Source organism: Hakea prostrata, chromosome 10 (assembly GCF_041222555.1).
Source record: "Hakea prostrata isolate BN-2017 chromosome 10, UWA_Hpros_2, whole genome shotgun sequence".
Lineage (NCBI taxonomy): Eukaryota > Viridiplantae > Streptophyta > Magnoliopsida > Proteales > Proteaceae > Hakea > Hakea prostrata.
The window spans coordinates 44,110,357-44,181,908 of record NC_142609.1 but is presented as its reverse complement, the minus strand read 5'-3'; the positions used below and the strand labels follow the sequence as shown (position 1 = coordinate 44,181,908).

General features: G+C 36.4%; 6 protein-coding genes, 1 long non-coding RNA gene and 2 pseudogenes across 8 annotated transcripts; 6 read left to right on the top strand and 3 right to left on the bottom strand.

The window, feature by feature from the left end:
* Window positions 1-827: 827 nt before the first annotated feature.
* On the bottom strand, window positions 828-6,517 carry LOC149003296 (Signal recognition particle, SRP9/SRP14 subunit). Its single transcript, XM_089138393.1, has 4 exons — window positions 6,346-6,517; window positions 6,182-6,250; window positions 1,253-1,346; window positions 828-1,071 (listed from the first exon to the last, which is right to left on the bottom strand). The coding sequence occupies exons 1-4, from the start codon at window positions 6,415-6,417 to the stop codon at window positions 995-997; spliced, it is 312 nt and encodes a 103-aa protein (XP_088994519.1). The 5' UTR covers window positions 6,418-6,517; the 3' UTR covers window positions 828-994.
* Window positions 6,518-8,982: 2,465 nt separating this feature from the next.
* Window positions 8,983-9,957, top strand: LOC149003295 (major allergen Pru ar 1-like). The gene is made up of 2 exons (XM_089137693.1): window positions 8,983-9,248; window positions 9,341-9,957. Exons 1-2 carry the CDS (start codon window positions 9,068-9,070, stop codon window positions 9,637-9,639), a joined length of 480 nt encoding a protein of 159 aa, XP_088993819.1. The 5' UTR covers window positions 8,983-9,067; the 3' UTR covers window positions 9,640-9,957.
* A 4,255-nt stretch (window positions 9,958-14,212) lies between these two features.
* Window positions 14,213-29,009, top strand: LOC149003294 (ABC transporter C family member 3-like). The gene is given in 16 exon segments (XM_089138819.1): window positions 14,213-16,147; window positions 16,471-16,557; window positions 16,654-17,307; window positions 17,395-17,559; window positions 19,760-19,929; window positions 20,287-20,374; window positions 20,516-20,821; window positions 21,881-21,944; window positions 22,081-22,320; window positions 22,446-22,556; window positions 22,671-22,708; window positions 24,805-25,527; window positions 27,660-27,710; window positions 27,901-28,385; window positions 28,535-28,817; window positions 28,926-29,009. Coding segments are annotated over 16 exon segments (5,484 nt in total).
* Window positions 29,010-30,916: 1,907 nt separating this feature from the next.
* On the bottom strand, window positions 30,917-33,596 carry LOC149003293 (DEAD-box ATP-dependent RNA helicase 53, mitochondrial-like; annotated as a pseudogene). Its single transcript, XR_016170365.1, has 4 exons — window positions 33,139-33,596; window positions 32,740-32,838; window positions 32,380-32,605; window positions 30,917-31,295 (listed from the first exon to the last, which is right to left on the bottom strand). The product of XR_016170365.1 is annotated as a DEAD-box ATP-dependent RNA helicase 53, mitochondrial-like (transcript).
* A 150-nt stretch (window positions 33,597-33,746) lies between these two features.
* On the bottom strand, window positions 33,747-35,871 carry LOC149003292 (uncharacterized). Its single transcript, XR_016170366.1, has 4 exons — window positions 35,742-35,871; window positions 35,566-35,658; window positions 34,807-35,469; window positions 33,747-34,594 (listed from the first exon to the last, which is right to left on the bottom strand). It is a non-coding gene; the product is annotated as an uncharacterized LOC149003292 (long non-coding RNA).
* A 3,265-nt stretch (window positions 35,872-39,136) lies between these two features.
* On the top strand, window positions 39,137-39,475 carry LOC149003291 (polygalacturonase-1 non-catalytic subunit beta-like). Its single transcript, XM_089138817.1, has one exon. The coding sequence runs from the start codon at window positions 39,137-39,139 to the stop codon at window positions 39,473-39,475; it is 339 nt and encodes a 112-aa protein (XP_088994943.1).
* Window positions 39,476-41,360: 1,885 nt separating this feature from the next.
* Window positions 41,361-45,553, top strand: LOC149003290 (putative F-box/LRR-repeat protein At3g42770). Its single transcript, XM_089138497.1, is given in 6 exon segments — window positions 41,361-42,220; window positions 42,781-42,935; window positions 43,053-43,193; window positions 43,196-43,998; window positions 44,085-44,234; window positions 44,344-45,553. Coding segments are annotated over 4 exon segments (1,386 nt in total). The 5' UTR covers window positions 41,361-42,220; window positions 42,781-42,935; window positions 43,053-43,081; the 3' UTR covers window positions 44,665-45,553.
* Window positions 45,554-48,262: 2,709 nt separating this feature from the next.
* On the top strand, window positions 48,263-66,881 carry TPR10 (ankyrin repeat family protein). The gene is made up of 13 exons (XM_089136889.1): window positions 48,263-48,614; window positions 48,765-48,827; window positions 48,913-49,083; window positions 53,964-54,095; window positions 54,592-54,731; window positions 56,669-56,755; window positions 57,705-57,830; window positions 59,671-59,823; window positions 60,870-60,941; window positions 62,082-62,183; window positions 64,381-64,551; window positions 64,631-64,710; window positions 66,067-66,881. The coding sequence occupies exons 1-13, from the start codon at window positions 48,584-48,586 to the stop codon at window positions 66,119-66,121; spliced, it is 1,383 nt and encodes a 460-aa protein (XP_088993015.1). The 5' UTR covers window positions 48,263-48,583; the 3' UTR covers window positions 66,122-66,881.
* Window positions 66,882-68,657: 1,776 nt separating this feature from the next.
* LOC149003288 (PRA1 family protein E pseudogene) lies at window positions 68,658-69,994 on the top strand (annotated as a pseudogene).
* The last annotated feature ends 1,558 nt before the right edge of the window (window positions 69,995-71,552 follow it).

The following is a 71,552-nucleotide window of genomic DNA, read 5'->3' as shown; positions in this document are numbered from 1 at the left end:
CACTTAGGCCTAATTTTGAGAATGGGCAACAGGTGTTATTTAATTTGAAAACAAAGGTATCTTCTAAGATTCAGATCCTTCTAGTCCAAGCCTCTCATCAGTCTTTGTCCGTCAACGGATGACGCGTGGACGAAGAATCACACCTTTTGAAAACAAATTAATTCCGACCTGTCTATTTCTAAATGGACTGATTCCGTTTCAGCCTTTGCATCTAATAGTTGAAATTTTACCCGTCCACCGCATTACCCATCCATCAGTCAAGTGGCAAGGTAAAGGACGAGGATAAACCATGGTGATTTTCCAGATAACTCCACCAGCGATGCAACACTCGTGTTTTGTTTCGCACATATTTTGGTGCCTTTTAGCTCAGATGATTGTCTAGAATCCACCACCTCCCCTGCACAACGAATCAATCAATCCAATGTTGGTTGGAGTTTAGATCACGTCCCCCAAACCACTCTCTAACGCTTTTCTACCACACATTTAACGTAGAACCCACGACTGAGTAGTGATAAAACAATTCAAAGATGGAACCTTTAATGTGTCTCACATAGACCCCCACACAAATATGTGGTAGAGAAGCGTCCCGAGAGCAGAATCTGCTACCTCGACGGGGAGATAATCCGAACTCTGTTGGGGGGATTATTCTGTAATTATTTAAACCCAGAAACCAAGCCCAATTTGCAGCCATTGAACAGCTTCATGAAAAACAGTTAATTTCCTATGGTTTGGAGGACCCTATGGCCAGCTTACAAGGAAGACATCGGGAAGAAACTTTGGCAATTGGTTGGACCCTTCAGCCTTGTATGGGTATCATATATTCAAATTCCAAAGGGAGCTACTGTTAAATGTACAAAAATGTTCAATACAGGTACAAAAAAGAAAATAGTTACTTGAAATCTCAGTTTCATCAAATGGCTCAACAAGATGGGAATTAAAGTCATCTTCTCCAACTCCAAAAATTCCCAAACCTAAGTTCCTCTGTATCCGGCACTTACTGTTTCCTACCCCTCCCTCTCTTGCTAGGCTGCACTTCTGCTTGTTCTTTTCCCGTCACTTCTGTTATATCCGCTGCAGAAAAAGTTCAATTACAGACCAAACTTGGGTCAGAATTTATGAAATCCAATCAATCAATACATAAATATGCATACACAGCTCCCTGACTGCATCATTCTGCAGCTGGGAAAAGAAAAATCTGCGGTTGGTTACTCCTACATTTTCCAATTCACAGGAAACAGAAGAAAAATAATACCATCAGGACCCCGAGCCATCAGGGTAAAGAAAATGTTGTTGAGCTTCTCCATCTTCTTAGCATCCTGTGCTTGATCTGTCTTATACTTGAGGCACTGGAAATGCAGAATTCAGAAAACATGAATAAGACCACTGCAATGCAAAATGAAGCCACTGAGAAAGAGTAACAAAAGATAAGCTTGAAATAATGAAATTCATTCAACAGCAGGATACTTCAACCAAGTATGTGAGCCAGATGAAGTCAACTAAACTATCGAGAATGTCATGAATACTGTCCCAAACAGTTGCAAATGGTATGTCACCTATAATAAGGACCCCTAACAGTCCAGCCTAGTCACTGACAGGCGCAAGATGAAATCAAGATATTGGATATGCCAAAAGTGACCTTGGCTGTGATGAGGAAAGAACCAAGTGCTCAAAATTTAATCAATAAATGAACATATATTCGATTGGAATGGCATCACTTTTACACCCTATGGGTTTTGGTTGACTGGTTTAATGTGCTTTGGTCATAGGTCCTGGTTTAGGATGATGTGCTTTGGTCATAGGTCCCATGCTTGAGTCCTCATGAGTGAAGTGTTACACAGGGCAAGGGAGTAACTGGGATTTTTCCTTGGGACTTGGGCCTGAATAGTAAACCCATGCAGGTCATGGGTTTCCTCGTTAACCTCAAAAGCCCCCACCCGTAGTTCAGATACAGCTCAATTGGGTTACAGTGAGCCCAACATTCTGAAGAAGTCATTGTAATCTCTAGCATGCTTCGAAAATAACAGCATTCACTAAAAAGAGAGAGAGAGAGAGAGAGAGAGAGGGGGAGAGGGGGAAAAAAAACACACAAAGAGAAAACAAAGTTCAAGGAAAAGCTTAATTTTGCACCCCCACAATCCATCTCCTCACAAAGACTAAAAAGGACTCAGAAGATTAAAAGATGAGATTGCATGAAGAGAATGCAGAGCAACTGGGCCAGCCATAATACTGTCAATAATATAAATAATATGATGTTATGGACATGAGATTTCAAAAAATGCACCTTGCAAAAATGGTAGATGTTGACAATTTCAACAGATTGAATGATATTCGTAGTCTGAAATTATAAGTAAATATGGAAATGGGATATTAAGAAAAACAAAAGCAAAGCACTCAATACATGGCAGCTGCCTAGTATGTACAAAATTATCACTAAGATACCAACACCATATTTTGGACCACGAAACCAAAAAAGATTATCCACATCATTCTGTATTTAAAAAGGTAAAAGCAAAAAACTATTGTTCTTTAGTGACAATGGCATAACGGGCATGAAGAACCAGAGTAACATGACTATGCCATTTGCACTCAATATATGGCAGCTGCCTAGTATGAACAAAATTATCACTAAGATACTAACACCATATTTCGGACCATGGAACCAATAAAGATTGTCAACATCATTCTCTACTTCAACAAGGTATAAGCATAAAATCATTGTTCTTTAGTGACAACGGCATAATGGGCATGAAGAACCAGAGTAACATGACTACGCCATTTATCCAAAAACACATGAACATGCGTACTAGTTAGAGACATCATGTGCAGGCACAAATATCAACCGTGAAGATAGATTCAAGGGTCTCAGCTGCTTTGCTCCAAATTCTTGATTTAAACTGAAATAAGAAAGCCTGCTACATTTACCCAACAGACCAAAACAAAGACCACCCATGGATGACAATGTATTAATTGGACCCGATCAAAATAATGAACACTAAATTATATAAGGGCCACAAATGAGACATCATCAAACACAACTCATAACTCCTATGAACTAATAAATACACGGGGTTCTACAGTTGGCTTGTCTATTTTTCAAACGTCGACAGCCTTGCTAGTTGCTACACAAACCATGAACAACCTCAAGTTTCTTGCCTGATTAACAAATGATCAATTCTAGGCTGTGTACTACAGTACTAGACATTACTCCCACACCCTAGAAGCTAATGCCTATGCCTGTATATAGCCTTTCTGAACCGAGGAGAATTTGCAACATGAAGGAATTTTAGCGCCAATCTCAAGGATATAAGATCACAATCAACAACGCTTGAAGGCCATATGCTTACCTACCAATAGTTTTGGGTGATTTCAAAGCAAACAGAAAGGATGATAGAATGCCTTCAGCTTCCATATTACAATGTATTCCAACATCTCAGCAGGTTCATGCCTTCACCATGCAGCATCCACATCTACGTTACCATGAGACCTACCCATCAATAGTAGGGAAAATTACATGGACCTCCCCTGTGTTTCCAAAATATACAGTCAACCCCATGTAAATAACAGGGTTGATGGAAGGGGAAAAAAAAAGCAAATTACTATTTAACCTCCACCTTTTCCATTTTCTTCCTAAAACACCATCTGACCGCCGAAACACAACCCACCTCACTTCCGATTCTTCTTCTGCATACCACCAGCACCAAGGACACAACTTCTCATCACTCCATCTCCTCACAACTGCCACTGTAGCCGCACCATCATTGCTGCCTACTCCACCCGCTGCCCTGCACATTGTGGCTTCATGTCTCAACACCATAGGTTGTCCAAGGAGAGGGGATGCTATAACTGCCACAGGAAAGTGAAAAATCTCCTTGGCCCAGTAAACAAAATCCTATCAAATGTATTCATAACCAAACAGATCTGCAGCTTCTGCTAAAGCACCAGTTGCCAAAAGAGCTTCAGGAAACAGAGCAGATAGGTACAATTCAATCTTCTTGTGGTGTTGTACTTCCTGGTCTGTATGTAGAATTCACCCTCAAGAACACTGGTCTCAATTTGCAGAGCAGATGCAACGGAAACAGAAGGAGGGCCCCTGATCTATCAATAGAGGGAGCAAAAAACGGGCTTTGCTCCCCTTTACAATATGAAGAAAGAAATAAGGGACTTGACGGAGAAAAAAGAAGAAAATGAGAGAATAGTTAAAGTCTGGGATAAAGCCACACTCTCCAAGAAACCCAGTGCATTTGTGGTCAGACGTCAGAATTAATTGTTTCAATAAATTTCTGAATGTTTAGTTTCCTCTTCAAAAGAGTCCCAGTTGGGAGAATGTAACAGATTCAAAAACTCAAATGGGATTTTGGCAAAACCCTTCACCTTTTCAAACATTTCTCCTCAAAAGCCTCAAAACATCGGAACCCTTTCTCTGTCTCTTGCCTCATCATCTCATGCGGCCTACCACTGCCAGCCAACATTTCTGCATCCAATAGACCGGACTCAGTTCTACCCCTCTCAGGAACCATGCATTCGCTGAAGCCCATATATCCAATCCCATTGTAACTGCCTATCATTACTCATGTCTAGTCCTACAAAGACTCTTTTGCCAAAACTAATGTTCTTCCTGAGCATTTTGAGCCCTAACCTTGCTAAATTTCTCTCTGACAAACCAGGGTTTTGTTGACTAGCTAAGGAAACAAAATCATCCCTACTTTGTTCACAAGTTTGGCAGGGACTTTGGAGAATTTTATCAATCAAAAGCATCATTCTCATGACTCATCTCATCCTCTGTGATTCACAGAAGGTGGCTTATTTACTCATAATCTAGAGAGAAAATGGAGTGCCGGAGCCCAATATTGTGTTTTTATTAATTTACTCTCCCAGTATGATGACACCTGAAAATGATTGGTCCAAACAGCTGGATGAGGAGATTAAGGAAAAGGGTTTCAACCTTTTAAAACATATGATTATGCATGCTCTATGGGTGTTTACATAAATGAAACAATTGGCATCGAAGCTAGAATTGAAGGCTTATCAAAAGTGGGGTTTCCCTGACAATGAGATTTCCATGGCATTTTCAAGTTACCTTATTTTATGACTGTTGAGAGTTGCACTCGAAATGGAAGGATTGGAAGCTGGTTGTGTTGCAAGAAGACAATGAAGAAGGAGGTCAAAGTAAAGCCCTAATTTTTGCCCCCATTTTGTTCCACGGTATGGGCAGCTTGGTAAGTTTACATCATAGTAAGGGTAATGGCTGTTCAAAATTTTAAAAAGACACCACACCAGCAACTAACGAGATGCCTTAACAGAGTGAAATGGTGTGGTCTCTTACAAAGTCTAACTTTTCAGTGAGGTCCACATGCCTTTTCTTCATGGAGAAGGAAGTGTATTTAGGCCAATTAAGGGAAGGTCTGCACAATTTACTCTTATTAACAACGCTGTATATGGCCATCCAGTTTACAACCAATGCCTGTAGGCTATTCAAAGATCAATGGAACCAGAAGGCGCAGTGTAACCCCCCTCCAAAACCCAAAAAAAGAGTTTTCTCAGTCCAACACCATAACATAGGAAAACTTTCATTTATCCATATAATTGAGGGTACCTATCACAAAACAATGGAACCAGAAGCTGCATGTCAAAAAAACTTGCTCAGTCCAAAACCATAACACAAGAGCAGTCCCAATTTTCCCTTGGTATACAACACCACTGAGGTGCATGCATCAAGACCTAGTTCTCTAGTTCCATGGACTGTCATATTCATAATAATGCAACAAATAGATATCTACGGTACAAATCTGAAAGCAATGCACAGAATTCCAAATCCAAAGTGTCGAACTAACTAAATGCAAATAAAAGGACGAACAAACATATCTATGAAAGCATTACGATATTCATAACCACTAGGTAGCAGAAGGGAAAATTCATTACGTTAAGACCAACCAATTTATTTATTCATCACAAAATGACCAACCATTGTCCGTGGAAAAATGGGAAACCCATAAGTCTTCCGCAGCTATTACACCTTTTACTTATTTCCATCAATTAAATGAATATATGTTCCTTAAAATTAGCCCATTCTGTATTGTTACTAGTTCAAGAAAAGCCCTTTCCGTACCAATTACACAGAAAAATTCCGTGATGCAATCGATAAAGGAGAATAAATAAAACTAAATAAAGGAGCAAGTGATACCTCACGATTATCAGTAACCTTGAGAACTAACTTCCCATCGCAATGCCTATACTTCATCACATACCTTGACTGTTTAAGATATTCAATGGAAATAGCATAAAAAACAGATTCAAACAATGGGTGAAGAGGGAAACAGAAATAGAAGCAAGGGCAGAAGAACATACAGATTCAGGATCCGCACGAAATAACTGTATAGATCTCTCGGCGAATTCATCCCAAGAACTGATGTACACCATTTGATCAAAAAGACAAATTGGTAAACAAAAGAAAATAGATGATTTCTTCGATGATACCGTGAAGGAAAATGATCTTCGTTTTCTCTCGCTGTTGCTTCCGATCAACAGATGGAAGGTAAAATACGAGAAGGTTTCATCGGTAGGGTTGGGCTAAGTGGATGTGGCCCAGCCAAAATTGACCCATTCGCTGGGCCCATGGGCCCCGATTTGTGACTGGTTCGATGTAACTAAAAACTTGACCCAACTTTGAACTTCGTTTATTCATCAGAGCCCAAGCCCACGACCAAGTTCAGTTTTTGTAAGAATATCTGGCCCATATGGGCTTCTAAACCTAATGCTAGCAAACCGGTTCGAATTTTAACCAAGAAAATCGATGGACCGGAATCCAGAGCATTTTCAAGCTTCATCAAATCGATAGTTGAATATAATTTACCCAAAAAATGATAATTAAAGATATTTTTCATTTACAATCTTATGTGGACAATTGCAAATTTATGCATATGTTATATTTATTTTCGAGATTTTTACGTGTGGATCCCCTTAGTGGACCATAAGTTAATGTTAGGTCCCTTGTACAATATATCACGTGTAAGTCCCAACCAAACTAACACTGTTAGCCACGATTAACTAGTGTATTCAAATTAAAATAATACAAAAAGCCATAAGCATTAATATTATAGTTGATGGATTGAAAAATAAATAGTGTTTTTTCTTATAAATTTATATTCTTAAAGTTTCTTTGTTGATAATTTTAAGGGAGAAGTATGGCACTATAAGGAGGAGCAACCCATTAAACAGTTCAGTGACTGACTCTCTACTCTGTAAAGCAATAACAAAAGAAGTTGTAACCATCAAGAAACATTGTGAAGCGATAGTTGGGAATGGTAAGTCTATTATTTTATGTAGGGACAATTGGATAGAAACTAATCCTACTTTTGTAGTATATGGATATGAAACCTATTCCAGTTGATTGGTTAGAAGATAACATACAGTCCTATGTGCAAACCAGTGAGAGGCTGTGGAATGACAAAATTTATTAATTTTCTGTTTGATAATATCTGTCAACAGATTAAAGCCCCCTTCAGAAGATAATGGTAGTGACAAATTCATATGGAAGCATTTTCCATATGGGCTATTTACAATTCGCATAGCTTATGAAATTATTTCAAATGAACTAATAATGTTGGCTCTTATTCATACACAACAGCTTTCTGGGACATACTTTGGAAACTAAAACTACCGAGTATATTGTGCTCCTTTTTTTGGCTTGCAAGCAAAAATCACCTCTTAAATAATACTCGCAAAATATATTTGAAACTCCAGGATGAAGATGGATGCAATTTTTGTAATGTTGGGGTGGAGGACAATATACATGTATTCCGAGATTATAATTTTTCTACGGGTGTATGGAATTAACTAGTCCACCTGACTCGTTGAAATTCACTTTATACTTGTGATCGAACCTCTTGGGATGAACTTAACATTTATGGAGAAACTTTAAATGGTATTCAAGCTGGTCAAAGAAATTCATTTGTGTGATTTATTTTCTGTGGAACTGGAAGAATAAAGGTGTGCATGATATCGATTATGTTCGACATGGAAATGAGAAGTTAATAACTGAAGATTACTTTATCATAGCAAATGAAGCATGAGAATCCTGCAATGCAAAAATACAGAAACCACCAATTATTACAAAGAAGTGTAATTAGTCTAAACCACTAAAAAGTTTGTTTAAATGCAATATTGATGCCTCCATTATCAAACAATGTCAAATTGCTCAAATGGGAGGAGTAATTAGAGACCAGAGTGAGCTTTTCGAGGCAGATTCACAAAAAAATTGCGATGTAATGAAATTCTAGAAGCTGAACTTTTGGCTTTGAAATCTAGACTCAAAGTAAGCAAACACACCCTAAATCGATTAAGAATGAATAAGAATGGATTAATTCCTCTAATCATGCAACCCATTGGTGAAGTTTTCTCGATCCCATTGAATTTTTGTGCTGGGCTTCTAGAGAGGAGAGACTTCTGATTTCCACATTCAATGACACGTCATCATTTCAAATAAGACATGATGTCGATAAGAACAAAGTTATTTTATTCTCCTACTAAGACATCAAGGAAGCCATGGAAATTCCAAGCTTATCTTCATGGCATGTCTGTTCATTTAATTTTTCATTATTTTTTAAGGTATTAGACTTAGTCAATTTTAGGGTATTCCAAACGTATCTTATGCATTGTCTTCAATTAATGTTCCAGGTTTAGAGGTGGAAATGTGTCTATAATTTGCAGGTCGACATCTACTCTCAGTTTTAGAAAGAGAATATATGAATAGATTATGCTTAGAATAGTGTGAAAATGACAAAATGAGGTGTTTCCTTGGCATAGCTTCAATTATACAGTCAATTTTTCCCAAAAAAATAATAATTTATTCAGTCAAATTCAAACTTTGTGTTCTATACTTCTCTTATTTTATGTGTCAACAGGTTATTTTCTATCCTCCAAGGCTGGTAGTTGAGAGAAGTTCCCTGAACCTGATTCTATAAATACCAATGAAATCTCATTCAGTTTTCATCATCAGACATCACTCTCACAAACACCAATCTTCTTCTTCTACAATCCTTTGAGGTTCTATATCATATTCTTGATCAAAATGGGAGTCACCACTGTCAACAACGAGTTCAATTGCCCAATCCCACCTGCAAGGATTTTCAAGGCTGCAATTGTTGATGCACACAATTTACTTCCCAAAGTCCTTCCTGACAAGATTAAAAGCATTGAAATTCAAGGAGATGGTAGTGCTGGTTCTGTCAAACAGATCAACTTCGCTGATGGTTTGTTCTAATTTTTCTTACTTCATCTTTATTCATTCTATATTGAATCAATTGCACTGGTAATTAAGTAGCAAATTTTCTTCCTTGTGCAGATGGTCCTTTTCCCTTCATTAAACATCGGATTGAAGAAGTCGATGAACAGAACTTCAAGTGCAAGTTTACATTGATTGAAGGAGCTGTCATTGGAGAAAAGATTGAAAAAGTTGTTGATACAGTTCAATTCTTGCCCTCTGCAGATGGGGGATCCATTATCAAGACTTCTTCTGAGTTTTACACCATTGGTGACTTCACAATGGGTGAAGAAGAAATCGAGATGGGGAAGGAAATGGCCACTGGGACATTCAAGTTGATAGTAGAGTATCTCTGCAACAACCCAAATGCTTATGTTTAAGAACCCCTTTTAGTTTGGTGGAAAGTAATGTTTGAAGGTCATCTTTTGTGTGGGTTGCTATTTCTAATGTGGAACTAGGAGTTGTAGGACGACTGGTGTTAAAGAATAATGCTTGTGCTGTAATAAAGGAGCATTTTGTTTGTAGGAACTGTAATGTGAAATTTTCATATCTCTTTTGGTAGAAGGTTTGGCCAAAGCTTCACTTTGTTTACACTATCTGAAATCTATTAATGTCACCTTGAAATAAATCAACTTATTAGTCAGACTCCCCAACTACTATATATACAAGTTACCTTGTTTGAAAGGCAAAATTGTTCTTCTCATTTGAAGCTTTAAGTGTTTCAAAGCTAAAGTCAAGGTGCTAATCATCAGAGAAGGCCTTAATTGTCAAGATCATTTATGTGTTTTTGTTTCCCAACAAATAAGTCCATCTTACAAAAGTCGCTTTTAAGATTGCTTTTCTTGCTTTTTAATTAAAAAAAAAAACCCTTTAGGGTCTGTTTGGTTACATGAGTTTGGAGATTTCAAATGTCTAGAGATTTCAAATCTATGGAGTCATAATTTATAAAATTAAATGTTTGGTTGTGGAATGAAATATGTAGATTCATCCTAAAAAACTATTTGATCGACGTGATTTTTGTGAATGTGCAAATGTATAGTTTTTTTGAAATCTTTGGATTTCACCCCTTACCCATAAATCTACAAATTCACGTTTTTAGTGTAAAAAAGTGAATCTCTAGATTTCATGAATCTATAGATTTTTACTACCAAACAGGTATAATTCTCAGATTCATGTAACCAAATAGGCCCTTAACAAACATTACATTAAGCTCACATATTTTTGTGGTTCCACACATACTAAAAAAAATTGGTAAACAGTTAATAATGATATATTTTTCCTTGGCAAAATATAGGCAAATTAAAGTTTAAAAAAAAAATGCATGATTTCAACCATGGAACGAAGTTTCAGAAATTTAAACTGGCGAAATTTCAACCATGGAACGGATTTTTTTTTAATGAAAATCACCAATAACAACTTTGCTTTCTATATAATTTTCGCTTTTGTTGTAGGATGCTCAATTGTTTTTTCTTGTTATTTTTCTTATACACCATAAACTATTAGTTCAAACCGTTAGTTAGCCCGAATCCAAATTGCACCAAACTGAAACTGTCGCAAAAAATGTTACAGTTTAACCGAGTAGGAGATTCCGCGACGGTTCACCATAAACCGTCGCTAAATAATACGTTCCAATTCCATTCCGTAACTTGAAGATAAGAAATTCCCCGACGACGCTTTCCATAAAACCTAAATCCGCGCCCAAATTTTGGGATCTCCCGCTTTTATTTTCCAAGCGGTGCTCTCTCTCGCTCTCTCTCTCTTAAAGGTATCCACAGACTTATCTCCTTGGGGTTCTGATCCACTGCATGATTTATTGATTTATATTGTAATAGTTTATCGCAATAACAACTATCCAAGGTTAAAAATGGACCAGATATAGGCTGATTGTTGCTATACCCATATTTGGTTTGTGTAGCTATTACCTGTAATAACCTTATGGATATGAATAGGCATGTCCGAATTCAAAACGTTTACAGATATCTAGTTGTTGTTTTCTATCTTTAGCGATTGTTCCCTGGGTTTCAGGTGTCACTAGTACTTGAAAAAGTTTTGCATCAGGAGTTTGGCTTGTGAGGATGGTCAGAAATCCCTTCTCTAATACAAACTACTAACATCACTCTTGATGCCAGCTCTAGACTCAATCAGCTGATCTTCCTTCATTGAGGTATTTTGTAATCTTTAATTCATGCTTTCCATTTTATGTTATATGTTGAATCATCATTTTCTAACATAGTTTCTGGTTTCGGGGCTGAGACGTTCAAAGTTCAGTCTCATCCTTTGGGGAATTTTGAGCAGTGAAAAATCTACTGAAGCACATTGATGGATGTAATCAGTGCTTATTTGATTCATTGTAATGTGGATATCATGGTTCATTGCTATTGATATTCATTGAAGGAAAAAAAAAGAAAAAGCAGAAAAGAAAGGATGAGAGGAATATAGAGTGCTAAAAAGAATCAAAGAAAAGAGAGGGTTTTGGAGAAGTTCCCAATCATTTCTTAAAATCTGAACCAACCCATCAACTATTTTCTTCTTATCCTATAGGAATTTTGAACACTTCAACATATGGATATGGATTTGCCTTGATGCATATTAACACATGTAGTGGTCATGATTCTATATGAAATCATCTGATTTTTCCTTGTGTGTTGGATTGAGGAAACAAAGTTCCGACCAAGTGAATGGGAAACCTTGGGAAATTGGAAATATCCTTGTTTTTTTCTTTTTTCTCTATCTTTACATGAAATTTGACCACTTTTGGCCCCCTCCAAAAAATTAAAGATAAAAAACATTGTTGTATTTTGCTAAGATAAAATCAATGGGTAAATATGTCATTCAATAATTAATATCAATGAGAGTTGTCCTTCAATCCTATAAACTTAAGGACATGAAAAGGTTAAATTTCTAATTAAAAACATAACTCAAAGAATCGATCCAGGAAGTACAACTTCGTGCCAAGAGTATATCCATCTCCTAGTTTCATATTCTATTTATCCTCTCTCCAACCAATGGATTTCCCTTCATTTTATTCCATTTGGTTGTCTTTCTTTCCTCACACGTCTCAACAGAAAATAATTGAAGGAAGTTGATAGGGAACTTTGGAGGTATTTGTCATATAGAAACATCTCCAAAGATATTCGGAAAGCTACAAAACTTTCTCAAAAGTCTTATGTTTCCATAAATTTCCCTGTCTCTCACACTTTCACGAATTTTCTATTCAATTTACCTAATTTTCTGATGTAGCCCTCTACATTTGGGAAATTATAATAATATATTCGTCTAGATGGTTTGAGCTAGGTTTCAACAAGTCGATAGGTTCCCACGTTGGCCCACATTCAACTCGTTCGGCCCCCTCCATGTTCAGATCCTGGTCCGCCCCTAGCTTGTAGTGGTCATGACTCTAAAATGGGAAATCATCTGGAATTTTTCCTTGTGGATTTTGTTCTATGGTAAACATCATTGAAATAAAGGCAGTGGATGCTGTGTATTTGAAAGAACCAAGAGGTTGTAGCCATAGTTTTCTAATCCTGATTGTGAACCATTTTCATGTGAAGCTCCCATGTCTACTTGTGTTCATTGTGAACTACTGAACTGGGAATCTAAAGCTGGGAACCCTTTGGTGGCTAGTATTCTTCCAGTTCTAAATTTTAATACTAAGCTACTTCCAAGTAAACATTATTTTATTTGCTACTCAATAAGAAAACAATCTAAACAGCAAGTAATCCAACAAAAATACAAACTTGAGAAATTATACTTTACGTGGTTTAAATAAAATTCAAATTTAGTTTAAATTAGATAATTTTTGGATTACTTAAATGCCATATGGCACAATCTTATGAGGGAATTATAGGGAATTGTAAGGAAAAGGAATTACTGAGGATGTGAATCCAGCCAAGAGTAGTTGCTTTCCTATTTATCAGGAGGTGGTGGCGTGGTGCAAAAATAATAAATAAATGTTAAAGATTTACAGATCCATCAATTTTGCATGGTCTCGTGTATGGTTGAGAAGAGATATGGATTGATCAGTTCGTCGGATAAGGGGATCCATCAGTATTCTATATAAAAAGATGTTAGATGGTTTTGAAGCCACTTACACGCCCAATTCCTCCATAACTAAAAAAATTCTTTACAACCTATGCTCCCTAGGGAAACATTCTGGGTTCATCGAGAAGTTGATAATTTGAAGCTTCTTTAGCTTCTTCGTAAGGTGCACTTCTCTCTTCGTCTCTCTTTTGGGTTCATGGAAAATTTTTGGTGCACTTCTCTTGCTTGTCATGTATTTTGAAATATATTTGGTTCTATATGTTCACTAACAGGTTCAAGAACATTTGGTCCAACTCTATATGGAATGCATGGATTGAGAATGATTGATACTTTGGTGCTGGAGTTAATTTCCACAATATCTTCGCTCGTTTGGGTCTGAATCTATTCAAAATGTGGCAAAGTTGATAAGATTTGCACTAGATTTAGACGACATCACAGACAAAGAAAAGAAAATCTGTGAACATGAATGTTCTTGAACAAGAAAAGAATGAAATGAATATTTGGATATTCTTTTCGCATTCTTCTACAACCATATTTTTACACGAGTTTTCTGCTTTTTCACACCTAATTTTGTTACCAACTTTAGCTATTTACTGGGTTTGCAAAAGAATATCAAAGTGCAGACTTGAAAATACAAGACCAACGTTGAAGAATGTCTACTTTTCACATTATTTATCAACCCTTATCTCCTGCATTGGTCTATCTTTCTGTGATCTTGTCCTCTGCGTGTTAAACTATCTCTTCGATTATAGACATGATATCTCTAATTTAAAGCCTGCTATTCAGTTGGATTTTGCATGCAAAACACTCCTTTGGTTTGAGATCTCTGCTTACTTGTATATCCATTTTTCTCATTCAAGTGACCGCAAGTTTCCCATTCTACTAAGGATTTGGTGGCCCTTTTACTTCCTAATGTCTTGTTCTTATCTTGTTATACATCTCTGCTTTTATTGGAAACATTCGTCCTTACCATTCCTGCTTTGGGTCTCTGATGCTGTATCCATTACTGGTGGTTTCATCTCTTGTTACACTGGATTAATTGGCATGAGGCGTGAAGGTGAAAATTCCCAACTTCTGGAGGCTCTTGTGAAAACTAGTTCCAGTGAAAAAAATATTGATGATGGACAAGAAATGAGTTCCAATGGAGAGAAAGTCACAGATTATGGAAATGCTAATCTTCTTAGTATTTTTACTTTCTCTTGGATTGGCCCTTTGCTTGCGGTTGGAAATAGAAAAACACTAGACCTTCAAGATGTTCCGCAGCTTTCCAGTTGTGATAGTGCCAACGTAATCTTTGCTCATTTTATGAATAACCTTGAAAATGATGGTAAGAGCAGTGGTAAGATTGGTGGAGTAAGCTCACTCAAGCTGGGAAAGGCATTAATTCGCTCAATGTGGAAAGAAATAGTATGGACAGCTATATTTACCATTTTAAATGCATTAGCTTCTAATGTGGGACCATACTTTATTGATGCCTTCATTGGATATCTCAATAGCCCTCACCAACTGAAACACAAAGGCTATGTGCTAGTTATTATTTTCTTTCTTTCGAAGCTCGTAAGTTGCCTCTCGGATAGGCACTTGTCTTTTTTATCACGGAAGATGGCAATTAGGGTTCGTGTTTCCTTGTTTGCATTAATATATAAAAAGGGTCTTACGCTTTCAAGCCAATCAAAGCAAGACCATACTAGTGGAGAAAACGTTAATTTACTGACAGTTGATGTTGAGAGAACTGGCCTTTTTAGTTGGTACCTACATGATTTTTGGAGGTTGCCTCTTCAAGTTATTCTATCATTATTAATCTTGCACAAAAGCCTTGGGGTTGCTTCGTTTGTAGCTTTGGTTACTACAATAATGTTGATGTTATTAAATGTTCCATTAGGAAAGCTACAGGAAAGATTTCAAGGAGAATTGATGAATTCAAAGGATCTAAGAATGAAAGTGACGTCTGAGGCTTTAAGGAATATGAGAATTCTGAAACTCTTGGGCTGGGAGATGAAGTTTTTGGACAGGATAATTGAGCTTAGGAACTTTGAAACAAAATGGTTAAAGAAGTTACTCTATACGTCGGTTATGACTAACTTGGTCTACATGTCAGCTCCTATGTTTGTTTCCATGGTTACTTTTGGGTTTTGTATCATTGTGGGAATTCCGCTGGACTCCGGAAAAATTCTATCAGCACTTGCAACATTTGAGATACTACAAGGACCCATTTATATTCTTCCAACCTCAATTTCTATGGCTGTTCAAACTAAAGTTTCCCTCAGTAGGATAACTTCATTCCTTTCTCTTGATGATCTCCATCAGAATACAATACATAAGCTTCCAAGAAGTAGCGATGAGGTTGCAATTGAGATAGTAAATGGAAATTTTTCTTGGGATCTTTATTCATCTAATATTACATTGAAAGATATTAATTTCAAAGTATGCCACGGTATGAAAGTGGCTATTTGTGGTTCAGTTGGGTCAGGTAAATCAAGCCTACTTTCGTGCTTATTAGGAGATGTACTTAAGGTCTCTGGAACCATTAAATTGAATGGAACAAAGGCATATGTGCCACAATCTCCTTGGATACAAAGTGGCAAAATAGTGGACAATATATTATTTGGTAAGGAGATGGACGATGAGAAATACAAGATGATCATTGAAGCATGTTCATTGAAAAAGGACTTAGAATTATGGCATTTTGGAGACCAAACTATCGTTGGGGAGAGAGGAATCAACTTGAGTGGTGGGCAGAAACAAAGAATCCAGATCGCACGTGCTTTATACAATGATGCTGATATATATCTCCTTGATGATCCTTTTAGTGCTGTGGATGCTCAGACAGGAACTCATCTTTTTAAGGTAACTACTCTTTGTCATCTACTTCTACAATTTTTTTTTGGAAAATATTACTAAAGCTCTCCATATCATAGTTTACATCACCATTTTGTTCGTTAGAAACTATTTTTTACCTAAACAATAAAAATGAAACCAATGTCACTATATAAACAAGACATATAGATATGTGATAGTTGAGAATGCATAATCTTCATGAAGCCTAAGGATTGATATTATTTATTAATGGAAAAATAAATTACATTGATGTACTTATTATTTTTATTTTCTAAGTAACCTTAAATTCTATTTGAGTTTCTAAGGGTGAACACTGGCATTTTTTGCGACAGGAGTGTTTATTAGGACTACTGGCTTCAAAAGTAGTAATATATGTTACCCACCAAACAGAATTTTTACCTTCAGCTGATCTTATCTTGGTGAGTAAATATTATCTTCTTCTTTTTTAAAAAAATTTCAGTCAAAAGTTCATAACCTAGCATGAGAATGACTATTTACCTTCTCTTGTTTGATAGGTTATGAAAGATGGAAGGATTACTCAAGCAGGAAAGTATAAAGAAATTCTTAGTTCAGGAACTAAGTTTATGGATTTAGTAGGTGCACATACGAAGGCTTTAGCAGATCTTAACTATGTTGAACATGATCAAGCTACTTTGGATAAATTAAATAATAACAATGAAGATGGTAATATGCTATGTCCTGAGAAGTTTATTCAAAACAATGAGGAAAATAAATCCAAAAATAATGCAAAAGAAAAACCAATAGGGCCAGAAGGACAACTTGTTCAAGAAGAAAAAAGAGAAAATGGTAGAGTTAGTTTTTCAGTTTATTGGAAGTACCTTACAATTGCGTGCAACGGGGTTTTCATGCCATTGATATTGTTGGTGCAAATTCTTGTTCAACTCCTAAGAGTTATCAGCAGTTATTGGATGGTGTTGGCTGCTCCTGTTACAAACGATACGGAACCTCTTGTTAAAGGATCCATTCTTATTTTTGTTTATACTGGATTGACTCTTGGAAGCTCTCTTTGTATATTTATAAGGTCCATACTCATTGTACTAACTGGATACAAAGCAGCCACTCTACTCTTCAACAAAATGCATTTAAGTTGTTTCCGTGCACCCCAATCATTTTTTGATTCTACTCCGAGTGGTAGAATTCTAAATCGGGTTAGTACATATGCTTATAAACTCTTTGATATAAAATTTTTATTCAATTACTATAAAATCAATGTAATTTAATTTTTAAACATATAGGCATCCATAGATCAAAGTGCAGTTGATACAAGTGTCCCACATCAAATTGAGGAACTTCTTATTTCAATTATAGGACTCATGGGAACTATTGCAGTAATGTCACAAGTTGCATGGAAAATACTAATGGTTTTCATTCCAATGACTGTGACATGCATTTGGTACCAGGTAATTTTTTTCTCTTATTTACGTCTTTTCATCAATACTTCAAATGAAGCTCTATCATATATCTCCATGGTTAGTAGCTAATAATCATAATTGTGTATGTTTTGTCTAATTAGAAAATTTTTAATTTTCCTGTCACAATAAAATTTATTTAGTAATAGAGGTATATTAGTTCGTTTGGAAAGTGGCGATTCAAAACACAATATATTGCTTGAATTTATCATATTATGTATGAGAAAGACAATTACTTTTTTAGTCACATGATTCATATAAAATTATGCAAATTTTAGCATTTTTCTTGAATTGTTAGAGAACTAATAATTCATATGATGATCATTTATGACGTTGCATTTCTGGAGTTTAGGAAACGCGTTTATAGTGTTCTAACTTGTCAGCGTTTATACAAAATGTAGCCATATAACATACTTGTGGTGTTTATCAAATGCCCTAGTTGGGAAGCAAAGTGCCATTATATTGTCGACATTTTTTGGAAACATTGTTAATAGTATTTCTTTACGGCATTTTGGAAACACCGCCATACACATAAAAGTTCATTTATTTGTCAGTGTTATTTATAAAACGTATGCTAGCATTTATAAAACGTCGGGATAAGTTCTTTTAATAAAAATAAATTTGGTTACTAGAATACCATATTAATTCTAATGCTGCACCAAGAACCATACATACTTCAACTGGATTATCTGATAAAAGAAACCTCATTATAATCAGTCCCTTCCCTCCATCCAATCAAAGAATACAAGTGATAGTTATAGGACTTAACGAAATGTGGGGATAGGGCCAAAGAAAAAAAGTATCAAATAGAAACCCAAGAAACTCATGATATACAGCCATGGAGTTTAGTATCTCAGCATCAATGGATTCATCTCCCTAGTCAATAACACCCATGTTTTCTCTGATACATTGTAGGGCAACTTCAGTACATAAAGCAGCAAGGTCAGCACCAACATACCCATGAGTGTCCTTTCCTGCATAAATGGACTAGGATTTGTTAGATTGACTAACTCAAAACAGAAACAGGTGGAGATGATTACAAGACATAAACATTAAGAAACTGAACCCTATTTTATCTTCTACTTCTAGAAAAGATCATACATCCAAAGGCCACAAAAATCAAGTTATTCAATAAGAAAAGTAATATAAGAATAGGGTTTGGAGCCAGTTAAATCACCAATTAAATTTCAGTCTGTGAATCCAAATCCATAACAATGACAAGCAGAATTTGTCTTCGATCAAAACCAAAAGCATAATTTCTCCCTGCCTTCAAGGTTTCTCAGCCATGCCACAATCTTTTTTACTTTGTTTGGCAAATATTACATTGTTGAGAGCCAAAAAAAATCACAATTATTTAGGTCATGCATTACAGATCAAATGCATTGGGATTTTTTCCTTTTTATTCTATGTTACTTTAATGTAACCAGAACCTTGATAGAACCCTTTCATTCACCAGTAGATGACATGCTTTGATCTGCACTTTACTTGTTTGAAAGTTTGCAATAATTCTCTCTTATTTTGAGTCTTTTGGCTAACTTAATTTTTCCCTTCAATCATATATTTTGAATTTTGTATAAATTAATAGCTTGTGCATTGACTTTCACTTCCTCCTGTTAATTTTTATTTAAATTTATTTCACCTAGTTGAGATAAGATTTGCTCATATCCTATAATAATGGGGACTTGTTTCTAAATCATATCTGAATAAGGATTCTTGGTTTGCAGTACAACTAAGCTTATGGTCTGCCAGACTAACACTATACATTGCACCATACTTTGAAGTTTTATCCAAGTCAAAGCAAAAACTGCTAATTGGTTAGGCATCTAGCACAGAGCCCCTTCTCAAATATTGAAGTGTTCATGAGTAAGATATCTTCTGAAGGGGACAACTTGTTGATAAGAAGTGTGAAACCATTCCAAACTCAAACCATCATTATTATATAGGACTTGCTAGCATTTTCTTAGACAGATTGCAAAAATTCTTACAATGTGAAAATAATGAAAATATATTTCATTTAAAATTAATAGCAAACTTTTTGTCCAATTTCATGTAATATGACAATAACCTACAAGAAATCAATTTATAAAAAAAAAGATCCTACAGTCCTTACTACATTTAAGTTCATTATATTTTATTTTCTTACAAAATATCTGATCTATATTTTTCCTGCTTAATAAACATCAATCTATAGCAATATTATACATCTACATCACGAGATCTTTCACGGCTGGGAAGGGTGTGTCAGGGTCCAATTATACAACATTTTACAGAATCTTGCTCAGGTTCGACTACTATAAGGTGTTTTGAACAAGAAGAGAAATTCATAGAAACAAACTTCAAGTTGGTAGATGGATACTCTCGGGCAAAACTTCATCTCTCCGGTGCAATGGAGTGGCTATTTTTTCGCATGGATATGTTGACATCTATTTCATATGCAATTTCTTTGGTGTTCTGGATCTCAATGCCAAAAGAAGTACTCAATCCTGGTAAATGATAGATTTCAAATCAAATACATTCATCTCTAAGCATTATTATGATTGATGGATAGCACGAAACCATAATTTTGGATTAATTATATTTTTCCTTCTCTCTTAAAGGTGTTGTAGGTTTAGCAATCACATATGGGCTTCATTTTAATATGCACGCGGTTGTTTGGGATCTTACCATACTTGAAAATAAAATCATATCCGTTGAGAGGATATTACAATACACTTGCATCCCTAGCGAATATCCCCTGTCGATAGAAGAAGATAAGCCAAGTTGTGAATGGCCATCACAAGGAAAAGTTGATATTGTAGATCTACAGGTATTATGCCTTTAGAAATCCTCTAATATATTATTTTTATTTTTATTTTTTATGAATCAACCCTCTAAAGCCTAATATTGATTATAAGTCTTTTGCTCAATGGGCTCTTATAAAATTGTGATTTGATCAATCAATATATAGGTCCGATATGCCCCACATCTACCTCTTGTATTGCGAGGCATCACATGTACTTTTCTTGGAGGAATGAAGATTGGAATCGTCGGGCGTACAGGAAGTGGTAAATCAACTCTTATACAAGCACTTTTTCGTATGCTTGAGCCTACATCTGGTCAAATACAGATAGATGGTATCAATATCTCCACGATTGGTCTTCATGACCTGCGATCACAATTGAGCATCATCCCACAAGATCCAGTAATGTTCGAGGGGACTCTAAGAAGCAATCTGGATCCTCTCGTAGAATATACTGACGAACAGCTTTGGGAGGTGAGTTATATTATTTTCTTTGATGAATAATTTTTAATTAGTGACAAACATGGACATTTAGAACAACATTTTGTTTTTGTAAAAAATTTAGAAGTAACATATTTATAAAATCAATAGTGAATTGTTTGCTTTGATGAGCCTTTTTTCCTTGAAATCTCTGGATTCATGAATCTGAGAATTATACCCGTTTGGTTGTAAAAATCTCTAGATTCATGAAATCTAGAGATTCACATTTTTACATTAAAAGCGTGAATTTGTAGATTTATGGGTAATAGGTGAAATCCAGAGATTTCAAAAAAGCTATACATTTGCACATTCACAAAAATCACGTCAATCAAATAGTTCTTTAGGATGAATCCACAGATTTCATTCCACAACCAAACATATAATTTTATAAATTATAACTCTGTAGATTTGAAATTTATAGATTTGAAATCTGTAGATATTTGAAATCTCCAGACTCATGTAACCAAACAGGCCCTTAAGTTCTTTTGATATATTGAAATCATTTCATAAAATGCATTATTGGAATAAATACACAAATCACTTCAAATTCAAGAAGTAGAGTAGTCAAAGTAGTTTGGAGTTATGTAATAAAAATTTCATTTTTTCACTTTACAGTGACATCTCATAAAAGTCATTCAGTTATGAAATACTTATTTAGATGAAATTTAGAAACTTTAAAGTAGCATTTTATATTCTATCAACAACATCCGCCCCCCTTCTAGGTTCCATATCTCAAAATGTTCCAAATGTTCTAAAAATTCTTGTTGCAAAGAATGAAGCACTAAATCTGTATTACTTTTGAGACAACTTTGGTCTTGAAACATTCTTTTATTTGGGGACTTTAGTAGTCCTATATATATATATATATATATATATATATATATATATATATATATATTTTCCTTCTTTCTTCTTTTGACCCTTATTCTCATTTCACCTGACATGCAGTTATCTGTTTATTTTATCTGTTACATAACTCAAAATTATTTTGTCATTTTCTGTAAAATAAATTAAAGCTAGATGTAATTTTGTCATGGGTTTTGTTTGTCTTAGGCTTTAAACAAATGCCATCTTGGCGATGAAATCAGAAAACATGAAAAGAAGCTTGATCTTGCAGGTTAGTTTTGTGTCTCATTCATTCCATAAATAGTTTGTCAATATTTGATATATCCGTGCATTACACAATTCTTCCAAAATAAATCCTTAGTGTATCATATAAATCTAATATTTTTTATGCACAATGGTTTCTGCAGTGGCCGAGAATGGTGAGAATTGGAGCATGGGTCAAAGACAACTACTTTGTTTAGGACGAGTATTACTCAAAAAGAGCAAAATATTAGTACTTGATGAAGCTACAGCATCAGTGGACACTGCAACTGACAACCTAATTCAGGAAACACTTAGGCAACATTTTTCAAGATCTACTATCATCACAATTGCACATAGAATAACATCAATTGTTGATATTAAGATGGTCCTCCTTCTCGATAATGGTTAGTAAAAAGTAATTAGTACACCACACTCAAGTTGATTCAATTGAGTTTGACAAATTCATGCATTCTTATCATTTTATGAGGCTTTTACAATGAAGATGATAAAACTTTCTTCTTTTATGTAGGTTGTATATTGGAATATGATTCTCCAGCTAAATTACTAGAGAACAAGTCCTCATCATTTGCAAAGCTTGTTAGAGAATATACTCAAAGATGTAGCTCTTAATTTGATAAATGTATTTCATATGTTCAAATATAAGCAGTGTATTGTACTAAGACTTGTGAGTGTAATAAAATTTTGTGGAAAGAACCAGTTAATCTTAATTTACTCATTTGAGTTGGATTAGCAGTATTCAAGGGAGGTACATTTATTGGTAGAACAATAGAGGTACTAGGGTACAAAAGAGAATGAGATAAAGAGATAAAGAGATAATATTATTTTTCTTGATGCAAGTTCATGAGGTTTGGGAGAAGTTTTAATAATCCAATTATATATGAGCTAATACAAATGTCTACCACACAGCATATTAGATGGAAGTCATTCATGGACCCCAATGTATCTTTTTTTTTTTTTTTTTGTTACAAAACGGGGTCAAAAGACCCAAAAAAGAAAAACAAATCAAACTAGAGCACAACTCTTGAGACAATCCTCTCTAAGGATGTCTGTCATTTCCTACGGGAGATCATTGAAAAAGACCAGATCATCTCTTCCAATTAGTCGCCTCTTAGACAACCAATCAGCAGCCTTGTTATTTTGACGCCTCACATGACTAAATCTAACATGGCCTCGAGAAGCATATAGGCTTCGAATTTCAGCAACTAATCTTCCCATCAATCCTTGCTCATTAACTTTTGGGTCCAGTAACCTTATGGCCTTCAGCGAGTCTGATTCTATTGGAGTGGCCATGCTCCCATATCCAACGCTATCTTCTACATCGAGTTATCACCTTCTCTCGGCCTCAAAATACAAATAGCTTTTAATATTAGACGGAAAAAAAATTTATAACTTATAACATAAGTTCATTAATCACACACGCACAAAAACACTTATAGCATAACTTCTGTAGTGCGAACATCTTCACATGACTAGTTCATATGGTCAAAATCTCCAAATTCTAGATCTTCTCTGGTGACATTTAATCATTTAAGGTCAATGCCTTACCATCTATGATGTGTTTGAGGGAGCACTTTACTCAAAATTTTGAATTTATACATACAAAATCATTCGACCTCTTCTACTTCTATCGTGAGTGCACCACATCAACACGAATGCCAATCTAATGCATTCTAGCAAACTTTTTTAGCTGCAAAATCTGAACTTTAAAATTCTCAAGGGGTTGGCTCAGTTGGCAAAGATTGATGCCTCATAATATGATGTTAAGAGTTTGAATCTTCTTGAGGCCAAAGGTTAAGCCCCAAATATATGAAATAGTTAACCCCCCTTGGCTCAAAAAAAATCTTAATTTTAAAATGGAGTCAATACTAACCATTGTATCAACATTGTGTGATGCACTAGATCTACATGAGCATATGATGGACATATGCTTATACTTGAGGAATTCATTAACGGAAAAAATAAACAATAAGAATTATCTTTTTATGATGCACAAAAAGATAAATTAGTGAAGAAGGAAGATAAAGATAAAGATGAGACTTAAAATGTACAATCTTTGAAAAAATATATATTAAAAAAAGTTTGGATGTGGATATCTTTCTTTTCATGAAGAACAATTACTAAGTTCTTTTTTATAGCTAAACTCTGCCTATTTTCTACCAATTCTTCAATGATTAAGTTTTTTTAAGTCTCTTTTGTGTCTATTTGTAAACCTCAAGAGTTATTCCTAAAATTTGGCAATTTGAATTATGCCAAGAGAACCATGTGGGAGGTTTTTCTAACCTTAAAAACATATGGCTTAGATTCTTCCACCCTGAAAAAACCTTTCCTAACAAAATTAAATTTTCTTTAATTTTTCCATTGATTGTGTTGTTTTAACAAACTTCTATCCCAATATCTATCTGGTAAGTTAGGAATGCAATAGAAAGTAAGAGACCTATAATCTTTATAAGGAGAAGATTTTGTCTCATTTACTAAACACAATTTTTTCTTGGTCACATTTTCTTTTTCTTTTTTTTTCCTTTTGATACTACTTTTTGGGTGGAATCATAGAGGAAGAAGGGCTTCCTTCTATTTGACTACATCCCATTGATATCTGTTAGTAAAACTGGAAACTTTCTCTATATAAATTTAAACACCCTCTCTCATTCAACAAACTCATTCTCCATGAAACCATAAACACTACTTATTCAGTTCTTTTTTTCGATTTTGACATGACACATTTTCTTTTGTTTATGGGAGTTCTCATAGTAGCAAATTTCACTGTAAGAAAAGCAGTCTTCACCATTATTCATTCATTTGAACTTGCTTGCTTTTGTTTTTTTCTTTCTTATCTATACTCTTAGTTTCTTTTATCAATCAAATTTCAGGGTTCTCAAGCAAAAAATGCCTTCACACAATATTGGGATGAGCATATTGGTGTTTCACATCCTCCTCATTGGTTATCTGCAAAAGCTTCTCCATTAAGCCTTCGTCAAGTGGTAGTGTTTATGAAAATTATAGAGGAAAACAAATTGACTACCCACTTGCATTCATTTTGTAGGCAAGCTAATGTTGTTTGTTCTGAAAATGCACTGGTGAGAAAACTAGACGACATAAGCTTGCCACCAATAGCCCATTGGATTGCTGACAAAGTTAGATATGATGACCTCCCAAATAGAACACCCCCATTACGTAGCAATCAAAGAGGTTTGCCGTTTTTCCAAGAATCGATGATAAAAGCTGGTGGTTCCATGTCTACTCTTGATCTAAGAGACCCACTATCATATAAATCATTCTTGCCACGACCTCTAGCATCAAAAATCCCATTTTCAATTGCCAAGATTGACAAGTTGAAGAAGCTTTTTGATGTTATAGATGAATCAAGCATGGATGAGTATATTCAACAAACCATCAAGATATGTGATGAGAGTCTTATTCAAGGTAAGGAGAGCACTTGTGTGACTTCTGCTGAGGATCTCATTGATTTTGTTGTCGAGAAATTACAGCACCATGTACAATTATGGAGTACAGAAGACGTCCAAGGATCATATGAGAATGTTACAATTGGAGATGTGAAACTCATCTATGGAAATCTCTCCATGCCACCAGTCGTATGTCATACTCTTCCGTTCCTATTTCAAGTCTACTATTGTCATGTTTTAAAGAAAATAAAAATATTTGCAGTGGATATACATGCTCAAAAGAAAGTAAATCATGTCATCATGGTCTGTCATTATGATACATCAACTTGGAATCCAAACCATGTTGCTTTTAAGCTGTTAGGTTTTGGCCCAGGAGAAACTGAAGTTTGTCATTGGATAAATGAGAATGGAATGGTGTGGACAAAGTCTGAAAGTTGAGTTGCATTTGAAGATTTGATCACCTAATGCTTATCTTATTTGTGTTATATGTTACTACTTGGGTTATTTGAAGGATAATCATGAGCTATTTTGGCTTGCTTATGATGTTTTCAAGTTTTCTTTTTCTTTGGTAGAAAATTCCAAGCAAAGAAAATTTGCATTGCTATTGATTTTATTTCGGAAAAACTAGGGTCAAACTCTTAAATAGACCTAATCAACCTAGCCTATTGACACCCATACACCTTACTACATTACATTGCATTCAACAACAATGGGGCTAGAGTGGAAGATTACCGTTAAATCAAAATATTAATTCAAAAGTTAAAATCAAGGTTAATTTGGACCTAACACTCCATCCCTCATAAGAACATTTTTCCCTGAAATTTAGATTTTGGACAGTTTAAATCCTATTTAGGAAGTTACCTAGTGGACCAACCGTATTAACAAACTCTTTTTTTTCTCTCAATTTTATTATTATTATTATTTTTAAATTTTAGATTCCAAACACTTGGCTATACATACTTACTCGTTGTTTGTGGAATTCAAAAATCAAAATCAAAATCAAAATTGCAAGAATCCTTCTTACTCAAGATCTTTGGTACGTTCCCGCGCGCGAACTCACTTTATATATTTCAAAATTTATCCATTCTTTCTCTCTTTATTTTTTCAAAATCTATCATTCTTTCTCTCTTTCTCCCAAGCCTTCTGAGCTACGTTCGCTTTGTTCAGTCGCGCGCAAAGATGAATTCCCTCAGAAACATTGATGGATCACGCCCAGAACTTGAAGAAAATCAAGATATGGTACGTTAGTGTTTCTTTTCTTCCGTTTTGAAAATCAAGAGTTTGAGCAATTCTTTTGGATATCACCGTGCGTTAGTGTTTCTTTTCTAATGTTCGTCGTCGTTCGTCACTAGTTCATCATCGTCAGTTTCCTAATTTTTGTTACTCGTCTTTTCAACAATTATACTCTCATCAATGAAGGATTGTTAGTCGTCTTTCCGATTGAATTCATCTTTGTTAGAGAATGAAGGATTGTTAGTCGTCTTTCCGATTGAATTCATCTTTGTTAGAGAATGAAGGGATTGTTAGTCGTCTTTCCGATTGAATTCATCTTTGTTAGAGAATGAAGGGATTGTTAGTCGTCTTTCCGATTGAATTCATCTTTGTTAGAGAATGAAGGATTGTTAGTCGTCTTTCCGATTGAATTCATCTTTGTTAGAGAATGAAGGGATTGTTAGTCGTCTTTTCAAATTTATGCTCTCCTCGTCGTAGTTCACCTGGACGCTGAAATTCTATGGAGACTTGTTGAATTTACTGGAAGGAAAATTTTATGTTTGAAGTTTTTGATGGTGTAGTCGGATAATTAGGTGAACACCTATGAGCATAAGTAGATCGGTGAAGAGTTTTATCTTTTTCCTTAATATATACTGTTAAAAGAACAACCGCAAAACTAACCTTGTGTTGCATTTTCGTTTGAACTATGGTAACAACACTCAAAAGTAGCCAGCTTATTATGTTTAATTTTGATCGACTTCCTAAGCATGGATCTGTTTATATGGATTCTGGATTCTTTGCTGACATTTGGTTCCTGATCTTCCTCCAAGAAATCAACTATATATGTGTGTTTGATTGTTTCCAAAAGGATGGCTATACCTAGACTACTCTAGGGTTTATTCTCTTTTCAGGAATTTTCTTTTTTTCTAATTCAAATAAGTTAATTGGCTTCATTTGAATTGGTTGAAGTACATATGTTTTAATTTATGCTTCAGTATTGAAGTGCTATTGCCTATTGGGTCACTCAGATTTTGATTTTATGCTTCAGTATCAGACTGACCATATAGACTCTAATTCAAATAAGTTTATGCTTCATATCTTTTTTCTAGTTTGTCACTAGTTCATCGTCGTCGTCGTCGTCGTCATTAGTTTGCTCATATGTTTGTTTGTCGTCTTTCCAATTTCTTGCTTTATTGATTTTCATAAGTTAGTTTTCCTCGTTAGTTTCTTTGTCTTTTGGTTTGATAACTTTTTTATTAGGATCTCACCAAGCTGTGGTAAGGAGATTATGATTGTTGTATTTCTTACATTGAGATTATGATTGTTAACAAGTTTCCTTTTCGTGGTCAGATAAATTGGGATGCGATAAATGCCCTAGAACCTGACCTTTTTCCTGAACTACAATGTGCTGATGGGTTTCCTTGTCAACCCTATGAGTTAGTTGATCAACAACAATTACATTCCCCAGCAAAACAACAAATGGGGGAGTCACTGAATGATGACAAAGCCTTTTATGAGTGGATAGAGAATGCACTACCAAAACCGCCAGCTACTCCGAATAGTAAAGAATATGCGAAGGACTTATGGACACCTGACATTGACTTGGAAATGCAAGCATCTGTTGAGGCAGCTGCCCCCCTCAGTGAGGAAATACCAAAACTCCCAAATTTTTCTCACAATGAGAAACCAATGGAAGAGATAGAACTTCCATCAGGGTGCTACTTTAATCCCACCCCAAGAGATCTCCTTCTAGATTATCTGGATAATAAAGAAAGTGGCAGAAATACTCCTACAAACATGGTAAAAGATTTTGATGTCTACAGCGTTGAGCCATGGTTACTACCAGGTGCGTACTTGTGTCCATTTCCTGCTTCTCATCATTTAATTTTACAATTTCTTCCTAAAATTGATCCATATCATTACTTTAATCCAATTATGTGAAATAGACTGATTCTAACTTTTCATGTTTTTTTTTCATTATCAGGGCTGATTTACTGGTTAATGGGATGAAGAAGTCTCTTTATTTCTTTGTCACCCTGAGAAAAAGTTCACAAAAAGGGTCAAGATCGCTTCGTGCGGTCCCAAAACAAAATGGATTTTGGAGGTCCAGCACTGGAGATAAAGGTGTCAAGGATAAACTACGAAATCAGGAGACAATAGGGTATACAAAGCAGTTGACATATCATCAGTATGCAGATAGTGCCAATCCCACATCTAAAGGACGCAAAATAACTGATTGGATAATGCACGAGTATCGAAAAACAAAGGTAAGATTTTGCATGTTTAATCTCATGTCGAGCAAATATAGATACAACATGTCTTTTTGGCTGACATATTAGATTCTAACTAAATATGCATGTGATGTTGTGTAACAGGGCTTCGAAATGGCAATTTGCGAGATTAAAATACGGAGAAAAGCTAGTTCTTCAAGATATGGCCTTGAATACTCTGATAGTTGATTATAAAAGTCATGATCCATCGACTACCCTCATTTTCTATGAAAATCTTGTACACAAATTCAGAAGAAATAAAGCAAAACAGACAGCACTCTTCCCCGTGGATGTAGGTTGGTCACATCGACCAACCGAACCACGTAAAATCTTGTGTCTTTTGTCTCTTTCTTTTTTTTCTTCTTCTTCTCCTTAGGTTGCAATGCTCTACTTGAATACAATATTAACATTTCCTTAAAAATGCTACTTAGCCAAATTTAGGTTAATAGTCATGGCCTAGAACGGTGTGGATTATTATATTCCCCTAGCACCACTAATTTGAAATTTTAGCCCAAAGGTGAAGGAGATCTTGGAGTGATTTTTAATAAACGTGGCATATCATATGATTAGTTATATTCTCACATGTGCCACCTTTAGGGTGAATGCCATTAGACCTAATGGATATATTGAAATCATATTTATTATCTGTCTATGGTAAATTATTACACGTCTTTCCCATGGGAATTCTAATAAGGTTAGAACCTAAATCTTGGGTCCCCTGGTACCTAATGAGGCCTAGCCAATACTAGGTATCACTTTGTAGTGAAAGTGTCAAATGCCTTTCAGCATGGCTAAGTCCTATTTAAGCATGGATCACTTTCCCAGTTTAATGATGGTTATAATTTAGCCATTAGTCTTGCTATTAAATCATAGAATAAACGCGTTACAGATTCTTCTCTTAAAAGCTTTCATCGAATGTTTAAGAAAGGGAAGTCCCCTCTATAATTAATAGTAGAATTTTTTTCCCCCGCTTCTTTGGAAATTTGCTTTTATTTCCCCTTTCATATCGCGTATGTCTAATCTACGGTTTTTAATAGATTCACTCATAGTAGAAAGTAACATATTAAAATCCCGCTTGCACCATCTTCTGTGAAGAAAGGGAAACTTTGAAAAGAGTAAAGCATTAATAACAAGCCATAATGTAAATCCTAAACAATGAAACGGAACTATTGTGGTCCTCAATTGAGAGGTGAGCCAATGGATATTCAAAACTTGAGATTAAATGTTATAATTTGATCTTGAATGAGGGGGAAAAATGACTTCTAACAACCGCAAAACTGAATCAAAGTTTATGAGAGTTGTACAAAGCAAATCGCAAGTTGTTGTAAAGGAATGAAGAAGACAAAGAGTGAATATGTGTAGGGGGTATTCCGGTAATTTACCTCAAAAGGGTATTTGAGTAATTAAAGCTGTAAATTTGAAATGAGGTGTTAGGGGTATTTATGTAATTTAATATTAAGAGGATATTTGAGTAATTACACTTTCATATATGAATTGAAGGTAAAATGCTCATTATACCATATGGAAAGTAGTATGGACATTTCACACTTGGCTTAATAGAATTTTAGATGGAAAGTCATGAGCGTGGAAACTGTAACTTTGTAATTTAGGGCAGTAAAGCGTGCAACCTAGAATTTAGGCCTCACTAAAGCGTACAATCTGTAATTTGCTCAAATACTTATTTAGATGAAAATCTAAAAACTTTAAAGTAGCATTTTATTTTATTTTTTTTCGTCCAAAATAGCATTTTATATTCTATCAACATCTGCCTTTTCTAGGTTCCACAACTACAAAATGTTTCAAATGTTCTAAAAATTCTTTTAGCAAAGGAAAGAAACACAAAATAATCCAATTATATCTTTAACTACCACTAATATCTACCCACAGATGGAATTACTGTAAAACATATCATTGAAATATCGTCGTTTTCGGATGATGGCAAAGTGGAAAACCAACGACTTTTGCACAATATCGCCAATAATTCTGCAAAAAAATTAAATGCAAGCTCTCGACTCTCTCACGCTTGCGCTGCAAAAACAAAATTGCGACCTCACGACGGTTTTTGGCTTCGACTGGAAAAATAGTTTTGGCGACAGTTTGAGAAAAATCGCATTATCGGGATAAATGGCGAGGCGATATCTCATATATGTCGGTTTCGGTTGGGATTTCGTTTCGCCCCATGCCGATATCACCGAAATTCAGCGATATTGTGTTCCATGCATGTTACTACAACAAAGGGAGAGGAAAGAAAAATATTAATATTTTTACAAAAGTTGCTTTGAAAATGACTGATGTTTCTTGTTATATCAACATATTCCTGTAGGGGCTAATGTCAATGCTAAGTGCCTCCACAAACTTGGATATCAATTGCATCAAGTTCATACTCTCTGGCTTTGGCTTGACAAATCAGCTTTCTCATTCACTTCTGCATCAATTCAAGTTTCTAGAAAAGCAAATTGGATTCATTTTCCATACCTGAAACACACAAATTTCGACATGCTTAAAAAAAGTTTGTTACCATGCAAAAATAAGATAAAGAAAAAGCAAACCTCAAACATGCATCAAGTCATAAGTTAGTGACAGATTGCCAGGAGAAAGCTTTTAACTGGTCTATACTATGTCTGTAATTAGCAGAATCCAACTTTTTCATCATATGTATATATGTATTACCCAATTTTTATGAAGAGAAAATGTTGAACAAATTGAAAAGCCTACTACAAGGCATTTACAGCATGATTTGTTTAAACGTGAGCAAGATTTGGGTAAGATTTAAACTTGGATGTAAACCCATTTTCCCCAAATGTTTCGAGCCTACTAGAGCTCTAAATAGTACTGACACAGTTTGAGGAACAGTTGAGCAGGGTGTTAGCTAGGTTGTACACTTGTACTAGCAAACACTGACTTTGTGTAACACTAAAAGTTTTTCTTCATTCCTGATGCATATTTAAATTGTTTTCATTGAATTTTGAGCAATATTAATACCATATTAGGTGCAGGGTACTAGGGTAGGCTATATTTGAGTCTGGAAACAGTTCAATGTGAAAGCAGCTAAGGGTCCATACATTAAAACATTCCTCAGATCCTGCAGTGGCAGCTACTGCACTGGGAATGCTACATTCCCTTCTTCTTCTTATCCTTTTTTGTTATTATTTCATATGTAAAAAGACACGAATAAGAAGCTAAAAAACAAAAAAGAAGTTCCATTTATCATACTTTTATCTTCCTTATTGTCTTGATCCAAGTTGCAATGGATCTCCACTGGTTTCTCCAGTTCAAGGTTGACTTTTGCATTAACAATGTACACTACCAACCTAATATATGAAACCAAATCACCATTTTGAGTGTGTTCTTTTCCTTTTCAGAATCTAAAGGGTCTAATATATTTGGAAATGCTTAATGAGGGTTTGCATAAAATCTTGCTGTGATGATCTCACACTAGCTTTACTCAACATGATAATCCGACAAAATTGATGGAATGAATGCCATAATGTTAGCATGATAATCAAGATATTACCTTAGCACTGACAAAATCAAAATGAGGGAGTGATAAACCTCTTACCAGATCAACATTAGGTATATCAAGCCCACGAGCAGCAACATCTGTAGCAACTAAGATATTAAAGTGCCCATCCCAGAAGCCTGAAAGTGTCCTTTCCCTCTGATTCTGTGATATATCCCCATGCAAAGCCTCACATCTAAAAACTATGCCCCATAGCATATGCCAACTTATCAGCATCCCGTTTGGTTTGGGTGAAAACAATAAATTTGCCTCCTTTGGCATGTTCCTAACAAGGAACGATGGCCTGCAATTAAGGGAAAGGACGGATGTCAATTGAGATACTACGAGCAACTAGTAAATTAGTGCAAGCTGATTCAAGAAAATAAGTGAAATGCACAGAAAAAATTTCTGGAATGATACCGTTACTAGAGGACCAATAATTGATGCCTTCCCATACATGTCTGCTGCTATTGACTATAGAGTAATCCCTTCTGCCAGCTTTCAATCAGAATCCCCAACCTGCTTAATAATACCAATTAGTTTTCAATCATGAAAAGTTTGGCAGTATAACAAAATTCATCTAAAAAGGTTTCTTGAATTCTTTTTCCAACTTGTCGCTCCTCAGTAAGGAATTAGATTTTACTAATCAAATGTTGCTGTGACAAGTAGTTGATATTTTAAGATACAATAACATCAAGAAGAGTGTGCTTCTTATCATTATATTAAGACACTAAAACACCTAGGAACTGATGATGATCATCAATAATTGATTAACTGAACATATAACGGATGCAAAGGAATGTGCACTCACAACTTCACAAGATCAATAGTTAATGGATTGTTCAGGTACTACAGTGTGAGCCTTCTTATCCAGCTAGGCATTGTAGCAGAGAACATCATGCTTTGACGCTCATGGGGTAACTTCTCTAATATTATTTCAACATCTTCATCAAATCCCATAGCAAGCATCTGATCTGCCTCATCAAGAACAACAAACTGAACCTCCTACAATACCAAGGCACCGCTTTAGCAGATCAGTCATGCGACCAGGTTTACCAACAATTATATCAACTCCATAGTTAAGAGTTCTCATTTTATGTGAAATTGGCACACCTCCGTAAACACAGTGTATCCAAGTTTGGTGCAGATTCATGAAATTCCTTCTCAACTTGCCGTGCAAGTTCTCTTGTTGGAGCCAATACTATGGCTAAAGGATTTCTTCCCTGGCTGCACAAATTATGGGAAACTTTTGAGGGAGGGAGGGTGACAGTAGGACATTACGTACTATATCAAACAGCTGATTCCAGGGCAACTAGCAATTATTAAATAACTAATTCTACTCAGCACCATTAAGTCTTCCCTGTTCCAATTCTACCATGTGGAGCCCCTGCATAGCTGGTTCCAACACAGCCCTCTGAACAAAGAAGACAAAAAAATAAACATTAACTTGCAATTGTATCTGCTTTAAGATTGGATGGATTCACTTCTTACTTCAATTTCAACAACTCTTCCCCTGCAATTTAACACACATCAAATCTGACTAAAATTGGGTTGTGGCTCCATTACCTCAATTCTACCACTCAAACACCAAGGGATTATCAGGATAGTCCAACAACTGTCATTTTCTTTTTTAGGATGACAATTTTATTAACATAAAAAAGAAAGGCTACAAACTCTAAATGTAAATGTACAACGATAACAACCTATGTGATTTACTAAGGCCTAATCACAAGTTCTATCAAAACACCACTGCTTTGGCTAATGCATCAACTAAATACTGTGTCAATCTTAACTTCTAGGAGAAGAGATATACCATGCTGAAGAAAGGGACTTGCTCCTCCCTAAAAGAAGCAAATAGCATCAAGGACCACCAAACACAGATCTCAGCAACTTAATGGCTAGAGCTGTGTCATCCTCAGCCATCAATCCCACCATCCCAAGGAATGAAGTTTGCAGGCCATGATGACAGCCTCAAGTTCTGCAGTAATGGAATCACATGCATTAAGAGGTCCAAAGAAAAGTGTGAGTATGTGGCCAACGTGGGCTAGACTCTCGAAAATCCCCAATAAATTGATACCTATTGACTAGAGTACTGTCAGAACTACCAACATATTCCCGCTTCATGACAGTTGAAGGAGAACCAACTACTCATGGTAAACTTGGGTATTTCTCCATTCAAATCACTAAATTACCAAACTAAAAACAAATATACCTGAAATTTGGCTGCTTCTGCTTTCTATAAAGCCTTCAACATCTTCATCTCTTTCTCTTTAGCCTGACATGTTAACATTAAATGGTCACTCAACAAGAACGAAACAAGGTACATGAAGTTCATCGTAGGAATAAAACTATTATCTATCACAGAATCCATGAAACCCATAAAATAAGGTCCATCACAGATAGAAGATATTAAAAATGACAATTATGGTTCAAGAAAACCATCAAGAAATTGTTTTATAGTGTTTATGATTTAAATCGATAATATACCTATGGCTCAATAGAATCTAGAGGTTGTGTAGACTATGTAGATTGTGTAGACTTTATTGACCTGAAATAATGTCCCATGATTCGTAGCTCATACTCAAATGTAGACATTTTTTCCTTTTGCCTTGCTATTTTTTCATATTGCTCATTTATTTTTTCATCTTGCTCTGCTACTTTGTGCTTCCATTGAGATATCTCATCTCCTTATTTCGGCACAATATCTTTCAAATTCTCATTTTCTGATCTTAAGTCTTCAAATTGAGATGCATTACATTCCTCACACATAACCTCTTTGCCCCCACAATCTTTTAGCAATTACTCCAGCACCCCACAAGCGTGCTTTCCCGCAAGCATAGGATTTAGCAACTTCTTTAGCAGCAGTTTCAAAGATTTCTTCCCGCACCTCAATGCTTTGTTGGTTTTCTTCACTTTGCTGATTCAATTCATCTTGAACTTTCTCCCGCAAGTAATATAAAACAATAACAATGAAAGTGATGGGAGTTTAAGAGAAAGATTTTATCACCACTATTAGATACATAAGTTAGAATGCAAACCATAAAATTCTTCGATATGGGATCAATATATCTTCCAGTCTTCTTTGAGTTATGTGTGATGTCAAACATGTCAATGCGAGTAGGAGATAAACATTCTGGATGCTCATTTTTCCTAATAAAAAAATAAGTCAAATATAAATAAATATGAATCTATAAAAAATAAATGATTAATATTAAACAACTATAAATTTAAAACATATACACGTACCTTCCTTTCACGTATCACTGCAAAAGTTGTATTCCCCGTCGTATGACGCATAATTTGCTTAGACTTGTTATTAGAATTCTCCAAGGAGATTTCCTACATTGAAATTTTTATGCGATTAAAACAAGTAAAGAACTTCTAAACTTTACATTCAATACAATGAAAAATATAATTCTTACTTGATGATTTTCATCACCCACTCCATATTCCTCTCATTCTTTCTTTTCTGCTTTTTCTCCTTCTTCTTCTTCTTCTTCTTCTTCTTCTTTTTTTCTTTCTTTTCTTCCCTTTTATTTCCCTGCTCTTTGTTGTTTCTGTTTTTCTGCCAGAAACAAAGTACACAGAGAGAGGAGGAGGGAGTTTAGGGGGCATCGGGGGGCTGGGGAGTTGACATCTTCAGATTTCAAGTTCCAGTTTAATGCCATCACATTTTAATAAAACTTTACAGGAATCATAATGACAAAACCCAAGATCAATGTGTTGTCACTGAACTGTATTTGAATATGAAATCAAATGAATCCCAAGATACCATGTTTAGCTACAAGGGAAAGAAAAATGTGGAGTTATCACTAAGTAACAAACAACCAACAGGAAATCAAATACAGAAGGCTCCAGCTGTGCAGTTGGTTTCTGCTCATGAACCGATAAAAAGGTGTAGGCAAAGAGCCAAAACAAACTTATAAGAATTCAGGAATAGAATATCAATAGCAATGAATCATGATATCCACATTACAATGAATCAAATAAACACTGATTACATCCATCAATGTGCTTCAGTAGATTTTCACTGCTCAAAATTTTTTTCAAGTCTAGATCCAGCAAGTTTGTTCAGATATGGATGTCTAGATACGGATACACCAACGTCGTATCTGATTACAATAGGATTATTTTGTAATATATCCTATTCATAACATTCAGTCACCTAACAATAGTAATTTTATAAAATTGATGATTTAAGGTCCATTGTAATGGCATTTAACATAATGAGGGTATTTATTGAGAAAAATTTTACATGATCATCAAAGAGGCATAGACAGCAATGAAATTTGTAGGTAATGAGGATCAAAAGATAGAAAACAACCACTAGATATCTGTAAACGTTTTTGAATTCGGACATGCCTATTCATATCCATAAGGTTATTTCAATGGAATAGCTACACAAACCAAATATGGGTATAGCAACAATCAGCCTATATCTGGTCCATTTATAACCTTAGATAGTTGTTATTGCGATAAACTATTACGATATAAATCATGCAGTGGAGCAGAACCCTATGGAGATAAGTCTGTGGATACCTTGGAGACCTACAAGCGTGAGCGACCAGAGGCAGCAAGAGACAGCGTTACCGAGGGACAGCGAAATGCGGCGACCAGAGGCAGAGATAGCACGAGCCACAGGGAGAGAGCGAGAGCGTGAGGAGGGAGAGATGCGATAGAAAGAGCACCGCTCGGAAAACAAAGGGAGAGAAAACAATTTGGGCGCGGATTTAGGGTTTTTTGGGCGACACTTAATACCAAACGTCGGTGAACACCGTATTTAGCGACGGTTTAATGGAAACCGTCGAGGAAGTTTTCATTTGGCGACGGGAAATGGTGTGAACCGTCGCCGAATCTCTTACTCGGCTAAACTTTCATTTTACAAAACCGTCGGGGGAATGCCGATAATGGCAACGCTTTCAAGAGCGTTGCCAAAAATTAAATTTTTTGAAGGGTTTGTTTGGTTACATGAATTCAGATATTCCAAATATTTGAATTCATGAATCTGTGAATTATACTCATTTAGTTGTAAAAATCTCTAGATTCATTTACCAAAAAAAAAAAACTCTAGATTCATGAAATTTAGATATTCATTTTTTTACACTAAAAACGTGAATCTGTAGATTTATGGGTAAGGGGTGAAATCCAGATATTTCAAAAAAACTATATGTTCGCACATTCACAAAAATCACGTCGATCAAATAATTTTTTATGATGAATTCACAAATTTCATTCTACAACCAAACATCTAATTTTATAAATTATAACTCCATAGATTTGAAATCTCTAGACTCATGTAACCAAACAGGCCCTAATGATATTATATTTGACGAATTGTAATCCGTCGATGAATATACTTTATTTAGTGACAGTTTTTTATAAAGGAATTTTTATTTACCTACATTTTCTTATAATGGTGGGAAAAAGCCTATATGGCGACAGTTATAAAAAGAACCGTCGCCAAAAATGAAAATTTTTTTGTAATGCACCGGCGGGTAGAAAGGCAAGCGATCTATGTTCTAATAATGAGATTGAAGATGAACCACCACCGCCATTTTTCATTCCATCGTACCGTAGAGGCTCTACCAATGTTAGGGGATGGGATTCATTTTTCCACCACCAGATGATTCCTTTTTCTGAATTTTCTGCACTTAGGCTTATACCTCTTGCTGGTGGTGGACAACCAATTTTACCTTTCACGATCAAATTCCTCTTCTTACATTTAAGTAGTTGAAGATCTTGAATCTTGATCTAGAATGATTCAAGGTGAGAAAATTTATTAGCTTGGATACTCCGAATTTGTTCTTCATCAGAAATGAAGAATGGGGAAGTAAGTCTAGGTTTCTTTCTGTGATTATTCTTCTCCTTCCTCTCGCATGGCCACGCCTTTCTATCTCTTATCTTCACTCTCTCTCTCTCTCTCTCTCATCCGCAAACCACCGTCTGTTCAAAATATTTGTAACAAATTTATCATATTATCAAAAAAATAACATCAACATTCCAATTTTTACTACTGTGCTTCTGTCAAAAAAAAAAATCAATTGAAATGACATTTTAATCTCGATGACCATAAAAGCAAATAGCTTTTGATAATAGAGAAAAAAGAAATTATAACTTAATCACACACAAAAACGCTTATAGCATAAGTTCTACATTGCAAAAATCTTCACATTACTAGTTCATATGGTCAAAGTCTCCAAATTCTAGATCTTCTCTAGTGACGTTTAATCACTTAAAGTCAATGCATTACCATCTATGATGCGTTTGAGGAGCATTTTACTCAAAATTTTGAAAATCATTCAACCTCTTCTACTTCTATCGTGAGTGCATCACATCAAAACAAATGGCAATCTAATGCTTTCTAGCTGGCTTATTTAACTGCAAAATCTGAACTTTAAAATCCCCAAGGGTTCAATTAGCAAAGATAAATGCCTCATTATATGAGGTTAAGAGTTCAAATATCTTTGAAGCTAAGGGCGAAGCCCTAAATATATAAAATAGTTACCCCTTGAGTTAAAAAAATATGAAATTCAAAATGGAGGTCTTTTTTTTTTTTTTTTTTTTTTTTCAAAATGGAAGTCAATACTAACCATTGTATGAAACTTATAGAGGAAAACAAATTGACTACTCACTTGCATTCATTTTGTAGGCATGCTAATTTGCTTGTTCTGAAAATGCATTGGTGAGAAAACTAGACGACATAAGCTTGCCACCAATAGCCCATTGGAATGTTGACAAGGTTAGATATGATGACCTCCCAAATAGAACACCCCCATTACTTAGCAATCAAAGAGGTTTGCTGTTTTTCCGAGAATCGATGATAAAAGCTAGTGGTTCCATGTCTACTCTTGATATAAGAGACCCATTGTCGTATAAATCATTCTTGCAACAACCTCTAGCATCAAAAATCCCATTTTCAATTGCCAAGATTGACAAGTTGAAGAAGCTTTTTTATGTTATAGATGAATCAAGCATGGATGAGTACGATCAACAAACCGTCAAGATATGTGATAAAAGCCTGATTCAAGGTAAGGAGAGCACCTATATGACTTATGCAGAGGATCTCATTGATCTTGTTGTCGATAAATTACAGCACCATGTACAATTATGGAGTACAAAAGATGTCAAAGGATCATATGGTAATGTTACAATTTGAGATGTGAAACTAATCTATGGAAATCTCTCTATGCCACTCAGTCATATGTCACACTCTTTTGTTCCTATTTCAAATCTACTATTGTTATGTCTTAAAAAAAATAAAAAAATAAAAAAAATTTGTAGTTGATAAACATGCTTAAAAGAAAGTAAATCATGTCATCATGGTTTGCCATTATGATACATCAACTTGGAATTCAAACCATGTTGCTTTTAAGCTGTTACGTTTTGGCCCAGGAGCAACTGAAGTTTGTCATTGGATAGATGATAATGGAATGGTGTGGACAAAGTCTCAAAGTTGAGTTGCATTTGAAGATTTCATCACCTAATTCTTCTCTTTTTTGTGTTACATGTTACTGCTTGTGTTATTTGAAGGATAATCAAGTTTTCTTTTTCTTTGGTAGAAAATTGGCATTGCTATTGATTTTAATTCGTAAAAACTAGGGGCAAACTCTTAAACAGACCCGATCAACCCAACCTACTGACACCCATACGCATGAGTACGTTACTATGCATTGAAGAGATGACTCTCCGTATTGGGCTCTATAAACATAGACCCAAGATTAATCAAGGTGAGTATAAATTAACCAATAACTCACTTATAGAAAAAAGAAAAAACTGTACTGTCAAAATAAAAATCCTTTGCAACATGATAATGATAAACCAAGGAAAATCATATAGTTTGTAATGGAATTTAAAATTACAAAATATATATATTTTAGGCATTTGACTATGCAATGTACTTATAATGACTTTAGCCGGGGAGAAAAAAATATTTTTATTTTATTGGGCAGGTAAGATTTTCAATATCATCCACTAAAATTTAATTTGATGTCTCATTAATCATATTTTTACTAAAAGAAAGATTATTAGGGCCTTACATATAATCAAAACTTTTTTATATGTTTTTTTTTTAATATCAAGATGTTAATGTGTTGGAAAAAAAAAATCTGAAGATCATTCTTAGACTCACTCAAATGGAAGACCATTTCTGCATTGGGAAAGGTTTCATCTACGGAAACAAAGTAACAAACTTCTTTTTCATTGGACAAAGAAAATATTTTGGATACGCTTCATCTAAAATTATGATTTGCATTGCATTGGCTTTTTTTGAGTATAACTAAAAAATAAATTGAATTAAAAATATCAGTTTAATTTAGTGGACTTTGAGTTTAAAGCCTAGTGGTGTTGACTTTTCTTTTGGCCAAAATTTTCATTTTTTGTTGTATATTAATCAAGTTGAAAATTTATTTATCAAATACAAATGCTCAAGTAATGGAATGACACTTCTAGTATAATAGATGGTCTCAACCAATATACACGATAATTTTGTTAACTTCGAATCATAGTTTAAAATCTTGGTTTTTGTGCATTTTACGGCTTTGATTTTTGAAATCACTCTTGGTAAAACCTAGAATCAAACCAATTTTTATGCATTTGTACATAAGAACACTTGTCAATAGAAATAGATCAGTAACAAACTCTAAATCGAATCGACTAAAGGCATTATATATAATGTTAACTAATACATGAGGAAATAAATATAACTACAATAATAGTAGAATACTTTAGAAGCTATACACTCCAAACAAAACCATCATCAACTAATATATATTTGATTTAAGCAATTTCAACTAATCCTCAAAAATTATGAAATGGTTAAATTCTCAATTTTTTAAACAACACTTAAAAAAATTGTGTGAAGGAGTTTTTTTTTCCTTGTTATGTCACCATTTGGTAAGAGAGTATGTCACTCTATGAAAGACAAAAATCCACCATTGTTGCCATCTTAGATGATCTTATTGACTTTCATTAATTTAAATATTTTGTTTATCATCAAAAGCCATGTGGGTAGGCTTCACCACACTTGCTGAAAACCTCAACGATTCCAACAGTGAAATACATTTATAACATCACATAGCTGATCTTCCAATGAAAAATGAAGATCTAAGATCCACTTCTCTTCAATTTAAAAAAAATTAGAAATTAAGTTTTGGGTTCCATGGCATCCAGTAAAGATTCCGGTTTCATATTGTGTTCAGGATCCTGGGTTCATGTTACTTCGATTCTTTTCTGTAATTTTATAACTAAATTAGTCAGCTTTTTCAGCACAATGTTTCTTTCTTTTTTCTGTTCGTGTGTGATAATTTGAGCACACTGTTCAGTTTCTGTATATATTTATTCGAGTCTCTTTCTTTTAATCTGTGTTCGAGGTTGCTCGTGGCTTCCGTACAGAGCCAACCCACAGAGAGTAGTTTGGAAGCGAAGATAACCCATCGGCTACAGTGTTTGATACTGTGTCTGAGAGGGACTGAGAGCCGTGAGGGTTGTGTTTGATACTTCTCATGATAGGGAGCTTTTTCGTTCGAATGTCTTCCATGTGACCCAGCATGTTACAAGTCTGCAACTGCTTTGGATTCGAAAGGGTCAAAAGATTTGAGATTCATAGAGTCAGAAAGCATCTGAATCACAAAAAACTCTGACCCATCTCCTACTTTCCCTTTCCCCTTCGATTCAGTTCTTCAAACAAATCAAACCCTTTAACTGAAGTCACCCATGTCCTGTTTCTCTTTTCCTTTCGATTTAGTTCGTCAAACAAATCAAACCCTTTAACCCAAGTCTCACCCCCTTTCCTGGTAAATGAGAAGAAGAGACCAGAGGCATCGGGCAGTCGGTTGGGGTTGGTGAACAACTGGGTCAGTGGGAGAAACGGCAACAACAAATTTGAAGCAAAGCTAGATTTCAGGTACGTTTAGGTCTAGCTGTAATCTTCTTCTTTGTTCGGGGGATTTCGGATTTGGATTCATCAACACATGAGGTTTTGGTTAACTGACTGTATTCTTCATCGGTTCTTATCAATCTTTCGTCGGAGGAAGTGATTGAAATTATCTTTTCCCTGTTTTTTTTTGGGGTCAAGAGAAGGTGGAGTAACCGTTCCACCAAGCTATTTCATTTGACTTTTACAAATTTGATCTAGCACTCAGAAAATGTACAGTATAAAGTTCTATAACCGGATTGCTGTCACTTTGTATTTATCTCTGGTTTGAATTGTTGAGAGTTTTTAAATTTAGGTGTAGCCCAATACTTGGTTTATTTTCAACAGTGATATCTTTTCTTCTTAACTATTGGAAGATCTGAATATAGTGATGAAATATGGAAAACTCTCTGCCTTTTGGCTAATTATGAACAAGATGTTGATTTTTTTTCCCGTTTTTCTTTCCCCCCCCCCCCCTTCCTGCCTGCTCAGCTGGTTAATGGGATTTCTCACCGATACCATTGGAATTAATCCTTAATTGATCGTTTCAGGATAAGGGTAAGCAGTAAGTGAAATCATTTAGAGGGTAGCTCATTTGAAGCCATTGTCACCCCCTTAGGAAGTCATGGCAGCTCTGTCCAATGGATGCTAGGGTGGTTTCATCTTTGCTGAGGCATGAATGAGCACCAAATCTGCAAATTTTTAGGTAAACTTGCTCGCATGTCTGATGAAAAGTTTAATCTTCTCACCCCCCCCCCCTCTCTTCTTTCTCCCCTCTTTCAGAGTTGGTTAATTTTGTGTTTAAATGTTTTCTCTACAGCAGGGTGAAGGCTACTAGAAAAGACTTAAATCATGGAGAACAGAATTAGTGAAATGCCAGAGCAAATTCTTCATTCAATCTTATCGGTTTTGACACTAAAGGAGGCCACAGCTACTAGCATCCTTTCTAAAAGGTGGAAAGACCTGTCTCGTCTTTCATGGCATTTAACTCTATTCTCAACTTAGACGTTGAAAACATGATTGGATACAAGTATGGAAAAGAATTCTGGACTAAAGATAATCGAAGATGTGAATTTGTAAAATGGGCTGATAAAATCTTGCAGCTTCACCAGCTCCAAAAGGTTGATGTATTCAGGGTTCAATTTTACCTAGGCCAAGGGTCTTCTTGTCATCTCGATAAATGGATTGCTTATGCTTTGGAGAAGGGAGTCCAAGAGCTTGACCTTGACTTGGACATGTCTCTCAACTCTCTATTGGAAAATAATCTCTACAATTTTCCATGCTGGCTTTTTCGTCCAGATAGAGAGCCCCATATAAAGTATTTATCTCTGAATTCATGCATCCTGAGGCTTCCTCCTGATTTCAGAGCATTTAGCTCCCTTTTAGTTCTCAGATTAGAAAATGTACTATTGTCTGAAGAAGATATTCTGTACATCTTATCCAACTGTTTGCTCCTTGAATCCTTGACAATGAGAAACTGTCCTTCCATTGTTAATTTGCAAATTGATGGTCCATGCCCCAAGTTGAAAAATTTATGCATATCAGAGTGTCAGCGCTTGGAGAACATTGAGATTGTTGCTGTAGAGCTTCTCTCTTTTGAGTATATTGGAACCATGCCAAATTTGTCCTTCAAGTTTGTTCCACAGCTTTTATCAGCATGTATCTGCACCAGACAGGGAAATTTGTGTAGTGATATGACTTATCCTCTTGATAGACTTTCACAGGATGTCCCTTGTCTAGAGACTCTATTCTTGTCGTCAACAGTGAAGGTTTGTAGACATCGTAACATGTTGGACTCTGTAGAGGTTTCTTTCTAATTCATTCCTTATTATTGACTCTTTTATTGCTCTTTCAGGAAAATATGCTTCCGGCTAAGTTGTCAATGTTCATTAACCTAAAGAAATTGGTGTTGGTGGCTGGCCGTATGTCGAACAAAGGAAGCCTTATCCCTTCTGCTACCTCCTTTCTTAAGGCTTCTCCTTTTCTGCAGAAGTTCATGCTCCATGTGAGTTTTACCCAACTATTAGTGCGACTATGGCTCCTTTGAAATTGTAGTGAGCTACCGCTGAATCTTTTTTATAAGGAGATTAAGTTGTAATGCTTTTTCAATGCAGCTGGTGGCTGGAAATCCTTGCAAAGAAGTGATAACAGAAGTACAGCTTTGTTCATATCAGTTCTCCCATAACCAGCTCAAGGAAGTTCAGGTAAGTGGTTATAGAGGTTCTCTGGATGAAATTGAGCTGGTATCATATATTGTGAGGATCGCCATGGCGCTTGAAAAATTAACCATTGACCCTAAAGTCACTTGTTATGAAGGTGAAGGCAATTGGAGTTCCACTGATGTAAACAAGCTTTGGTCGAAGTGCATACGGGAAAATATTTGTAAATCCCTGTCCAAAGTAATCCCTCCCCATGTTCAGTTGATAGTTTTGTGAGCATCCAAGTGATGTTCTTATCAACAAATAGCAAGTAGCACCTTCTCGCTTTGCTTTCTAGGGTAGCATAACTTGGGGAGGCTTTCTTGTTCAGTAAATGAAGATGTAAATGATATGCTCTGTTTTGATGATCATTACCTTATCAGACTTCATGGAAGTGATAGAAACACATGGTAGCATATGTTCTTGCAAATTTTGCTTGTATCATCTCCATTTCAATCTTGTTCTTACTGTCTCTGCCCTGACATATTTGAAAGACACTTAAGAGGAGCAGTTGAAGATAGAAGATAATCTACACTGGATGGAGTCCCTTGGTGACCTACAGGCTGCTGTCTTCATTGATGAAGTCTTCTGACCTTAAAAGCCTTTGAGGGCTGTTTACATTTTCTCTCACAAAGCTTAGTTAGTTTTGGTAAACAAACTTTATTCATTACGTCCCGGAAAGATAGAGGGTTTCGGGTACACAGAAGTATGACAAATCTATCCTATAAGCATAGACAGGGTCATCTTGGCTAGAGAGTGAGAACAGGGTCAATCTCTCATAGAAATTATTGTTATGAAAGAGATGTTCAGTAAGGAACCCACTTCATGTAATGGGTGTTTCTTACACTTCATGCTTAGAAATCCAATTTTATAAAAATATAAGACATTAATATATGGTTTTCAACTATATGACACAATGTTAATTTTTTATGGGCAAGGTTGTGTCTTATATGACACAAGTGTTAATTCTTTAAGGGCAAGGCTGTGTCTTATTTGTTTTCAAATTCAGTCCATCAGTCTCATGTGGGCTTCAAGTTTGGTGGACAGGCCTTTGATATGATCATCTATTTTAGGTCAAATGCACAAATCCCCATTTGAAATCTTTTTTGTTGGTGTTTTCAAGGATTAAAATAGAACCTCCCAAGACTTATAAGTTGATCATGGCATCAAAATTCAGAATAAAAGTTTGGTGAATTTTATAAAAATAAATTATGAAATGAAAATAAGTTTGGTGTAAGATACACAATTGTTAAAATGGTTGAAACAAGGAAAAGAGGAAAAAGTTTAGCTGATATAAAAAAAAATGCAACCCAACTTGTACAAATGAAGTAATGAAATTCTCATCCTATGCAAAGGATCCCAAGTTATTATGATTTTGTTTTCTATTATTTGGAATGAAAATACAATTAGAATAGATGCCAAACAATTAAAATTATTAATTAATATGAAAGCCGCGAGCCCCCTTGCAAGTAGCTTGAGGATCCCAACTTTTTTGGAATGAAATAAAGAAAAAAATAAAAATTATTAATTAATCAAGAGCTTATTCTCTTTTGTGGCCCACTATGACAAGCATCTCCCTCCTAATATTGAATAAAAATTTATCTATTCCTTAGGATATTTAAATGACTTGTGAAAGTGTATATATTAGAGTGGTATAAGAACAGATTCATTTTTACCTAAAAAAATAAATAAATACATTAATAACATATCCATGATTGGATGATTGTGTTGATAACATCTTCATGGAATCTAAATCCATCATGGCTAAAAAAATTTTAAAACCATCCAATAAAAGCCAACTTAAAAGCTGCTTTATGGTTGAACACCTTCCAACCACTGATTTATGTAGTGGCGTTTGGTTGTGTGGTTTTACGGAGTTGAATTATAAATTTGATCTTTTATACCTTTTTGTTACTATTGTTAAATGATTCAGTATAATAAAAAATTCTGTAGAGTTATGAATTTTACCTATAAATTATAATTATTCATGGTTTGAGGTTAAATTCATGGATTCATCCAAATTTACCATAAGTAAAGAAAAATCTTGGCTCACATTGTCGTGATAATTTTCAAGATGAATCAGTTCTTAGGATCAAGGTAATCAAATAGGTAATTTTTGGGTTCAACCCTTAATTTGAACTTTTTTTTAGGTCATCCCTTGTTTTTCTAGGTCATCATCAACTAATTATAGTGACTAGGGCCCACAAGTCTCGAAATGGGGGGAAGGTGTGGTAAGGGTGAAGATTTGAATTCATGATTTTATTGGACTTACTAGCTTTGCATAAGAGGCTACAACATTGTGCTAAAAGCACATCAATATCACCTCTCTTGTCGCCCCTAATATTAATTCCTTAGCAAGAGAATAAAAGAAAAAAAAATAAAAAATCAATGTCACCCACATAGTTATCCAAATTATTGGATAGGTCTTCTATTACTAGCACGATTAGTCTTATTGAGTTTTTACTTATGTATTTTCAATATTACTCATACATCTTAAGTTTAAAAATATTATCTATGGTGCACTGTTCCCAAATTTCAAAAGGATTTACCATTAAGAGAGGAATAAGTTGAAAACGGTAGAAGAAGTTGAAAAAACGAATCAAGCATGGGTTTTTTATTTAAATATATTTTTATCTGTTCCTTATTAAATATTTAACTTATTTACATTGGCACTGAAGTGTGATTTTCTAATGACAGTAGGTGTCTTCGATTCATTTTCACCCTATAGGGAGTTTGATTGATAAATTGGATAACTTATGAAAGCACTAATTTTAAGAGATAACTCACGGTGGCAATAAAAAAATAAATTTTTTATATTTTGGAGTAAATACATTTTGAAGTCTAAAAACATGAATGACCTATTTGATAACTCATCAAATGTTTCTGTTTCGAGAAACACCAGAAACAATTCTAAGTGTTTTTAAAGTAAAAATATTTTTGTACACTTGATAAAACTTAATTCCAGAAGTAAAAAATTTGAAAAGTGTAATAAAATTTATAAAATTTTCCATTATTATGTTTATAGTGCCTGAAGTTTAGAAAATAGTAATAAAATTTAAGAAATTTGCCATCATTATGTTTAGAGTGCCAAATTTCATAAATATTCATTATAAAACTATATCACTTAAAGCTAACATGCACCCAATTTTGCTTCAAAAAACAGATCCAAAGAATTTAACAAGGTAATTTTTTTTTTCTTTTTTTTTTGGTTGCCAACCTTGGTTTCCAAGGCTTTGCACTAATCCGGTGTTCGACCGGGGTTGCACACCTGGCTGTGGTGGGTGAGTCTCCCAGTGGGGATTTTTTGCATCTACAAGGTTTTGATACCGGAACCTTGCTTAAACGGATCAAACTGCTTACCACTTGGACCAACCCCGTTGATAATTTTTTTAATAAATTTAAATTAATGTTGCAAAAAGCATACGAAACAAATATATTTTATCACAAATTTCCGCTAATTTTTCTACTATTTAAAGAAAAAACACGACCAACGGGGTTGGTCCAAGTGGTAAGCAGCTTGGTTCGCTTAAACAAAGTTCCGGTATTGAATCCTTATGGATGTAAAAAATCCCCGCTGAGAGACTCACCCACCACAGCCAGGTGTGCGACGCGGGTCGAACCATCGGTTTATAAACCGGGTTTGGCAAAAAAAAGAAAAAAAAAACAGAAAAAACACTAAAACTGTTTTTTTTTAAGGGTATATAATTTACACCATTAGTCCACTACCCAAAAAAAAAGGAAAAAGAAAAAAAAAAACTATTACGAAAAAAAAAATCATAATATCAAGAAATTAATTTAACTTGAAAGTCCACAGTTCAAAGTTCAAACCCTAAACGGCTAAACCCCATGAAAACCCCATGAAGAAGTTATTGTGCGAAAAGGAATCTCTGGAGTCGTGTGAAAACCAGCCACAAACAGCTCTCCTTCGCATTGTATTTGTATATATCTCCTGAACTGTCACTTCCAGGTACTTCCAAAGTCCCCAAACACTCGTAAGGCTCTTCTACTGAGAGGCGAGGCGCGAAGACTGAAGAGAAATAGATAATCTGGAATCGTCGAAGTAATCTTTCTCGCCTGAAACCCGACGATTGAAGCAACCAAGAGTGCAAATTGCTGGTTTTATCAACCTCATAATCCTTTTTGACAAGTTCTAATAATGGCGTTGGATGCAAACGGAGCATTAGCTGGTAAAACTCCAAAAAACCTTTTTTTTTAAATTTTTTATTCATGATAGTCTTATTCATCTCTCTCTATGAAACACAGACTCTGATTTTTTGGTACTGATTGATCTTCCTGGTTGATTCTGTTCATACCCATTCGGAATTTCCCGACTCCAGAAAGGCAGAAGGTTCAACAGTTCCTTTCTGCTGCTTGTACTGGAAATCTCGATCTCCTGAAGAGTGAGTTTGAAATTTTATACTTTTGGGTACTTCATATTATATTGCTTCTAGTCGTGGGTTTTGTTTTGAACACTGAATTTTCCAGAATTGGCGGCAATACTCGACAACGGGCAGGGATTAGCAGTAACGGTATCGGGTGTTAAGGACGCAAACAAAAGAGGGGCGCTTCACTTTGCTGCACGGGAGGGACAGACAGAGATTTGTAAGTACTTACTTGAGGAGCTGAAGCTCGATGTCGATACAAAAGATGAAGATGGTATGTGTTCCACGCAATTCCTTTTAAAGTAAAATCATGTTATATGCAAATTGTAATGCGTGACATTACCGAGTGCAGTGTATGATATCGTGTATGATGCTGTTACTTGAGCCACTTCAATCGGCATGTGAGAAACTTTGTACATTGATGTAATTGTTTTTGGTGTTTCGTCTCTTCCTGATAATTCCTAACAACAAATATGGGAGCATCTTGTGGCCAAATTGGAATTTGCAACCTACTTTATCATGTACTGGTTTAATGGGACTGTGTGCAGTGTTGGGTTTCTTCACCATGACTGCTAGTACAAAATCTGAATCGGGTTGTATCCTGGTGAGGCTGTTTGGAGTTTCAAACCTACTTATAACATGTACTGGTTCAAGTTGATTGCTAAGACACAAGTTGCTGATGCCCTTTTTTTGGGCCTTGGCGTGGCAACCCAAGAAGTAGGGTCAATTCGGTGTTGGTGTACTTCCTGATGTTTTCTGCTTCCTTAGAAAAAGGAAGCATCCAATAAGCACAAGGATGGAATAACATTTAATAGGGGTTTCGCCCCTTGACATACATCCACGAACAAGTGCAGTTCATGCACTTTGACTTTTCACCATACGAATTGTATCCCAATAAACATTTAGAGAGTTGTTTCTCAGTTCAGAATGAAACCCTTACCCAGTTGTTGCCTGGACAGCAAGAACCTCACAGAGTTGTTTCCTAGATTTACACTAAATAATTTTTTTTGCTGAGGATCAATCTCTCAGTCAGAAGTAGGGTAATTCTTGAGTCTTTTAAACTTAGCACATTCAATCTTACTTGATTCATCACCAGGCCTGCCTTTAAATTCTCAGTTCAGGTGCATATGAACCATCGGCCCTTGGGCTTCTTTTCAAGCTTAGAAAATTTCAACCTCTTGGTCTGTCATGTATACCATTGTATATTTTGATTGTTTCAATGTCTAGAAAACTTCAAGTTGTTTGCTTCTTTAGTTTCATTTTTTCTATTTCTGTGTTGACTGATGACTTGATGTGGCTTAATATTGAGTTTTTGATAACTTGGTCTGATGACTTGATGCGGCTTAGTGTTAATTTTGATGGCTTGATATGGCCTACTGTTGATTTTTGATGACATGAATTATATAACTAATATATTTAGAAGTAACACTGGAAACGTGATATGGTTGCTTGAGTGGCACCTAAGCGCTTACAAAGGATCTTGAATGCCTTGAATCACCCAACACCTTGACTACTATGCCCTGGAGGGAGTTGCAATATTCTAACCTCAGCTTCAGTACTGGCCTGATAAGAGAGGGGAAAAGTTGAAAAAAAGTCTAGCTCTATCTTCCTCTAGAGCTGGTTTGATCGAGTTGATTTCCAAGTGTCTAGTTCTAAGAAAAAGTTCTGCACTTGGGTAGTGTTTCCATTACTATTATTTATGGTCCTGCAAGGTTGCTTCAAGTATCCCATAAAATATAACCTCCACACAATGCAGTCCACATGGCAGCAACAAACAAGGATAAAACATGGAAGTGGTGCCTTGAACGAGGTCTTCTCAGATGGTTCAACTATGGACCGTGGAAAAGAAGTAATCAAAAGGAGGGCCTAGGGCAATCCAAATCCCTTCCTTGGCCTCTGCACAGCTGGATGAGAGAGATATACTCGTTCCAAGAAAAAAAACTAGCAGTAAAGTGAAGATGCTGTCATGCTTCTGTTTTGAGCTTCAAAAGCTATGTTTCTCCATGTGAGACATCTTCTTGATGTTCCAATGATCTTCAAGTAAGTGCGTCTCATGCTTTCTTCTAATATTTCTCGTAGTATTCTCTTCCTTGGGACCCTTCTGTAACCTAGGTTTCAAAGAGAGGAAAGAAGAACAAGAAAGTAACTGAATTCTCAAGCCAACAATGCATGGTCTGATATCATGTTGGGATTTGAAAGAGAACATAAGAACAAGGAGGAGGCTGGAAATAGAAAGAAGGTTGTGGATGAAGAAGAAGAAGAGAGATGCTGATGAAATGTTATGTGTTAAAGAGTACTCTACCTCACTATCTTAGTTCACTAATAATGTAAAAGAAATTGCATTCACGTCTCTTGGGAGGTAAAGTATAGAAAGAAAAATTTCATATGGCAACCTGTCAACAAACTAGTTCCTAAAGTTATGACAATGACCAATTCCATGAATAATGTAAACCAACTGTATGCTTTGGTTTCTTCAAACTTCCTCAATGGTCTATCGCCCTAAAGAAAAGGGAGGTCATCGGATCTGCCAAATCCAAGATTACAATTGTGCCAGCTTAATTAAGCTTATCTAGAAAATTCCCTCCAAGCATGACTCCATTTGGGTAAATTGGGTGCACTCTCTCCTGAAATAGAACTCCATTTGGACCATTACTCTCCCCTCTAACCCTTCTTGGGTTTGGAGGAAGCTTTGTCTCCTCAGTTCCCTAGCTCTTTTGGCCATTTCCACATTATTTTTGATGGTCTCTCTGTCTTCTTCTGGCTTGAACCTTGGCACCCGATGGACATTGTCTATAACCATTTTGGTCTGCGTGTTGTCTACAATTCCCACATCCCCAATTTTATCCCCTTGTCTACCCTTATCTCAAATGGCACTTGGCCGCCCTCATCCTCTTCCTCCTTGAGCGTCACACAAGTTTGGATTTCCCTTCCTACCCTCCACTTCATTCCCCATGATACTATGATAGAACCACCTGTCTCCCCTCCTTGGGTCTTTTCTCTATCTATTCTGCTTGGAACCTCCTTACCTCCCCTAGCCAAAATTCCCCTTGGGCCCCTTTGCTTTGGTTCAAAGGTCACATCCCTCATCACTCCTTTACCCTTTAGAGATCTTTGTACCTTACCTTCCCACCCAATCTTTCCTTATCCACTGCCATCCATAGTAACCATAGTTGCATCCTCTGTTGGAATAGTTTGGAAGATATAGACCATTTTTTCTTCAGCTGTCCCTTCTTCATCTCTCTATGGAGAAAAGCGCTTACTTCCATCGGGCTTCTTTCTAGGCGCTCTTATGGTTTGCTTGAGATTGGCTGTGGTTCCTGAGATCCTTCTTTGGTTCCTCTATCGGTGATCTAGCTGGTAAGTTAGTTTTTGGAGCCACCGTTCATCCTTTATGGTGGGAGTGAAATTTTAGAAGATGGACCTCCAACTCCAGGTCGCTGGATTTGGAAAGCCGTCTTCTTTGATGTCTTTTCCTCTTTCCAGCCTAGCTGTTGAAAGCTGTCCCCCCCCCCCCCCCAATCCCCTCTTCTACATTCTTTCCTAATGATAGTTTATTCGTCCAAAATAAAAAAAATTCCAATGTCTTTCTCATTTGCTTCTTCAGTCTTCTAGTTCAGAGTTGATATTTGATGTCTTAAGTGGTTTAATGTTGATTTTCTGTTGACTTTATATTGCTTAATGTTGGTTCTGATGATATTAGTATATATTTTAACTTACTAAATAATTGAAAAGAGTAGAAATAAAATAGACACCTTTGGGTGCCTTGGTCACTTAGGCAATGCCTAGATCGCGTTGTTGCTGAAATGCTTAGACAGCCTCCAGTACACCACCACCTTGGGTTGCTTTGCTGCCTTGGCAACTATGAGATTAAACTTAGTGCTGACAACTCCCCTCTCTTTCTCTCGTTTGTTTTGAAAAACTAAGACTAAGTAGGCTTGTTTTCAGACCACTTTTCAATGGATTTTTTTAGCCATTACATCAACCAAATGTGGTGGAATTGCATGAAGAGCCATTGTGTTATATTCTTTACGATTCTAATCTTTCGATTGACATTGGCCATTTGACAGTTGACCCCAGCTCAATGAGGTCCATAACCTTAGATATTGGAACCCATCTTTTGTGCCTTAGGATCAAGCTCAACCATATGGCAGGCTTCCTATATATAAGTTTTGGGCATTCTTGACGTGGATGACTAGGCCAACTTGCCTGGTGATATTCAAGGCCTCCTTGACTTGATCAAACAGATGGTCAACTATTCTAAAATACTTGGTCTAGTCTTGGTTAAGATCCCTCATAGGAGGGTTAGGGTTCTAGGCAACCATTAGTTAGGGTCCATTTGTCCAAATTAGGACAACTAATGGAGGAACCAATAATTCAAATAATGACCCTATTGAGCTTTGTGAAGAAGTTGAAACTTAGGTTGTCAGTTCCCTTGTCACCTTGAGCTCATAAAGTGAGTCATGGGATGGGTTTTTCAAATTTGTTTCCTTTATAGGTTTTTGATTACACTTATGGTTCAGTAACCACTTTAAACTGCTTAGCTAGTACGTGCTTGAGGTCTTGATGCTTGATAGATATTGACTAGAGTGATGCTCCCTAATCAATTTGATCCTTTGAAGGACATTTGGAAAATTGAACATGGTCAAGATCTTGCTTTTTCATTGCTTGAGCATCAAATCACTATACAATATAAGCAGTATGCAATATTTCAACAGCCTCTTCAGTCACGAGAATTCTTTTCAGCAAGTAAAATAACTTGGCGTAACACAAAATTGATTAATGAGAGAACTCTATCATTTTCTTTACTCATTGAAATAGAATTTAATAGAAGAGGAGAAAAAGAGATGGGTTTGAACTTCTAATAAGAGAAAAGCAAATCACTTAAATTAGTATTACTGCATCTGCCATTACCTATGCAAGTTGGAGCCATTGGTTTTGTCATGAAGTGTTCAAAAGTTTTTGGTGGAAGTAAAATTCTCAGTCCTTGGATGTCTCCGGTTATTCTTAATTTGGCCATAGGGTATTTACCTATGTTATTAGAATGTATAAAATAAAATGAAGTTTAGAACGAGAATTCCTTATTGCAGTTACAGTTGTGCAGATTTAGTCCATACATGCAATGATTTACATTATCGTTCTGCTTCCCCTTTGCAGGAGAGACTCCTCTCATTCATGCTGTTCGGCAAGGACACACTGACACTGCCAAGTATCTTCTTGAATCCGGCGCAGATCCCTCTATTTCCAGTGAGATAGGAGCCACAGCTTTGCATCATGCAGCTGGAACAGGTCTGCTGCCCTTTTTATGGTTAAACTTCTATTGCATAGTCTGATGATGTTGAAATAGTCCATTTTCCCTATATCTCAGATCTTTTTATTTTAGGGAGGGAAATGGATAGAAGCACTGTTCATGAAGCCCTAAGTTGGTTATCAGTAATTGGAGGGTGGGTTTTGGGCCCCTATGTGGTGGCCTATGTTTCTTCTGTTGGTAGTTTTGGGTGTTGAAGGTCTTGTGAGTTCCTGCTGCTGGATGAGTGTGGTTAATAGTAGGTTTTATTCCTTTTACTCATGTCTCTGATCAATGGTTTGGGAAAGGATGTGATCCGAAGGATGTCTTGTTGAAGTTGTTGCTCTGGCTTTTTGGCTTTATTTTGGAGGCTACTAAAATTTTGGGTTCCAATCTGTTTTAATCTGGCATTTAATTCTCTACTTCCTTCACTAAATTTTTTTCTATCTGATGTTTGATTGGTGCCATACCTTGATTGTTAATGGGATCATTTTGTAGGAAACATTGATCTGCTGAGGTTCCTACTGTCCAAAGGGGTTGTTGTGGATTCACAAAGTGATGCTGGTACCCCATTGATTTGGGCTGCTGGTCATGGCCAACAAGAAGCAGTGAAGGTTTTGTTGGAAAATCGTGCTGATGTAAGTTAGCAATCATCCTTGGTATGTTTTTATTTTGCTCATAACTTTATAATTTTTAGGATTCTATGGGTAGGAATGAGTTAATTATGTCCACTTTTGTGTATAATCTCAAATGTGCACAATGAAATTTTGTTCCTTTGAATAACAGGAAGAAAACAATTCGCATCTTCCAAAAATCTTGTTTCTGTTGATCAGAAGGGTTATGTCCAAGATATATAGAGTTAAAATTCAAAGAACCTTTTCTCCTTTATATTTGTCGGAAATTATGGTGGAATTCTAATACTGTTATTCAAAGGATTTCTCTCCTTATATTTGTTCAAAATTATGATGTAACTCCAATTACGAGTGCGTGTAGAGCGTTTACAGGATGATATATATAAATTGTCTTTTGTTCCTGATTTGGAAGGGATGGGGGGTTGTGAGGTGAGCAAGGTGACAGACAAGGATAAACATTTTGGTGTCCTGTACTCTGATAATTGAAAAAAATAAGGTTTCAGTTAGGCAGGTAAATTCCATAATGGGAACTTCAAAAATTGTTTGCTACTGTTCCACCTAAACATCTGAATCGTAAGGGAGGGCACTGTAAAGGTACGTCAGGACATCATGGCCAAGATTTCATGGTCCTTGCACGTGGCTAAGATCACATGACGGCTAGGAGGAATAAATATAGGGAAAAAAACAAATTCTAATGCACTTTCCAGGGTTTGAACACATGACTTTCCTGCTCAGATACTGTGTTAGCTACAATTTCACCTAAAAGCTTATACTGTTAGAAAGGGTATCACAAGTTTATGCATCAAGAGATATATTGAGGGTAGTTTCAAAGTTTTTATGGAAATTGTACATTGCCTTTTGAACCATGTGGTGTTTGGACATAAATAAACAAGGTGGTATAGAGGATGATGTTTCCTAGAGAGAACTGACATAAGAAGGATGAAGTAGAGAGGCATGTCTGGGGTTTTGTGGATAAATGCTTTCCTTTAAAACTCAAGAGGAAAGTTTCATAGGATTGTCACATGCCAGCTATGGTGTATGGTGCGGAGTATTATGCTGTTACAAATTATCATACATTCATATGGATAGACCCAGTGTAACGGAAAGGAAGATGTTGAGATGGATGAGTGAAAAAACTAGGAAGATAAAGAAAGCAATGATCATGATATTACAGCTCGTTTGAGAGTTGCTTTGATAAATGATTAGCTATGAGAAAGTCGTTTGAGGTGGCATGGCCATGCCCAACAGAGGCCTTTGAATTCCCCCTATGAACGAGTGATTTAATCAAATTGAAGGAACTAAAAGAGCTAGGGGTGGAACTCTGATAACCTTAGGCCAAGTGGTAAGAAAAGATATGCATGGCTTAGGCCTGGTATTTAGTATGGCCAAGTAGATCTGATTGAAAAGCATGGATCCATTTACCGAACCCCATCTAATTGGGATAAGGCTTGTGTTCTTGTGCATGGGGTGTTGGACATGGTTCTTTTTGTTTTTGTGTGTTTGTGTGTGTAACTTCAGTATTGTTTTAGAGTAGTGGCCTCTTTCGATGTTATAATTCCAGCTGATTTAGGAAAAAGGCTATTGGGTCATTTTTGCCATTTGATTTCTTGTGGGAAACTAGTCTGCCCAAATAAGGGATTCTGAAACAAGTATATTTCTTAGTTTTTGCTCAAAGAATTAATAGGAATGTTGAAGAGACAGCAAATTGAGCTTGTATAAATTTTTAAATGTAGGATTTTCTTGTATTATATTTTAGTGGATTTCTTACTGTCTCACTGAAACAAACATTTGTTGCCAGCACAGACATCTGATTACATATAATGCTGTAGTCTAGAAAATGGAAACCGGCACTACCTAATTTAGAGTACCTTGAAGTTTTTGTTTTCTAACTGAATTGTGGATGGTGGGTTGTCTGACATTTCACATTTTCCCCCCAATTACAGCCTAATGCTGAAACTGATGATAATATAACTCCACTTTTATCCTCTGTTGCGGCCGGTTCACTGCCATGCTTAGAGCTGTTGATTCAGGTACCTAAATTTATTTCTCTTTCATTAATATGGATCCTTTGGCTTTTGTGATTCAAAGGATATGCAACATGCTGCTGGTTCTGACTATTGATTCATATAAGACAATGGCTGCTGTTAGTCTGTTACATATGTTGTTCTGTATAGATCCTTGGCTGAAGTGCAGCTCTTCTGTTTCAGCACTTTTACCTTCACTTTCCGCACTGCTCCCCGTCTTCATCAGATCCGTGGGGAGTCCCGTAAAATCCATAAACAGAGTTGGATGGTTAAACAAGTCATATAGCTGGCCTCATTTAGTTGGGAGTCCTTTGAAACAAGAATCCAATGCTTAGTTGGTACAATTGAGTTGAGAGTCCCCGGAGAAATTGTGTTGTTTTTCATTTTTATTTTTGGACTGAAGTTCAGCGCTGGTATTCCACAGCTTGAAACAATCAAACAGCTAACATTTATATCCATAATATATTCTTTTTGGCCATAAATAGTTTGATAGGCACATAGTTTCATATTCTGTTTCTTAAATCAGCTCGATGGATTGCCTTCTTTTGTAATATATGATGTTGGCCTTTCTTAATGCAACTTTTCAGTTTGATGGTTTGTTGAATTTTAGTTCTTTACTTAGAAGCTCAGTTCTGTAAAAAAATTTTTGTTTGTTCGGCATAAGCTCGGTTATCATCTTATGTATAAAGAAATTTAAGGGAAAAAGTGGCCTATGTAGTATGATATCATGTTCTATGGGCAAATCTTGTTATCATAATTTGTTTCTGTGATTAATATCTCTGTTGCTGGCTTCTATGTCGGCCCAATAATATTGCAATTATTTGTATTTATTTTTGTTGTACACTCTGCTGTTCTCTTTCATGGTTTATGTTTAGCATTGCCTTTCTGATAAGCAATGTTTATTCCATCAGCTACATGAGATTGTCACTGACTTCTGTGTTTTTCTTCTGTATAGGCAGGGGCTAATGCAAATGTTATTGCTGGTGGGGCAACACCAATGCACATAGCTGCCGATAATGGGAGTCCAGATATTATCAATTGCTTATTAAAAGCTGGAGCAGATCCTAATTCAGTTGATGAGGTATTCAATTGAGACTTTCACATGTCATGTCGTATTCTGATTAAACATGCTTTTGCATTTGGTACTAATTCAATTCTCTTGCTTGATTATTTGATATCCTCCCCTCTTTTGGACTAATCTTTTTGAAGCATAACAAAATTTTTTTTTTTTAATGGGTTACTTATTAGAACCAAGTGGTGATAATATTGTGGACAATATATTTTTTTTCCGGATGAATAAGAATTTGTTAACCCAAAAGGAGAGAAAGAAGAGGGAGCTGCCCGGCCGGGGTTGGGGGAAGAGAAGTACTAATTTAATTCTCTTGGGTGATTCTTTGATATCCTTCCCTCTTTCAGACTAATCTTTTTGAAGCATAACATTTTTTCTGGGATCATTTTAACTTTCTTGCAGTTTTCTGTTTTTTTTTTTTTTTTTTTTTGGGGGGGGGGGGGAGGGTTACTTATTAGAACCAAGTGGTGATAATATTGTGGACAATATTTTTTTTGGATGAATAAAGAATTCGTTAACCCAAAAGGAGAGAGAAGGAAGGGGGGGGGGAAGAGAAGTACAATGCAAAGGGTTTTGCCCTGCCAAAGCCGCCAAGGCACAGCAAACAAAGCACAAGGCCGGAACTGAAGGCCAAACAAATTCAAGACCAGAAACTACTTTTTTCCTATTTTTCTTCTTCTTCTTCCGAGAAGCGAAGAGCTCAACAATGAAATATGCATCAAGGTGATGGCAACCACTAGTGGAACGGTTACTTCTCTTGGGATCCTGAAGCAGAGGGGAAGGGTTTCAGTGTTGACAACAGTCACTGAAATAGGATTAAAAACAGGTGCAGGAGGAGGGGAAGGATCAAGTCCAGAGGGTTAAGGGCGAGGGAAGGGTGGGAGGGGGGGTGGGCCTGGGAGGATTAGGGGTAGGCTGGGCCACAAGGAGAAGGTGGATTAATAGGAAAGAAGAAGGGCTTGGCCAATATTGTGGACAATACATTTGTTTATGTATGTGATAGCAGTTTGTTTCTGCAATTAGAGGCTTATAAATTGTCGTCCAGCTTTAAAATTTGTTGACTGTACATTAGCATCCCTCTGCTGCTCCTTATTTTCTTCATTATTTCTGGTGAGATGTTTTATGGGTTTGTGGTTGACTGTTGCTACAAACTCTGGATCTATATCTAGTACCTGCAAGCAAAGAGAGAAATACAGAAGAGAAGAAGATGAAGGGATAGGTTGCAAAGAGCCACAGCTCGAAGGCTGACCAACCCCTCCAAAGTTCTTATTTATAATAGGGCAGTTACAATAATTAGAAAGAAGAGTTTCTCGCAACAACCAAGTAACCAACTCCTTTATGGAAACTCAGTAAATTAAAATAAAGGAAATAAGAAATATGGACTCTTTAGAGATAAATCGTAACTACTCATGATAGGGACGCTCCCTCTATTCTGGTACTGTTTTTAGCAACTCTAATTTATTGGAAGCTCTGGTTGATCTCTGTTATTTTTGAGGTCTGGCAAATTGGGATTCTATCTTTTCCTCATTTTATCTTAAACTAGCGCTGTTGCAGGTCTAGCAAGAAGTTTGTGGTACACTGATGTGCCATATCAGTCCTATTCTTTGCAACTTTTAACTGTAATTCCCAAATGATACTTAAGCTGCTTTTTGTTTCTTCATCTTGAATGTCTTGTAGCCCAGTTTGAGAGATGTCAGTGAACTGCAATCTTGTATCATCTTGTCTTTGGTTCTATACTAATTTAGGTTATGTGAAATTCTTGTTGTTTGTAATTAGTGCCATTGAGTAATGCAACCTTCGTGGAAAATGAAAGACTAGGATAAGTGCTAATTTAATCTTTGTCATATTCCAGGATGGCCTGAAGCCAATACAAGTTGCTGCTGCAAGGAGTAATCGTGGAGCCGTTGAGGTTCTTTTCCCATTGACATCATCTATGCAAAATATTCCAGACTGGAGTGTTGATGGAATAATTGAACATATGCAGTCTGAAGCAGGAAAAGAACAGGTAATAGTTCATATCTAAAGAGGAAATGAGAGTGTAGAACAAGTATGCCTGATTTCCTGAAATTAGAAACATGCTATGGATAAGCTTTGTTGGGGAGATCTATTTAACCTATGGGTACTCCTTGTGTGCCACTAGTTTGACATAAGGACAAGGATTTCTTATCCCTATAAAAAACAAGCAGCGTTAGGGAAAGGCATTGTTGCCCTCTTCATTTACTCGTTCACTTGTCTAGGTATAAGTGATTAGGCAATTTTACTGATATATTATTTACAGATATGTATGTGCATATTACTCCAAGGTCCAGCCCATCTGCATACCACTTCCCCAAACTCAAACACCTAGACCTCAGAGGTTTTAGGTTTGGTAGAAACCTCCAGTACTCTATCGGTCGTGCCACACCTAATGCTCTTCCCCTGGTTGCTCTGGCTAATCTGTTTAGCCTCTGGGTTATGGGGGTTGTTATCCTTCCTTTGTCACATGAAGGTAAATTCTTTCCCCAACCTAATGTGAAGAGTTAATGCCCACTACAATACCTATGCATGGCTTTCCTAAGCATATACTACATGTTGCCACCAGTTGTTGGAGGATCCCATCCAAAACCTTCATCATTCAGTGAGGAGAGCTTGTGAAGCATGTCAACGCACCACAAGCCTGAACCAACCGTTTTCGGACTTTTTAACTCCTGCCATCTCAACTCTCCCCTTCATGTGTAGGTATGACATAACTGGCTTTACACATGGCAAACTTTCACAGAGGGTAACAAAGAAATGGTCCTACTTAAAACCTCAAGGAATTAGGTGGAGAGAGCTTCTCAAGTATGTGAACCATGGAGGCACCATGGACCTGAACAAACCAATGTTAGACTCTATAACATCTGACGTCTCAATATGACCTATAGAAATTATCCCATTCTTCTAATTACATAGATAATGAAGTTTGTGTTACTTAAAAGGAAAATTTAATATAGTGCCTGGCAAAATTACCACTGCACCAGCGCTAGTTTTCTTGTAGATCCTTCTGATGACTTTCTGCTTCAACCTGTGCAGGAGGGAACAAAATATGCAGAGAAAGCTGATACACCACAAGATACCAACTTGCAGAAACAACATCTTCCTGAGGTGCTTCATTTAGCTATATAATTTTGTATCTTCTAGTAATATGGTCATTTTGATAAATATTTATTGTCAAATGTCAACCCCATATGTATGTGACATAGGCATGTTGACACCTCCAATTATATTTTTCACAAATTAATAGTTCTATTTTTTTTCATGTATGCAAAAATTCTTAGATTTCGCTGCTGGAGAGTATAATTGTATACCCTCTCCCTGCCAATACTTAGATTTCGCTGCTGGAGAGTCTCTTCTAATTTCTTTTCTGTAAAGCTTCTTCCTTTAAGAAAGTCTGTATTCTATGCAGAAGAGAAGAAAGAAGAAACTAATTTCCAATCCTCTCTTTTCAATGTTCTTTTTTATGATTACAATAAAGAGGGTGTCAACGTGGATGTTGATGATTGGCACATAGTATTATGTCAGAAAATGACCAATAGATGTCGTTGATGTGTAGCTAAAATAAGGTTGTAAATTTGATGGCAGATGAGGTTTCAGCCTAATTTTACCTTGTAATCAAGCTTAGCTATTTCTCTGTTAATGATATCGGTGAAGGTGGAAATGATCTTCTTTGTATTCTACTGTTTAGGAATTCCTAGACATTAAGCACCTTGTACATACTTCTTCTTTAGGCTAGTACACTCTTTCCTGACCTTTAGCAACCCAACCTTTCTACCCCCCTCCCCCTTCTTTTTCTCTTACTTCCAAAAGAAAAAAGGAAAAAGAGGAAGCTGACCTTTGGAAGTGCCTAGCAAAAGTAAACTTGTTATAGTTTATTTATTTAATTCATGGATAGTTCCAATAATCTTGAAATTTCTTTTTTTAAGAAATGTGAATGATCTTGAAATAAGAAGGCAAGTTTGTAATCATTCATAGCTCAATCTTGGCTCTAGTTGTGGAGAGAAGCTCTGGATACTGCAGTGAACCCACTCTCATGGATGATGGTTCCTTTGTATGTCTGAATGTTGGAAGCTATTCTGATGTTTTTCTTTGCACATATTTCATGTGTAAATACTCAATAAAAAATACTTGGTACATGATAGAATATTTCTTTTTCTTTTACTATGCTATGTGTATTGTTATCAACTTTAAAGCATGTCTTTCTATAATATTTATTGAAGTTTTAGAAATTGTCGTCCATTTACCCAGGTCACACCCGAGGCAAAGCAGAAAGCTATGGAGGCGAAATCAAGGGGCGATGATGCATATAAAAGAAAAGATTATCTTTTGGCTGTAGATGCTTATACACAGGTAGCCTAGCACCTATCTGTTTTACTGATGACTAAATCTCTCTCTAAGGGATGCTTGTCCTTTATAAATTCTCATTGGGTGATGTGAAGGGATTGTTCTTTCTTCACTTCTGCTTTGTAGAAATCTCAAATACCATTTCTTTCCCTTTTTTGGTTCCTGGAATTTTACTCTGGGGGGTTCATTTAAATCCTGTGATGAAACTAGGATGGACAGAATTTACACACAGTAAAGAGAAAAGAAGAGAACCGTAAGGCTCAGGCTTTGTGTCAATTGCCAAACCATGAGCAGCATATCATGTTTATGTTGCGAAAAGTGGAAGTATTGCTAGTGCACCCCCTGTCCAAATTCCAAAGTAAATCACCCATGACCACCAATAAGGGACTGATTCCCATGTAGACTATTAAAAATCTGAACACATTGTTATGAATTTGGACCACAAATCAACTATTGCAGGATACAGATGGGGTTCAGATGGACCACTGTGGAGGATACTGCACTGGCAGAATGATTCCCCCACCACTCTCACCCACCCTCCCCTTCCATCTGCCTCCCCTCCAGGGGCCTCTTTTTCAGCCATTCCAACCCAAAACCAAGACCTCTCCCTCCACTTCGTTCAACCTTCAATCCATGGCTCTGCTAGTTGCACTCTCTGCCCCAAAGAGTCCCTTGCTCAGGTATTGCCAAATGGACATCTTTTTTAGTTGGAAACTTCCTTGGTTCTCATCCATTCTTAGTTGTTCATGCCTCCCTCAGCAAGCAATGGAAAGTGCAGGGAGCCCTCCACTTTTTCATGCTAAAAAATGGAGTCTTCATCTTCTGATTCTCTGATGAAGAGGCCAAACACCGTGCCATTGAACGTGCTTCTTGGATGGTGGGAATTGGGAAAGAACCAGATCTTTCTCAGTCAATGGGATCCCCTGATAAAACTGAAAAAGGTTGACATGAACCCCATGCCACTTTGGATCTCCCTACCAGACTTACCATGCCACTTCTGGAACCATGATTGTGTCAACCGGATAGGCGATAGCTTTACTTGTGGGCAAAATCCTGCAAGCAAGATCGTTATCGTTTGCCAGAATGTGTGTCGAGTTCTCAGCCTGCTCCACTGCCCACCTCTGTCCTCGTCAAGGATGATGATGGCATTGGCTTCGACCAAGTAATTCACTTTGAAAACCTCCCTCTCCACTGCCTCTATTGTCAAGTTTTTGGCCATCCCTCAGCCTTCTGCTTGGCAAAACCCTGCAAACTGCTCCCTCCCCTGAATCTACCTTGGACCACCTTGCCCTTCGTCCTGGAGCCATCCGATACCCCATGCCTCCCTGCCACCCCTTCTCTTCATGACCCAGCCAGGGTTCCCAATGAGGTCGCCGCCGTCATCCCATTGCTGTTCCATGGCTGGGAAGAATGCAAAATCAGTTGCAGCCCTGGCAGTGCCCCCTCTTCTCGATTGTCCCGCCAGCCCCTGCATTTCTGCCGAACTGTAACCCCTCTGAGGATAGCCTGCTGCTGGATCCTGTCAGAGACCCTATGCCTGCTGCAATTTAGATGGTAACACCTGCCTACCTAGAAGCCAACCTGGATGTACTGCACACAATTCTTGGCACCTCTGAGGAAATTGCTGCCCCCTGCCACTGCTGGTTTTGTTCTCCAAGAAGGCATGATATGGGGTGATACATTTACTACTTGTCAGCTTAATCCCAAGAAAATATCTGACAGCACACAAGTTTTCATTTAAAAATGTTTCCATAAGTAAGGTTTAACTTCATTAATACCAAAGAAGAGTTACCTGAAATAATGTTGTCATCAACATATACATCAAACAGCATAAGCATGGTTACAGATGAACACTGAGTGATCTGAGTACCACTGAGTAAACCCAAATTGATCAAGAGAACTCCATGAACAGTTCTTGTGATGTTAGAAAGTTCTAGCATTGTCCAAGTGACCTACATTGCTGAATTCTCCCCTACTTCTCTGTTGATACTTCCCAGTAGTCTATACGGAATCTTTTTTCTTTTTTTTTTTCCGGAGTTCCATTGGAAGAATTTTTATCTGCCTTATCCATATGCTGTTTTTTTGGTATCATTTGCATGTCGATGTTTTATTCTTGTGATTGTTTTTTGGTTGGATCTTCTTTCTTTACATTCAGATCAGAAAATGTGACTTACCTGATGGTTCTGTTGACATGGGACTGTAGGCAATTGACCTGGACCCCACTGATGCCACTTTATTCTCAAATCGAAGCCTTTGTTGGATTCGTCTGGGACAAGCTGAGCATGCCTTAGCAGATGCAAAGGCCTGCAGAGTGCTGAGACCAGATTGGACAAAATCTTGCTATAGGGAAGGTGCGGCTCTACGTCTACTGCAGGTATGTGAAGAAAAACTGTTTTTCCCTTGACCAAAGATGAACCGCATCTTAGGTAACTGCGTTTTCTTTTTCCTTGTAGAGGTTTGATGAAGCAGCAAATGCCTTTTATGAGGGTGTAAAGCTTGATCCTGAGAACAAGGAGCTTGTAAATGCGTTCAGGTAAGCATTAAATACCTTTTGAATATATTACTAATCTGCTGTTCCTACCTTTATGGATATCATGTCACTGTTGTTGGTTGTGCACCAGGTCTTAGTTGTAAAATTTGTTCAATTGGTCGATTTTATTTGCTTCCACAGTTCAATATTTCTGTATGATGATGGTTTAGATTTCTGGTGTAACATTTACATTCAGATTTCAAAAATAGGACTCTATAATGAGCTTCAATTCTTTGATTTATTTTTAAACTAAGAAGTCCTAAATCCTCTCTTGAAATTCACACCATGAAATTAATTGTTCATTTTAGCCCATCCAATCATAACTTGATCTAATGTTTCTGTATTTAAAAGTGATCAAATGAAGGGACTATTTTTAAGTGTCCATAAATGACCAGATTGGGTGCAATCAATTAGTGTGGGTAGAAAAACATTATACTGCCAAATGGAAATTTCAGGAGCATGTGATTTTTTCGATGGCTGAAGTGAAAGCTTTTCAAAATTCTTCTTTGTTTACTGAAAAGAATAAATTTGACAACTGAAAACTAGATTAGGTAATATTTGTGCTTCTTGGTTTCAATATCAGCTCCTAGTTCCTCAGTTCTAATAATGCACACACACAAAAGCAAACAAACAAACAAACACAGACAAACATATGTATGATGCCTTAGGATTCTTGATAGTGCAATTGAATTTTTCCCTATAGGCACTTAGTTTTATGTTTGCAAAAGGTTTTTAGGGGGGCCATTTTAGCCATGTGGAATACCGATGGATGGATGGGCCTTGGGTCATCTACAAGTCAGGCTGTTCTATTTCTATAGAGCAGGCTACCACCTTGTGGATTTTGCTCCTTATATTTTCAATCATCAAAGTATCAAACCAAATGAGGCTGATGCAAGTATATCATAGACTGATAGAGGATTATATTGACTAGCAATACATAAATGTAAAGTACATAGCCACCAAATATTGTCAAGCATCTAGTCTTTTTGAAAATAGGCTTCTTGATGGTGCTACATAATGTAATGCTTTTGGCTTGAACTCACATCATGAAAGGGGACATTTGGAAATTTTGCGTAAACATTTGGTGTTCAACTAAGCTGCCTTTTTGGCATTTGCATCCAATTGAATGTCAGGGTAGCTTCCATACTTTGCTGATTTAGTAGTGTGCATTGCTTTGATACCACGGGTTTGTTTCATCATGGGAGCATTCAGGATTTTCTTCTGGTATTTAGACCACAAAGTACCAAGCACTATTAAAATTTGTTTTTGTTTATGTATCTATTTTTTTTGGGGTGCTCATTTTCCCTCCTGCATTTTGTTTTACTTGTGTATTTTATGATTATTATTGTCACTGAACAGGGAAGCGGTGGAAGCTGGTCGGAAATTTCACGGTGCAGATGAGAAAAAATCATGAGAGTGTGGCCTAAAACATGAGGGAAGAGGCCAGACTGAACTAGCATGTGTAAGAGTGTGTTGGGCAATTTTGTTCTCCTAGGGGTAGAATTAGAGCTGGGTACTAGAGCAGAAGGTTACTGGAAATGTGAAGGATGTGTTTATATTTCATTTTGTGATTCAAATGATTCTACCTAGCTGTCCTGGCAAATTATTTAATGAGAATTTGTAACATGCACTCATGTCTTCCTCCCACCCAAACTTCCCTTCCCTCTGTCTTTCCTTTTTACACAGCTTGCATGGTGAAGTGCTGTTTGTAAAATCTCTGGCTTTCTTTTGTTCAGGAGACTAGTTGATCAATGCTGTTGTGGTCGTTTGGTTAATGCTTATTACTACTCCTGGGCTAAAAAACACCCTAGTTAGGTCACTGTTGCGTAAGTGACCAAAACTGGCACTTTCATAATCTTATGGGGTAGGTTAGGACCTCCCTCTTAAGGTCAAGAAAGTAGGAGATGGAATTGTAAATTAAGAGGACCATTGTAGAATTTTAAAGAGAAGGAGATAAATGGAGCAGAACTCAGCCTAGGTGGTGATCCTAGTTGATATCTGGAGACTCAGGTGGGTGTAAAAGAATACCTAACTAGAAGAATGCAAGACAAAGTCCCCAGGTTGGCCAACAACCTATGGCACCAATATTGAACGATCCTGGATCCAGTTCTTCCTCTCTAATTCCCCCAGAAAAGCAATGGTGATTTTCATGTTACCCTTGAGGTTTGACTCATTTTTCATTTAAAAAAAGGGAAATTTTCAGTGTCTAACCCCTAAGTTATCTAATTTATCAATCAAGACTCTCTATAAGGTAAAAATATATCACTGACAGCTCCAATCATTAGGAAATCACAAATTTTTTTTTTCAAGCAAAAGGAAATTACCTTTTTAAGTGTTGACTTAAGCAAGTTAAATATTTTAAAATGACAAGAATAACCTTGACCAAAATACTCACACTTAGACTACCCCGTTGTTCTTTTAAGTGTTGACGTATTTTATGCAGAATGTTTTTTTTTTTTTTTTTGTCTCCTTCTACAGGTGGTGATTACTTCTTCTACCAATCATAAATCCTCACAAAGTTTGAAAAATGCGCAACATGAATGGTGTTTTTAAATTTAGGATGTGGAGGTAATATTGAAAATAGGTTAAGTATAAAACTAATTGAGACTAGTGATGTTTGATAAATTAAATAACTTAGGAGATGGCATTAATATTAGGGGATGACTCAGGGGGTGATGCTGAAAATTTCCCCTCAAAAATAATATTTTGCGTTTGCCTCCACTTTGATATTCTAAACCAATTAAGAATATGTTGTTATTTTTATGACCAAAATGTCATTGGCAAGTTGGTGTCTTATGAGTTTCAACACATGCATGTTGTATTTGTATTTGGCTCATCGTCTTGAAGAGAATCTTCCAATGAATGTTTGATGAGTTATAATATTTTATGGTGTTTTATATTATAATTTAAAAGCATTTATTAGATTTATGCTATCTGTTGGATTAAAATGTTATATGTGGCTCTTCTATAATTCATTGAACACTCATTCGAAGAACCCTTCAATTAGAGGAACCCAACCCATTGTATTCTGGGCTGATATCACTAATACAAATATTAAAAAATCCAATATGGTAGATTCAAAATCGATAGAAGCAATGATGATAACTCAAACAACAAAGATCCATGGTACAATGAGAGATTGGTTATGATGCATCCAAAATCTACTCAGCCCTCAGATCACATAAGGATGATCTGCAAAGATGTTGCCCGACCGTGGGGGTCGGGAGTCCACCTCCGATGGCTAAGTCAGCTAATGAACTGATCACAAAGGCTCTGACTAAATGCAGAGCGAAAGTAAGAATACAATAATTGGGAATACGATTCAGATACCTTCTTCGTACATAGGTGATGTCTTATATAGAGTTTACCTTTGAATCACATTCGTTGAATTCGTACGTGCCTTCTTCTGATGACCATTAGATCTAAACAATTAGACCCGTTGGTGGGGTAACGGATAACTTCATCCGATCGCACAATCTTGATGCTATGATCGTGACCATTATTCAAGTTGGCACGATCTTCCATTCCGCGAGAGTTGATAACCGTTGCTTTGACCCATTATACATCTCAGGAATCTCGGACTCGTGTATATCTACTGATAGCCGTTGTTTCTTCTTGAATACGCCATCTCTGAACCAAGTTGATTCGAGTCTGGATCGGCCGGTTCGTCCCTCGATCGGGAGGACCCGTTCAACGATATTTTTCCCATATCAGGTTCCAAACCAGGTCCTCTACGTTCGGGAATGTGGTACTCAAAAACGAACCCTGCTACCATGGGCATGGCATCTAGTGGCTGGATGTACTAACGCATTGGAAGCCCGGATGTAGATGAGCTGGACTCCGGTTGGTTCACCGGTTCACCCATTCTGTTAAATAAGAAAGGATTACTTAGAAAAAAATATAATAAAAAAATAGAAAAAGGAACAGGGGATAATGGGAAACAGGTGGATCTTACGGTATCTCTCCGTGTTCGTTCTCCATTTAGGCGCCATTTCGTACAAAAAGGAGGGAACTCACCCGAACGAAACCTCTACAGTTAGTCTTAGGATTTTCAAGGGTTTTTCGTTCTTCTTCATCAGTTCTGTTTTTGTTCTTCTTCGTTTTGATTAATTCTGGTTTCGTTCATCGTCGATTGATCCCTAATAGTTAGTTGTGAAAGCTAGGTCTAGGGTTCGTTCTATAATGTCGACGATCTCATCACCTAGTTATGGTACTATTCCTTCTTCTTCCCCCTCTGTTACGACTTCTAATGCTGGTACGGGATTCATCTCACACGCAAATGAAGCAGGAAGAACCATCATCGCAAAACGGCGTCCATGGAGAGAATTCGCAGATCTACACTCTTTCTGTCGCCCTTACTCTTTTGGCGAGGTGAAGCTCCGTACCCAGCGCAATTTCTACTATTTCCGCATAAATTACAGTTTTGTCGTGTTGCTGATACTGTTCTTGAGTCTTCTATGGCATCCGATTTCGATGATTGTCTTCCTCGTCGTTTTCATTGCTTGGTTCTTCCTTTACTTCAATCGTGATGGGCAGCTTACTGTGTTTGGATGGACAATTGATGATCGTGTGATTCTGGTTTTATTGAGTTTGGTGACGATTGTTGCTCTGGTTCTGACAAATGTGTGGTTGAACGTTTTGGTTTCGATTCTTATTGGATTTGTGATTGTTGGTCTCCATGCCGCCTTTAGGACTACGGAAAATCATTTTTTGGATGAACAGGAAGCTCAAGAGGGTTTGCTTTCTGTTGTTGGAAGTCCTACTCGGATGAGAACGAGTTATGGTTATGGTCGTATTTGAATTCTCTTACTGGTTCCTTTGATGTTGCCTGGCGATTTGAGCAGTTAGGGTTATTGAATTTGAAGCAACTCCCACTGAGATCTGTTTGTGGAGGTGGGTGCTCTACTGTGAGCATTTCTGTAGAGGCCAGGTTACATTTACTCGATTTTGTGCTTGTTCTTTCTCTCCCTTTTTTTTTCTTTCACACAGATTTTGAGCCTGTATAAATGCTTTACTTCATGTTGATAGTCGTTAAATTATCTGAAGCAAGACTGTTTCTTTCAAAATCTTCTCTTTTTTTTGGCTGGGCATTCTCTGATTTCTCTGAGCCATCGTTCTAATATTCTTCAATGTGCTATTGGAATTGCTGTATTGCAATTTTTTTTCTGACGAAAAAACATCCCTAAGACAGTTTTTTTGGAGCCAAGGAATAAACTTAAAGCCAATCTGCCATTCGCATCAAAGATAGTACCTTCTTGCCAACTAGACCTGTAAAGCTGTAAATGGATAGGTAAGTACATAGGTAACTAGACCTGTAAATGGATACCCGAAATCTGCTTTCGAATTTGAATTCATATTCGTTTAAGGATATCTGTATCCAGAAATTTTTTTACCGAAAAATATCCGTATTCGTTCGTTAAATAATCGGATACGGAGTCGGATAATTGCTTATCGGATCGGATAATATCCAGATAAAAATTTATCTGGATAGAGCAAAGTATTCTGCATTTTTTTTTTATCAAAAATGGATGATAATAGGATTCGGATACCGATAATCAGTCCAATTATCCGGTTAAAGTAAAGTAAACTCTTTTTTTCTGATAAAGGGGCTAATAATCGGATAGTTTATCGGATCAGATAATTATCGAATATCCAATAAAGTTTCGGATTTTAATTAGAATGCATTCTCTAAATTTTTACCGGACTCAGATTCGGATTCCGATATCGGTTTTGCTAATCGAATTCGGATACTGATGTATCCGAGACGAATCCGATCCGTTTGCAGGTCTAATGTCAATGCATTGGCATAGTACTACTTGTCAAGAGTGATGAAGTTTATTTTTTTAATGTTTTATTATTTTTACTTGTGACCCCACATAATTTGTGATTTTTAATTGTAAGGAGAGCATAGAGTACTCCTGATCCACACTTAGCATCAGCTACCATTTGGCTCAACAGGTGAAGAGGAGTTGATTTTCCAACCTAATTCAAACGAACCGTCGACTCGAATCCAGATATTTCAAAATCCAAAACTGAAGTCCATTGGTTTTGTCTTCAACTTGAGAGGGAGATTAAATGTAGATGACAAGCTATAGACTTCACAGCTTTGCTGCTCTTCTTCAAATCTTTGATGAGACGGTTTCTTTTGGGTCAAAGAGACATAAAAACAAGGTTTTTAGTTTTTTAATCAGGTTTATTTCTCTCTTAGCCTAGGGTTTCTATTGACTGAGTTTTAAAGTAGAATGATTGGTATTAGGCTCTAATGGCTTTCGCTTTCTCTCTCAACACTTCATAGTTCAGTGAAGCCAAGTGTGAAACGTCCATATTAACCCTCAATATGGTATAATGACCATTTTACCCTCAATTCATATTTGAAAGTGTAATTACTCAAATACCCTCTTAATGTTAAATTACGTAAATACCCCCAACACCACATTTCAAATTTACAAATTTAATTACTCAAATACCCCTTTGAGGTAAATTACGGGAACACCCCCTACACCTCTTCACTCTGTCTTCTTCATTCCTCTACAAAAACTAGCGATTTGCCCTGTACAATTCTCATAAGCTTTGCATCAGTTTTGCGGTTGTTATAAATCGTTTTCTTTCCCTCATTCAGGATCGGATTATACCACTTAATCTCAAGATTTTAAGAGAAGAACCTTTAATGTGTTTATTCTGTGATGCAATAGCAAGACTAATGGCTAAATTATAACCATCATTAAAGTGGGAAAGTGATCCATGCTTAAATAGGACTTAGCCATGCTGAAAGGCATTTGACACTTTCACTACAAAGTGATACCTAGTATTGGCTAGGCCTCATTAGGTACCAAGGGACCCAAGAT

Coding starts and splice junctions, on each gene's coding strand:
- LOC149003296 (XM_089138393.1), bottom strand. CDS start 6,417: ATGGTGTACATCAGTTCTTGGGATGAATTCGCCGAGAGATCTATACAG. Junction 1,347..6,181: donor AGGTTACTGATAATCGTGAG/GTATCACTTGCT, acceptor CTGCATTTCCAG/TGCCTCAAGTATAAGACAGA. Junction 1,072..1,252: donor GATGGCTCGGGGTCCTGATG/GTATTATTTTTC, acceptor CTTTTTCTGCAG/CGGATATAACAGAAGTGACG.
- LOC149003295 (XM_089137693.1), top strand. CDS start 9,068: ATGGGAGTCACCACTGTCAACAACGAGTTCAATTGCCCAATCCCACCT. Junction 9,249..9,340: donor ACAGATCAACTTCGCTGATG/GTTTGTTCTAAT, acceptor TTCCTTGTGCAG/ATGGTCCTTTTCCCTTCATT.
- LOC149003291 (XM_089138817.1), top strand. CDS start 39,137: ATGATAAAAGCTAGTGGTTCCATGTCTACTCTTGATATAAGAGACCCA.
- TPR10 (XM_089136889.1), top strand. CDS start 48,584: ATGGCGTTGGATGCAAACGGAGCATTAGCTG. Junction 57,831..59,670: donor ATCCTAATTCAGTTGATGAG/GTATTCAATTGA, acceptor GTCATATTCCAG/GATGGCCTGAAGCCAATACA. Junction 64,711..66,066: donor GAGCTTGTAAATGCGTTCAG/GTAAGCATTAAA, acceptor GTCACTGAACAG/GGAAGCGGTGGAAGCTGGTC.